This window comes from Puma concolor, chromosome C2 (genome assembly GCF_028749965.1).
Source record: "Puma concolor isolate L17-30 chromosome C2, mPumCon1.1.hap2, whole genome shotgun sequence".
Classification (NCBI taxonomy): domain Eukaryota; kingdom Metazoa; phylum Chordata; class Mammalia; order Carnivora; family Felidae; genus Puma; species Puma concolor.
In genome coordinates, this window is record NC_141675.1 from 156,003,730 (window position 1) to 156,064,956 (window position 61,227).

The following is a 61,227-nucleotide window of genomic DNA, read 5'->3' on the forward strand; positions in this document are numbered from 1 at the left end:
AGAGCAAAATAAAACAGCAAGACCCCTCGTTCGAAACGACTTAGACTCTCAAGATAGTGAAAGCAGACAGCAAACCAGGAGGGGACCCTTCTGAACACGGGGCTCCACGGGATTAGTCCTGGTTCTGAGTGTGTGAGCACAAAATATCCACGTTGGTCCCTTTTCTGGTTTTGAAAAACAACCCGGGGGAAGACTCCCGTTTTTTCCAGCTCACCTACGGGGCTTGCTCCCAAGAGCACGTCATGGCATGTCTGGTGCCCCCTTGGGCCTGAGGCCACTTGGACATCACTGTGAGTAGCAGCCGAGCCAAGTGCGTGCAGAGCCGGGCAGCTGGGAGGGGGTGACGGAAGTGAGGCGGGTGGGGGGACTTTCTTAGCTCTGTCTATGTCTCCTCCCTCCGGCCTTGAGATTTGCTTTGCAAAGCTCTCGTGGAGAACCCCGGGGCCCAAATCTGCATGTCACTTCTCCACTACCACGTCTGTCCTTCGCCCCTGCACCGAGACTTGGCTTACAGATGTGACGGGAGGTCCCTGCCGATGGCACTGAGGGGCCATCTTTATTGACACTTGGGTCTCTGTTACCAAGTGTGCACGCCGTCGGACTTGTGGCCCAGGGACCCTGTCCTTTGGCCATCCTCTAGAACAGGAACTGTCCTGCCCACGGACAAGGCTCAAGTCCAGTTCAAGGATAATTTTTTTTTTCAGTTTTTGAGCACTATTATAGATTGTTTCTGTCATATCTATGACATAGCTGTTTTTTAAAACTTTTAGGACGATGGGCGGCTTATAGAACCCGGACACAAGTAGACCTTCCCGCCCACGCAGGTTAAAGGTCACCATCGGTTCCACAGTAAGGAGGAATCTGAGACACAGGATGGAATCACTGAGTATTTTTTAAGTTTATTTGCCTGTTTTGAGAGAGAGCTGAGGAGAGGGAGGGCTTCGGGCTGTCAGCACAGAGCCTGACGCAGGGCTCGAACCCACAAACCACAGGATCATGACCTGAGCTGAAATCAAGACTGGGCCACCTAACCAACTGAGCCTCCCAGATGCCCATCACTGTATATGATTTACATGTAGGCTGGGATACATATTCGGTATCCCCTAAATTAGATACCGTTCTCAAAACGTCCTTTGAACCCCCAGTGAAGACTCTACAGAAATAATCTACTTGCAAAAATGAACGTAAGGGAAGAAATAATCTTGCTTTCCTTCCGCTTCCTTTTCTCCATCCATCCCTTCCTTCCATACCTCTTACCCCCCAAGAGACAGCGCAGGGGGATTCCTGCAAAACGTTCCAGGACCTAAGAGAAGTGGCAGGTAGTGTTAAACAGGGACACGGGTACTACGGACATGGTGTGTCTGCTTACTTGATCTTGTTCGGCCAAGGGGTCCTGCTCCCTGAGTTCCTCTGCCGTCCCTCCAACAGACCCTGGGGTGGCCGGCAGTTGACCCTGGGAGGTCCCCTCTTCTCAGGGGTCTGCTGAGCTCCAGACCGCCGGCCTTCCGATCGGCCCCCCCTTTCCAACAGACAGGAAGCAGGCAGATGGGCTTTTCCTTAAGTATCGGGAAGTAGAGGGGTGTATACGCCGCCCAGAAACACGCTGTGCTAAACACACAATTGACTGTGTGTGTTCATAGTGTGCGTTTATGTGTGTGTGTTGGTACGTGCTTTTGTGTACGTGTTAGCGTGTGCGTGTCTGTGTTTATCTTCTCATAAAAGTAGTATATACCTGTGTGCGTTATCTGTTTGCTGCATAACAAATTATCCCAAACCTGGTGACTTCAAAGACAGAATTTGTTCTCTCCCACAGTGTGAGAGTCAGCAACTGCAGGGTCTCGGCTGGGGGGCTGTGGCTCAGGGTCCCTGGGGAGCTGTGGTTGAGGTATTGGCTGGGTCTGCATCGGCTGAAGGCTCGACTGTGGCTGGCGAGCCGCTCTTCACGTGGCCGTGAGCGGAAGGCCTCAGTGCCTTACTTTGTGGACCTCTCCGTTGGTCCCTGGTGTCCTCAGGACAGGGCTGCCAGCCTGCCCCAGAGCGAGCCATGCAAGAGAAAGCAAGAGGCAGTCACGACACATTTACTGCTAGTCCCACACGGTCACTTCCGCCATATCTATCTTTAGACAGAAGTCCCTATGTCTGGTTCGCGCTCAAGGTTTCACCTTTCGGAGGGAAGAGTGTGGAAGAATTTGTGGGTGTATTTTAAGCCACTGCCGCGGTCACTGGCAAATATCAAGAAGGGTAAAGAAAGAGAACAGAATCCCTCTGTGACCCCACCATGAACATATCTGTATGTTTTCCTCCAGGCTTTCGGAAGGTGAATGTCTATGCTACGTTTGTGTTTGATGGCCACACTAGTGGCCTCAGAGACCATTCCCCAGGCTTCTGTGAAGTGTTTTCTAAGCACCAGAGAAGTTTGGAGCCTCCTACCACTGCTTTTCCTCAGATGGGTCATTAATCTGAAGGCTGGCTTTCCCGTCTCTGGGCCTCCACAGCCCAGAACACCATAGCTGGCCTTGGAGTTAGCATCAGCCATGAGCTCATCAGGCTGGAGATCACCTCCCTGAGGTTCTGGATCTGACCCTCATTGATCTTCCCAGCATCACCAGCGTGGCCGTGGGAAACCAGCCCCAGGACATCGGACTGCAGGCAAGTCTTTCTAGAACTTGGGAATGGGCCAAGCCGAAGTTCAGGAGACTTCTAGGTCTTTCTAGAACTTGGGAATGGGCCAAGCTGAAGTTCGGGAGACTTCTAGGTCTCTGCGGGCAGCAGCAGAGCTTCTGGTGTGCCTCCCCTGCCCTTGCACTGAGTGGTTGGGGAGGAGACTGGGGTAGCAGTGCCCAGGGCACGGGGCAGAGCTATTAGGGCACACTAATAGCTATCACTCCCCAACACTCTCCAGTGTGGTTCCATGTCCATCATCATTAAAGCTTCCAATGGCCAGGACGCCTGGGTGGCTCAGTCAGTTAATCGTTTGACTCTTGATTTTGGCTCAGGTCATGATCTGGAGGTTGGTGAGTTCAAGCCCTGTGTCGGGCTCTGCGCTGACAGCAAGAGCCTGCTTGAGATTCTCTCTCTCCCTCTTTCTCTCTGCCCCTCCCCCACTTGTGCTCTCCCCCTCAAAATAAAGAAATTAACTTACAAATAAAAGCATCCAGCGTCTGATGTGCTCTGGCCCCACTCGCTCATTGGCCACACCCATCACTATGCCCCACCCCTCATCCACTCCAGCCACACCTGAATCCTCAGTGGTCCTGGAACCTACCAGAAGGTCCTTGTACCTTCTCTTCCCTCTCTCTGAAACGTTCTCCCTGCCCAGCTTTGACGTGGCACGTTCTCTGTTTCCCTCGAAGTTCTGACAGATGCCACCTTCTCCGGGATGCCCGATACCCTGGACTTGGTCCTTGTGTCTGTTGTCTACATTACCTCCTGGGGCACAAACCCCTGAGGGATAGTGCCTGTGTGCATAATAGTGAATCTCCAGACCCTGGAATGGACCTAATGCCTATGAGTGCCCGTAACTGATGCATGACTAGAAGGTGATCTTTATGGGGTCTCTCTCTGCCGGCGGACATTCTGGGGAGCAGTTACCACTCCCCAAGACCCTGTCAAAATGCATGGGAAGATCTGTGTTTCACACAGTGGTCTCTACCCCAAGCCTACTTCATCCCCAGGGACGTCGGCAATGGCAACGTCTGAGACATTTATGGTCGTCACAACCTGGGAAAGGTTTGCTACTGGTATCCTGTGGGTGGAGACCAGAAATGGAGCTAGATTTTCTGTAATGCACCCGATGGCCCCTGCCACAAAGAACCATCCATCCCAAATTGTCCATGGTGCTGAGGTGGAGAACGCTGGATGGTCTGTTCACTCACAGACATCAGACCGCGTGCTACGCATGGGAGTAGCAGGGGGAATAAAGACCAACGAGAAGATGCCTTTTAACTAAAGGACAGTTCACGTTAAAACTCACTTCCCGAAGTCGACTATGACTTTCCTCGGTGAAGTTTTCCCATGGTTAGGACTTAATTTGGCCTGTTTATATTTGTCGTCTTTATCTGACCCCGGCACTTAATTGCTTATATGATGCTAGCTTGTGCTTATGTGATGCAAATTTCCTACTTGTGGCTATGCGGTGTTATCTTCTGTGTGCAGCTTAACATAATTTTATGGGACATGATGAGAGCTAAAGCACATGTCAATTGGAGCAACTATTTTATTTCATTTTTTAAAATTTTTTAATGTTTATTTTTATTTGAGAAAGAGGGAGAGAGCACAAGTGGGGGAGGGCCAGAGAGAGAGGGAAACACAGAATCCGAAACAGGCTCCAGGCTCCGAGCTGTCAGCACAGAGCCTGATGTGGGGCTCAAACTCATGAGCCGTTGAGATCATGACCTGAGCCGAAGTCAGACGCTTCACTGACTGAGACCCCCGCCGGGCGCCCCTGTAGCAAACTATTTTTAAAAATATGTCCCTAGATGTCAGCCTTTCCTTGTTTGTTTGTATTGTCTGTGGGCAAAAACATTATTGAAATTTGGTGTGTAAGGCTTATCTGCTCATATCTCTCTCTGTCTGCAGATTCTAAGAAATTTTATTGGATTTCTCTAATTTGAGTGACCCCTTCCAAGAACAGACTCCAGAAAAAGTATTTAATATTAGGAATGAGCACATGTAGAGACATTTATTGACATCAGATCCTATCACAGCAGGCACAGAACACCTGTGGCTTGGGGACCTCTGCGGGACTGCATGGGGACACAGATGGCACGTGACGTGTCACAAAGGCACCCCTGGGCTTTTGGGGCAAATACAACACCTACACAAACACTGTCCTAGAAGGCATAATCTCAGAAGCATCACAGGAGAGATTTAGAAAAGGAGAGGTCTCATCTGGCTACAGGAGGCAGAGTCCTCGGGAAAGAAGAAATACCAGTGGTGGGTTAAAAAAAAAAAAAAAAAGTTTAACATTTATTTATTTTTGAGAGAGAGAGAGAGTCAGAAAGAGGGAGACAGAGAATCCAAAGCAGTTTCGGTGCAGGGACTTCCCGACACTCAAACTCAAGAACCGTGAGATCATGACCTGAGCCGAAATCAAGAGTCAGAGGCTTGACCGACTGAGTCACCAGGCGCCCCACCAGTGGTGGGTTTTGAAGAAAGGTAGGAAATCAACAGAGAACATAGTAAAGGCAGATGGGCAGGCCTTCCTGTGGAAGGGGTTGGCCAAGCCAACGCCCAGGAGCGTGAAAACCAGGTCATGGTCTCAGTTACCGGTTTTCTACCATCACACCTGTCTGACCATATTGTTGGATGCCCAGAGATGTACTCTTCCTTTGTGTGCTTTTTTTCTTCTTTTTTTTTTTTTTTTTTGTCATCAGATCAAGGCACTCATACATCCAGGGGCAACAGACCATCAACTTGGTGGTGGTCCCCTGTAACGTGGACGTTGCCAGCACAGAGGCAGTGAGCGTGGCTCGGGAGGTGGACCCTGATGGAGACAGGGCCAGAGGTAAGAAGAAAGAACCTAACTTCCAGAAGACGGGAAACAAGGGGGGAGACTTCTTATATATTTAGAAGGTCCCTTAATGCAGCACCGTTAGAGACAAGAGCTCTTCCCAGGAGAAGCTCCATGGGCTCAGGATGCATTCACACCCTGTGGATGGGTATCTCCGCTCACAGGGTTAGAGGTGTGGCCAGAATTTGGGGGTTCCTCACCCTTCTTCCTCTGCCCCTCATTTGCATTCACAAACCATCCTGGATGGGGTGGGGACGAGAACTACCTTATCTGCTATCCCACAATGGTCTGGAAAGGAGAATGACTGGCCCTTCAGATCTGCCTCGCCACAGGTAAAGTTCTTGGGACCCATTGGTGCATGGAAAGCACCTTTATAAGGTCTCAGCGAACATTCTACTGGGCCGATGTTGGAATATGAGGGTCTGCAGAATGTATATTCAAGCAGAATTCGTAGGCAGCTGGGGTCTCCTAAATTTCTTAAAAAAAAAAAAAAAAATAGTTGCCTTGGAAGGCGTTACAGGGAACTTGGTTTAAGAGCACACAGTCTCGTTTGAGGCCTTGTTCTACTACTTTCTGGCTACATATCCTTGGGTAATATATTGAACCTCTCCTGGCCTCGGTCTCCTCATCCATGAAATGGTACTCTCCCAGTATGTGCTGGCTTGTTGGAAGGATTCCATGAAGAAATACTGTACACGACGGTACTTAGGTCTGTGCACATAGTATTTTCTCAACAAACGGTTGCTGCTATGTTTTTTAATTTGCAATATTACCATTCAACACCCCTTCTCCACCAACCATCCCACCTACCCGTCGAGTTGACCTGCCTGGAACTTTGCAGGTCATTTGCCTTGACTGAACGCACGCTCGTCACATAACCGCCTTTCCCGTTTCTTCCCACATAGATGCCTGGTTTTCCAGTAAGGACAGAAGTAAACAGTAGGGGCAAACCCCTCAAGTATAACGTTTCACCACGCGCTGGACCACGCTTGCGCCCTGTTAGCTGTTGACTTCTCCAAGCATCACAAACGCACTGAGCCAGAGAGAACACTCAGGCTTTGGGTCATCAGTCATCGTAGGTCAACCTTCTTTCTCTCCTCTCAATCCTAAGTCGTGAAGGGTGCTTTACTGATGGCCACAGTAGGTAGTATCATCGGTCTGGGAGGGAGATCCATCTGGATATCAAAATCTTTGTAGAAGCGGGGTGGGGTGGGGCACTTGGGACTTAATGGACGAGTACAGAGTTTTAGGTCTGCAAGATGAAAAAAATTCTGGTGGGATGGTCACACAACAATGAGAGTACACTTTAAAGTGGCTACGGCGGTAACATGTATGTGATGCCTATTTTATCACAATTTTTTTAATAGGAAGCTAAATGGATTATCTATACAGTACTTCCAAAAGGGTGAAAACGAACACATTTGGTGACTAATAGAGTGGTGGTTTATATAATGCCAAGTTTCAAAAAGAGCTGTGAGTCAGTATATTTGCAAACTCTCCACCAGACTGGTTCCCCACCCGTCCATCGCTAACTGCACACTGTCTACACAGCCAGCTCCAGCTCGACTCCTGTCGCCACCATGGCACAGCGATGGCACTTGTTAGGGTCACCAGTGCCCTCCATGCTGACAAACATGTGGTCACTTCTCCGTCCCCATCTTTCTCGACCTCGGCCAACATGGCTGACCGTATTCCCTCCTTCCTGAAATCTTTCCTTCCTTTGCTGTAACACACAGCCTGCTGGTTTCTGGCTCACCATTCTCCCTCGGTCTCCTCCTTCACTGGCCACTGGAGGTCACATTCTTAGTCTCCTGGTCTGGTTGCTTCTTCAGTTCTCTGATCCCTAAAGTCGGAAAGCCAAAACTTGGCTCTGAGATCCTCCCTCCGTCAACACGTGCTCTTCAGGCAAGCTTATCAGGTGAGCTCATCTCTATCAGCCGGCAACTCCCAGATCTAAATTTGTGACCCTTCCCTTTCCCTAGACTTGACATTTCCAGTTGGATGTCTGTCAAAGGTCTCCAATCTAGTGCGACCAAAACATAGCTCCTGATACCCCACCCTGCCTCAGTCCTCCTCCCTCCCAAGGCTTCTCCCCCTATTCCCAGCACCACATCTGCCTGCCCAGTTCTAGAACTAAATCTAAAAGTCACACTTGATTCTTCCTTCCCCTGCTTCCATTTCTAATTCACCTAGAGTCCAGATGACCCTGTCCCCAAAACCAAGACCACAGCTGTCCACCACGCTCCATCACCACGTAGGCCAGGCCCCCTTCCTCTCTTGCCTGGACTACTCAAGCATCCTCCTGCTGGCCTCCTGGCTCTCACCTTGCCCTAAGTACACCCTCCACTGACCTTTGAACAGGTAAATGAAGTCACGCCCTTCCTCTGCTTCTACCCTAATGCATCCACGCCACGTACACGAACCCTAGGCTCCTTTCCTGGACGACAAACCCTCCTGTGACCTGGCTCCATCCGCCTCTGTGCGCATGGTTCCCTTCCACTCTGACTTTGTCACCACCCTTCAGTGTAGCTGTGAGCCGGAGGGCCTGGGATGTTCTTTCTCCTTCCTCACAGGGCTGGGTGTGCAGATCTCAGCCCGAACGCTACCCTCCCAGAGGCCTTCCGTCCACCTAGCCCAGCACCGCACCACCCACCCCCACCTACACTCATTTGCCGGCATATGACCGGATGTCACTTCTCTGCGTAATGCTTCTCAATAGTGTTACTATCAAGGTATGTTTCTTTATTTCTCGCAAATCACGAGACTAATGTATCTGGCTTTTACCCGCTGGAAGGTGACAGGGTAGTCACACAACAGGGACTCTGCAGTCTTGTTCACTGCCGCTTCCTCACTTAAAGTAGCGTGCTTAATAAGCATCTTTCAATTCCATATGAATATGCAAGGTATGCAGGAAGGAGTTAATTTAAAAAGAGAAAAAAAAAACCTTAAAGCATCTAGAAACAGGTGACCATTCCCTTCTCCGTGGCGCAATAGTTGGGATATTAGATGATGCTTAGAGCCCACCGCAGGGCTCGAACTCCCAAAGGGTGAGATCCTGACCTGAGCTGGGATCTGGAGTCTGTGGCTCATCCAACTGAGCCACCCAGGCACCCCCTAGCGTGAATTCTGATAGCAAGTCTCACTCTATTATTTTCCCACTTTTTCTCAGGATAAAGGACAGGGATGTAGGCATTCCTGAATGATTGCTGGCTCCCAGGAGGGGCTTCCCCAGGTTTTCTGCCTCCTCTCCCGCTGGAGGGTCCTCTCCTTTCCTTTGGGAAGTGCAGGCGTACATTCAGAGATGTCGGCTCTGTTAGTAACAGGAAGGACAACTTCTGCCAATAGGAAGGTAAGACAGAGAGACAGACATTCAGCTGCTTAGAGGCCAGGAAGGTTTCAGGAAATGATAGGCCAGATGGCCAGACTTAACCACAAATTAAAAACAAGGACGAAAATAGCAGAAGATGACGTTCGGTTCCCAACATAAACAAACAAACAAACAGAAACATACAGTGGCCATTTGATGCCCCAGGAATCGAAAGAAATACTCAGAATTCAAAGCTTTCGATCCAACCCAAGTGGGAGGGTATGTGGGGGCAGCGGGGAGACAGGGAGGCCGGGAGGACAATGTCAAAGGAGGCACCCACAGGAGGAAGGCAGCGTGAGTCTGTCACAGGAGACACCTGAGAGGGGCACCGACCTTCTGCACAGCAGGGACTGAGCCCTTGCGGGCAATCGGTGGGCGTCGGTCAGTAACGATGATGCGCGCTGCCTGGTGTCTGGAACCCAGCAGGTGCCCGGGAACGTTTGTTCGATAAATCCCACAAGGCAATTAATGAATTGCATAGCGAAAGAACAAATAAACACGCAGATAAGAGGGGTGGCGATGGAACGCACCGAGAGGGTGTCAGGCGCGGGGCCATCGCAACAGAAGGCTTCGCTGGTCCTGGCCGAAGAAGGATCCCAGAGCCTCGCAGCCTTCAAGTATATTTGAGGAGAAAATGGAACATTCCACTGCCTTTCGCTAACCATCTCACAGGAATCCCGACCAAAGCAGATGTAGCGGGCAAGGCACCGAAAAAGTCGTCGTGAGCGTGGTGCGAAATATCACGTCCCGTCTCAAGGGTTAAAGGATAGTGACGTGCGGAGCCGGCAGGAGATCCGATCACGAACAAGCTGACGTTGGCGGAGGCAACGAAGGAAGAAATGTTCTTCCAGACACATCGGGATTTCAGGTGACATTCTTCAGGACGGTCCTAGAACAGAACTCCATGGGAGCCAGCCCTGCCTTCCGGAACCGGCCAAGGTAAGGTTACCAAGTGATAGAGATAAAATTATACAAGTTTTATAGTCACGCCAGGTCTGGGGTGGGGCCCAAGAATTTATGTTTCTATCAAGTTCCCAGGTGAGGCCAATGTTACTGGTGCAGGGACCACACTTTGAAAACCACCGCTCAAGGTCTTTGGGAAAGTCAAGTCTTGGATGAGCAAATGCATTGAAATGGTCGGTCATCGTGCGTCCGGGTGTAAATCCTGAGGGCCCAGGTGCTGGGGACTCACTGCTGACGTGAGAAGCATTCAGAGCGGTGTCGGAAAAATGAGCCCCAGCGGTCCTCCCTGAGTTCGCGTAAATAACAAATACTCTGCAGCCAGACTGCCTGGTGTGTGGCCCTGGGCAAGCCACGTAACCTCTCTGGGCCTTTACCATCAATCGTTTTCTGACGAAATACATTCACATTTGTAAAGCCCTTAGAATTGTGCCCGTCACTTAGAAAACAGCATGTACATTTTTTAAAATGTAATTTTATTGGGGTAAGAACACTTAACGTGGGGTCTACCCTCTTAACAAAAATTGTTTAATATTTATTTATTTTGGGGAGACAGAGTGCAAGCAGGGGAGGGGCAGAGAGAGACAGAGATACAGAATCTGAGGCAGTCACAGAGCCCGACGCGGGGCTCGAACCCACAAAGCGCAGGATCATGACCTGGGCTGAAGTCAGACGCTTAACCGACTGGGCCACCCAGGCGCCCCTTAACAAATTTTTAAGTGTGCAATACAGTCTTGTTAACTACAGGCACGATGTTGTATGGCAACGTCTAGACCTATTCATCTTGCATAACCGAAATGTCACACCTGTTGATTAGCAACTGCCTGTTTCCCCTCCCCCAACATCTGGCAACCCTCATTCTACCCCCTGGTTCGGTGAGTTTGGCTTGTTTAAATGGCTCGCGGAAGTGGGATCGTCCAGTCTTCGTCCTTCTGTAGCTGGCTTATTTCACTCAGCCCAGCGTCCTCAAGGTCCATCTATGCTGTCACATGCTGCAGAATCTCCTTCTTTGTAAAAGCCAAATCCTATTCCTTTGTGTGTATTTTCTTTATCCATTCATCCACCTATGGGCGCTTAGGTTGTTTCCACATCTTGTGATGGGGCCAGCATCCTCAAAGGAGTGCTAATATCTCGTTGAGATCCTGATTTAAACTACTTTGGATAAATACCCAGAAGTGGGATCGCTGGATCCTATGGTAGCTCCATATTTCATTTTTTTGAGGAACATCTCTATGGCTTTCCATGGTGGCTGCATTATTTTGCATTGCCACCAACAGTGTACAAGGGTTCTAATTTTCCCACGTCCTTGCTCACACTTGTGTGGTTTGTTTTAAATGTTGATATTTATTTGTTTTTGAGAGAGGGTCAGGGGCAGAGGGAGTGCGAGAGAGAATCCCAGGCCGGTTCCACACCGTCAGCACAGAGCCCAGCGTAGGGCTCGATCCCACGAACCACGAGATCATGACCCATCGGCCATTTGTATGTCTTCTTTGAAGAAATCTCTATTCAAGTATTGGGCCCAGTTTTGATTGGGTTTTTGGGATTTTATTGTTGTCATCGTTGTTAAATTGTGGGAGCTCTTTAAGTATTTTGGAAACTAGCCCCTTATCAGTTATATGGTTTGCACATATCTTCTCCCATTCTGTAGGTTGCTTTCGCCTTTGTTTGTTGTCTCCAGTGCTGTGGAGAAGCTTTTCCACTTCCACTAAGCTGTAGTCCAGCTTATCTGTTTTTGCTTTGGTGGCCAGTGCTTTTGGTATCATATCCATGAAATAATTTCTAAGACCAATATCGTGAAGATTTCAGCCTATGTTTTCTTGTAGGAGTTTTACCATCTCAGGTCTTACATTCAAGCCTTTGATCAATTTTCAGCTGACTTTTGTGTATAGTGTAAGTTGCATTCTTTTGCATGTAGATCTCCAGTTTTCCATCATCATTTGGTGAAGAGACTATCCTTTCCCCGTGGTGTATTCTTGGACACCCCCCCCCGCCCCCGCCCCGCCATCAAAAACCAGCTAACTGCATGTGTGTGGGTTTATTTCTGGGCTCACTGTTCTGATCCATTGTTTGGGCCCACTCTGTAATTAGCAACTGTCGCCCTAATGCACTACCTGGCTTTTCTGAAGGCATGTGTCATCCTGGGGAGGTGAGCTTACCGACCCCCTTATAAAGCCCAGAATTGGCAAAATGATCACTCACATAGGTTGTTGGCCTTAGAAATAAAATAGTTATTTCTCCAGCAAAAATGAATTTATTTGGGAATGACAGAGAATTGCAATTTGGGGGGTAAAAAGCCATGGCAAAACCATAGGCAAGTCCCACAAACAAAGGAGAAGAATTTTATTTTATACAGAAGAAGGAGAAAGTTGGGTTGTTTTGAACTCAGTCCATCGGAGAAAAGCACGCGTTCAGGGTGCTGACGGCTTTTCCCTGGCTGAGCTGCAGGGGTGGTTGGTCGCTTGTAGGGGATGCCGTGCACGTCTCTTCCTGTTGGGGCCTACCGTTGATGATTCCTGTTGAGGAGTCCTCTGCCGGGTCTGTAAGGGACACTTCTTGGACAGTGGTATGGCGGGAGAGCTCCCCCTTCTGGCTTCCCGACTCCCTTGCAGCAAGGCTTCCCTGAGCATTAACACCAGGGTCCCTCGTGAATGCCCTTGTGCTCCGTCTTGTTTCCGAGCTCTCCTGGGAGGAAGGAAAGGCCACAGTGCCCCGTCTGGCAGGAAGACTTACCCATGGGCTCACGTTGCCTTGTCAGTGTGAGTCAACGGGTTGAGTTTCAACGGGTTGAGTTCAACGGGTTGAGTTTCAACGGGTTGAGTTGCAAGTTGCAAAAGTTACAGCCTACCCAAGGCACTCCATCCTGAGGTGGTTGAGACACCCCACTGAGCTGCCCACACAAGCCAAGAAACAAGCACGTTCTGAAAACCAAATCGCTCGTGGCCAGGGGTTCACAGGGGAGCTTCCGAAACTGGGAAGTAACAACTGCCTAATGTCGAAACGAAGAGCCGATCAATCTGGGAAGCAAGAAGGGAAGGAAGAAAACTTTAAACCATTTAGGAGGGCAAAAGGAATGAACACTGACTCAGCAAATGTATCCTTTTGCAACAGGTTCACACTTTGTCGACCTTGACAGTGAAACAGCCAGTTATTTTCCCAGCCTGTCAGACAAAAGCAACGAATTCTTCTGAGCCAGGAAACATGTACTCCCAAGAACATTGAGTTGGAAGAAAGAAGCCAGTGGCTCTCCAACTGCAATGTGCACAAGAATCACCTGGGGGCGACTGGGCGGCTCAGTCGGTTAAGCACCAGCTTGGGCTCAGGTTATGATCTGAGTTCGAGCCCCGCGTCGGGCTCTGTGCTGACAGCTCGGAGCCTGGAGCCTGTTTCGGATTCTGTGTCTCCCTCTTTCTCTGCTCCTCCCCTGCTCATGCTCTGTCTCTGTCACTCAAAAATTAGTAAACACTGAAAAAATTAAAAAAAAAATCACCTGGAAAGTTTATTTAAATTCAGATTCCTGGGTCCCAATCCAAGTTTCTGGGTCAATAAATCGGGGGGATGAAGGGGCAATGAGTTTGCCCTTCTAACTTCCCAGGTGATCCGGGGAACATACCTTGAGGAGCCCCAACTCTAGTGGGATTCCCCTCAGTTCACAGAAGAGGGCTTCGAAAGACGTATCCCTGTCTAAAAGACACAACCTTGTCAAACCGACAAAAACCTTGGTGTTTTGCAAAAAGACGTTGCATTTTGATAGCCGTTTTTGATAGTACATTTCTCAATATTTAAATCGTCTACATTCAAACTTTCATTTTACATTTGTGATATTTTAAGTTAATTTTTAAAAATTCATAACGATTATGATAATGATGATTTGAAGGATCAGGAAACAATCTCATACATTTCCGACTATAGATTCAAACTGCCCCTCCCCCCACCAAAGCACCTGTGAGACCTTATGACTTCCTGGTGTCATCCAACGTCATCCGCATTTTACGAGGCCTCGGTACGTAATCCACAAACTGCCTCTAGACCCCAACACACTCCTCCCGCCTGGGTCGGGGACCTCATTCACCGAGGCAGAGGCTGAGCCCACTGGGCACTCAGGCATCCATGTCCACCTGCACGGGCTGTGGAGGCGGTGAGCTGGGTGTGCCCTGGGACCCTCCACCACTGACTCGCTCCGTGACGGTATCTGGCAATTAGCCTCTCTGGGCCTTAGATTACTCTCTTGTAAAACAGAGAAGCAACCAAGCCACGTGCTTTGTCCTGCAGTTGGGGTGGGGGGGGGCTTAACTGAGATGTGGAGGGTGCTTGGCCCAAAGACAACCCTCTGTGGTGCCTCTCTGTGTCCTTCCTTCTCCTCCCCTTCATTATCATCGCCATCGCTGATTGGTTAGGACTGTACCCCGCCTGCCACCAATATCCACCAATATCCCCTACCAAAGCACCGTTTATCAGTTTATAACACTCAAATTATCACTGACAGAGCATTTTCGTAAAGAAAGCTTACGTTATTTTCAAGTGTACTTGTTCTCTAAATACAAAGCGCGAAGCCAAACCCAAGCCCGGCCGCTTCTTGGCACTTCCCCACTCCAGTGACATAACAAAACTGCACACCGGGTCATTCGAGCTGTATTGCATGCAAAGCCATCCTTGGGCTCTTTAACAGGTGTCCATCTTAAACATTTTTTACAAATGTTTGTTTATTTTGAGACAGAGAGAAGGTGGAGACGAGGGAGAGAGAGAGAGAGAGGGAGAAAGAGAATCCCAAGCAGGTTCCACACTGTCAGTGCAGAGGCCAACACGGGGCTCGATCTCACGAATCCGCGAGATCATAACCTGAGCCCATGTCAAGCATTGGACACTTAACCAGCTGAGCCACCCAGGCGCCACAACAGGGGCCCGTCTTAGCGAACTTCGCACAAAAATAGAAATTCCGGATCCCCTCGAATGCTGCCACAGGGGATTCGGCCCACGTATCGAAGAAATCTGTCGGCCAATTCCATCAAGCTGCGGAGTGTCATCATTCGCTATTGTTTTGTTCAGAAATCACTCCCGTCGTTAGAAAAGCAAATAAGGGAGAGCCACCGGAGGGCGACAGAGAGGCCGCGCCTGTGTGGAGGCGGCATCCCCAGCAATGAAGCGGATAAAGTGTTCTTTCTGATCCATGAGGATTCCCGGGGACTCCAGGTGACAGGCACAGAAACTGGCTTCTCTGTCACCCGCTCCCTTTAGACGGCCGCATCCTTCCTGGTGGCCCAGCGCATCCTGAGATGGCCCTCCTCGCGTCCCTGCCTGTGGCGTGCTGGCCGCCCCGTCACGCAGGAGCTCCTCTCCATTTGTCTTGCCTGAGAGATGGGATGGTTGGGTGGCCGATGGGATCCTCTGGCGGCCCCCAGCCCAACACCACACGCTGCTGCCCCAGGCAGGTCCCAGCTCTTTAATGCGGTTACGGCTCAGATCGATGACTCTCTCTCATTTTCGGAAAATTAAGGTGTTTAATCAGGACCTCGGAAAGTGAGGAGAAGAAGTCATAAGGCAGAACGAGACCTGCTTAGACAACAAAATCAGGGAGGAGTTTAAAAACTGGGTTCTCACACTTACAGCCAATACCCCAAACGGCAAGTCCTAGGACGAGGCTCCGCCTAAACACGGTGTCATGTTTACCAAGACCAGAAGGTACTTCTGGCACGTAAGAAGCGTGCAGACAGATGAACATGCCCACGCAAGAGACCACGGGGCCCCTTAGGCTTTCCTACAACTGCTTCCCAGCCACCAACGTGGAGCCCCGCCTGCACCAGGAGACAGTTCCACCGCCTCCAACTTTCTCTGGCTTCTTCGTTTTGAGGCTGGACAGTTCGACTTACTTTTCTTCCCTTCTTGTCTTCACCCCTAGTGCACGACCGACCGAAGAGGTCAGTGGTTTCGTGTGTGCTGCCGAAGCGAGCACACGGGTCAGTGGTTTGATAAGAGTGTCCTTGCTTTGCCTGGGGAAGGTCCAACTTTCATTCTGCTGTAGCCCTGATGCCAGGAGGGTGTTCCTGTGTGTGTGTGTGTGTGTGTGTGTGTGTGTGCGCACGCGTGCATTGTATCTTTGTTTTAGCACGTAATAAAACCAGCACTCTTCGTGTCTGGATGTGTTCTCGGGAGATCTGTAAGTGCTGTAATAATAGGTTTCTGTTTCCATTGAACGAATCCAGTGCTTTCTACGAGTTACAAACACTCAGCTTCTCTCTCAGGGTGAATACCCTCAACTGAAATGTATTTTCATAGAATAACAATTTGGTTTCCTAAAAGTCAGTTTTCCTCGGGGCGTCTGGGTGGCTCAGTCAGTTAGGCATCCAACTCTTGATCTCAGCTCAGGTCTTGATCTCAGGGTCGTGAGTTCAAGCCCCACATTGGGCTCCACGCTGGGCATGCAATCTACTTGAAAATTAAAAAAAAAAAAAAAGTCAGTTTTCTTTAAATTAGCATTATCAGATCATAAATTTTATCTCATTATGAAAAAAACCTCCGTTCGGGGCACCTGGGTGGCTCAGTCCGCTAAGTGTCCGACTTCAGCTCAGGTCGTGATCTCATGGTTTGTGGGTTCGAGCCCCGTGTGTTGACAGCTCAGAGCCTGGAGCCTGCTTTGGATTCTGTGTTTCCCTCTCTCTCTGTCCCTCCCCTGCTCATGCTCTCTCTCTCTCTCTCTCTCTCTCTCAAAAATAAATAAACATTAAAAAAATTTTTAGAGAAAGAAAAGAAAAAAAATCTCCATTTAGAAACATTGCCTTAGGGTACAGTGGGTAAGCCAAACTTAAATTTAAAAAAGTTCCTATCTTTAAAATGTCTGGGGAATTTATAGAATTCACCACGGTGGTTTGTTTGGTATTGCAGTTAGAAATATTATCCACGGGGGCGCCTGGGTGGCTCAGTCGGTTGAGCGTCCGACTTTGGCTCAGGTCATGATCTCCCGGTTCGTGAGTTCGAGCCCCGCATCAGGCTCTGTGCTGACAGCTCGGGGCCTGGAGCCTGCTTCAGAGGCTGTGTATGTCTCTCTCTCTGCCCCTTACCTGCTCACACTCTGTATCTCTATCTCTCAAAAATAAATAAATATTAAAAAAATTTTTTTCAAAGTTGAGGCCAAGGTTATAGCCGCGGGCTTGCTGGGCCGGCCGCTCTAGGAGCACCTGCCGTTTTGCACCTGCTCAGGACTTAGTTCGTGCTCCCCGGGAGAGATGGAAGGAAGCACCCGGCCGAGTTGTCATTTCTGCATTATCTTCTGCAGCACAGGATGATGTAGGCTTAGTGCTGATCCTCTGAATACATGACTGTGCCTGCTGTCTAACCCGTTCTTTGAATCTGTATCTACTACAAAGACATAATTGTCCACTAGTCCTATTCCAAAATCTTTATAAGTTGGACTTAACCATACTGCCACAGCTGTGTGGGTTCCCCCTTCAACAACTCTGATCCCCCTCTCAGTAATGGGGTGCCAGGGATGTCCAGCTTCCTTCTGCACTCTAGATAAAAACCCTCTTCTGCCCAGGCCTGGGTCGGTGGGTGTGAATCTCATTCCACAACTCAGGTGAGCAGGAAAAAGGATTTCTGCCATTTTCCCACAACAACCGACTGTCTTTTACCTCTTTGGCCAGTTGGTAAAAATGATACCTGACTTATGACCGCTCCACCGTTCCTAGGGGCTGTGTCTGAGCCCCCGGGTGCCTCACCAGGGGTTGGGGGACAGGCCTGGTCCTGGATCATCATTTCTCCAGGCTGGAGAGGAGGCCCTACGGCCGTGGAGAGGGCAGGACCTGCAAGGGACAGAGGACAGGACGGATGAGGACAGCAGCACGGGCTGCCGAGGGCCTTCTTAAAGTCACCATGTAAAATCCCAGGCCTTCTCTGACTTAAATTGTGTTTAATTCTGTCTCAACACAATAGTGCCTCCTACGATGTTTAAACAAGGGCGAGAAAAGAAGGAACATGTTTATCTTTCTTATCCAACCAGGACAAAGTTGAAGACATGAAAACGAAACAAGCAGAGGCAGCAGAAAATCGGGTCCGACTTCAGTTTGGAATATGGAACAGCTGGCTTTGTCAAGACCAGATTTACCGCGTGGTTCTGAACAGAGTCCGGGAAGAGGTTTTTAACCCAGTGGGCAATCCTGTGCGGGACCTTGAGTAGAATCGGTCTTTCTCAAATGATTGGTCTTTGACTTCACCCATCACTGAGATCGAGTTGTGCGCGTGAGTGCGTATTTCTTGGTGAGCGTGTAGGTCAGTGCCACGGGTGTTTGCCCGGCAGATGCCGGGCACTCTGATTGACAGTTGTGTCACTGAGAGAAGGTGGGAGGGGCCACTACTGTGTATTAAATCCCTTCTGCAGTGATAAATACTCACATATTATCTATGTTATAGTTTAACAGTAACCCTGTCAAGGGACTTTTAATTAATTCAGGAATCAGGTTTTTATTTTCTTTATTAAAAATTTTTTTAAGTTCATTTATATTTGAGAGAGAGAGCGAGAATGAGAGAGAGCAGGGGAGGGGCAGAGAGAGAGGGAAAGGGAGAGAGATTCGCAAGCAGGCTCTGAGCAGTCAGCACAGAGCCCCACACAGGGGCTTGAACTCACGAACTGTGAGATCATGGCCTGAGCTGAAGTCTGAAGCTTAACTGACAGGCCCCCCAGGTGCCCCGGAATCAGGTTTTTGATGCGGCAAAGCATGTACTCAAAACCAGTTCCAACCGCAGAGTTCTTTATATTTCATGCTATGCATCTATTACCAAGCCACTATTATTGGAATTCAGCAAAATACAACCAGCACTAACTTTACTCGTTATAATTTGGTTTTCCTTGAGGTTCAGAAGGCACTCAGGTCTGGAGCAGCCTCGAACTCACTGAGTCCACAAGACAGGAAGGAAAAACCCTTTCCCTAGATCCCGTAGCCCAGTCACCTCCAAGGTTTCCAACCCTCCGCCCACGCGGGGTGCATAGAATGGAAGGTGACTTTTAACCCGCAAAGAAGCCCAACTCTGGAAGCCTTTTCTTCATCAGAATAGAAAGTAGTTATCCAGATGTGGGGCCCAGCTGCCAGGCAAACTGGGCATCCCTGTGAAGAGAGGGAACGAGGTGAGCCTTGAAGCACATCCTGATCAGCTCCCAGGAGGGGCCAGGGGATCAAGGGGCCCAGAGGTCTCTCTGGGAGGTGGAGCAGGTGTGGGGGTGGAGGAGGGGGAGGAGCTCCTGTGAAGGCTGGGATGTCGAGAACGTGCTATGGGTTTGCGCTTACAGGGTGGGTTCATAGTGCCAGAGGGAATGCCTGATCCTAGAGTTCGGGGCAGCACAGAGAGCGCCTTGCCGTGGTTGGATGCTGACCACTGGAGTGGGGTGGACGGGACCACCGGGACCTCTCGAGGCAACTATCCACTCATCCGAGAATCCCAAGGCTTCCCTGCAAGCACAGGCCGAGACCCCTCCGGCTGACCCTTCTTCCTCCCTCTTCCAGGAAACCAGCAAACGTCTGGCCAAGCAGATCCCATTCGTAATTCAATATTTCATGCTGCAGCGAACGGGCACTCCCTTACAGAAAGCCACGATGCAGATACTACAGGAGACAGACCACTATTCCCGGCTGCTTCAGGAACCCAGCGACGCCTCCACCGAGAGGAGATTCCTTAAGGAGAAAACTGACCGGCTCACGCTCTCTGGAAATCATCCAGTTAAAGGGGGCAGATGCACAAAAGGGCAGCAATGCTTTGGGGTGTTTCCCGCCGTGCATTCACCGTGAGATGGCCCACAAAGTGGCTCCGCATCTGGGGCCGCACTCTGTCGCCTTCCGTGTCCACCTTCGCTGGATTGCACGCAGCACCAGAGTTTGGGTCTGACAGGCACACACGCCCGGGGCGGTCCCCTCTGCCGGGAGAGATGGCTCTCCGGGCCTTGGGCCCCACAGCCCCCCAGTTACGGGGTTCTCGAATACTGCTCTCTTTCTGTGTTAATTCATCTTCCCCACCATCAGATTATAAGACCCCAGAGCGGGGAGGTCCGTATCATATTCTTCTTTGGTATTTCCGGGATCTTACATGGCACTCGTTACCTAGTAGCTGCTTAATGAATGACATCTTATTGAACAAATGCATGATGAGGGTGACCGGCTGCTATGGCTTAGCTCCAGACTTTGGTCGTTGGAGATGGTGTCCCTGAGCTGGTCACTCTCAGAGGAATCTGGCTGTGCCACCTGCTCCCCACTGTTGACCACGGTCATGTTTACAACCCCCAGGACATGATACTGATTGTCATCTGTCCTGTTTCTCTGGCTGCGATGAGCTCCCATTGCTATGTGAAGCCCTGAAGAGAAGTTTTATAAGGAAAAAATATTTTTTTTAATGTTTACTTCTTTTTGAGAGGGACAGAGGGTGAGCAGGGGAGGGGCAGAGAGAGAGGGAGACACGGACTCCGAAGCAGGCTCCAGGCTCTGAGCTGTCAGCACAGAGCCCGACGCGGGGCTCGAACCCATGAACCGCGAGATCGTGACCTGAGCCCAAGTCGGACGTTCAACCGTCTGAGCCCCCCCAGGCGCGCAGAAAAATACATGTTTTAAAAAAATGTCGAGCTTCCTACCAGTGGTCATCTCTAGATTGGAGGATTACGGCTAATTTTATTTTCTTCATCACGCTAAGCAATAGTTAATTTCAGGGGGATTTTAGGAACATTAAGTGAAACCATTTCTACAAGCTACCTGTCCCCCAAATCCAGCGACTCTTCCCGCTCATCAAACACCTCTCTTCTGTACTCTCTAGGTCCGTAGAGGCTCTGGGGGTTAGCCCTTGAACGTGGCTTCTGAAGAGGTAGCCCACCACACCTGGCTTCCCAGCAGGTCGGAGCGTGGGGCTGAGTGCGGGGCCCACGTTCCCATTGGAATAAGCTCACGGCTACCACAAGCACCTCAAGACCTCCGCAGCTTACCACGACCCGGCCGTGCCCCTCGCTCACATCACGGATGTCCTAGGCCGACTGGCAGGGTTCTGAGCCACACTGTCCCTGGGCCACCAGCATCCTTCTACGTCATGGCCCCACCATCCCCGGCTCCTTCGAGTCCCCACCAGACCCTCTGCATCTGACCTGCAGGTGAGGAACGAGAGAGTGTAGAGGATTTCTGGAAGTTTCCAGGAGCCAGGCTCGGGAGCTGTGTGCCTCGCTTCCTCCCACATTCCAGAGGCAGGCCTCAGGCCTAGGACCTCGCCGGACTGCAAGGCAGGCTGGGAAATGTGGTCCAGCTGAGCCAACAGAAGCCAGGGGAGACCGGCTTTGCCTGTTGCCACACCCACCCCTACATCCGTGGGGAACCTTCGTTGCACAAAACACGGGAGTAAAGGAACAGGCGTGTTCTCTGCTCTTCCTTCTTATCCTGGGGTCACTCACTCACTCACACACACAGGCACACATATGCACACACGTACGTTTCCTCCTGCAATGCGCCTGTGGGCTGGCGTTTTGTTCCTAACAAGTGCGGAAATAGAGGAAGACCACCCAAGGGGGAAGGAGCAAAAGTATTTAGCGAGAGCTGATGACGTCGAGGAGGAGGAGGTCAGCCACCGTCGCTCGGGGGTTTGGGCAAAGCCTCACGGGCAGGGAGAAGGCTCCGTGTGAGCCCTGGGTGGGGGCTGAGGGCAGCGAGCTAGAAGCAGACGTCCCCTGTGGCCGGTTAGGCGTATATATTCGGCTTTCTCTGGTGGGTCCTAAATCAGAAATAGGGACACAATTTGAGAGAAGCTGTCAGTTATTCAGCAAACCCTGGTCACCTGGGGGCGAGTCGCTGTAGAGGTTATTGCTTCACTTTCGAGATCGTGGGTAGGAAACAGTCTGCCTTCCGCAAGTCTGACTTCCAGGAGGCTGGCCCCCAGGGCCAGTTACGGCAGATTGTTGCAAGAGCTCTGTTTTTACGGATGGTCTGGCCGCCGTGTGAGTATAGTCCGTCTCTCAGACTTTTCCCTTCTCTGGCCCTGGTGCTGCAGGACAGCCCCGGCAGGTAACACGTGCTGTAACCCCAGTCTGGGCTGACGGTGCACGGATCCACAACCCCGTCTTTACACCCCCCCTGATGCTCCTCACAGGGGCGGCAGTGAGGGGGGTGGTGTTCCCTTCCATCAGCGCCGCAGTGATGAGGCCGAAGGGTATTCACGAAAAGGTATCAACCCGGTGGGATAAACAAATCCGGATTCCCCCATCTTGTTTCTACCCCTGGTTGGGGGGAGGGCCTCCAATGCCCCTTTGGTCATGCTCAGTGACATGGTGTGTGGGTTATCTATTGTTACCTAACAAATTATCCCAAGTTTTACCCCCAAAATTTCCTCTCTCGGTTTCTTCGGGTCAGGAATTCACATGGGCCCTGGCAGGTGCCTCTGGCTGTGTGTGTGTGGGGGGGGTGGGGGGGGTGGGGGGAGGTCTCACGGAGTTGGTCCAGCTTCTGTGGTGGGCTGCATAACGGCCCCCCAAATAGCCAGGCTCTAATCCCTGGTGCCAGCGAAAGCGATGTGGACCCATACAAAATCTCTGCCCATGAGAGGCTCCATGATGAGGCTCCATTTCACTTTCTAACCAATGAGCTTTCAAACCAGGCCAGCATCTGTAATTGTTTCACAAGCAGCCGTTCATCACATCCTGTAGAACGACTGGCCTTCGACCACAAAACTGCTGATAGAACTTTAGGAAGAGCAAAGAGTTAACTAATGCAGACCAGGAACAGTTTGTGTTGACAGCACCCCACTTTCTAGACTATGAAACACCAAGCCTGGTTGCAGGCAGAGAAGAATCGATTAGACGGTGATTGAAAACTGCTCAGATGGTTAGCACGGAATTAACAGGTTTTCTCTCTTCTCTGGTTTATCTGAATAGGTGATTCTTCTTCTTTCTCACAAAACCCCCTTGCTTTCCCTACCCAAGTGGGACACTTTTTCTGGTCACTCTGGGATCGGTGCTCTCGCAGGTGTCATTCTGAGACCCCAGATAAGGCTCTTGTTTTCTCTTAGTGTCACCCTCCTTCCTCTGGTGTCAGGTTCTTTAAATGGATAAAGGGGTCTTTGTAGGTCTGGGGACACTACAGACTGAGACTGGAAGGTGACCCTGGGTTGTCCCCGTGGGCCCCAGATGCCATCACAGGTGTCCTCATGAGAGGGAGGCAAAGCAAAGAAAGAGCAGATCGGAAGGGACCACCCTGCCAGCTCTGGAGGTGGAGGAAGGGGCCACGAGCTAAAGAGAGCAAGGAACGCATCTCTCAAAGCTGGACAAGGCGAGCAGAAGGATTCTGTCCAGAGTCTCTTGAGGGAGCATGACCCCGTCAACACCATGACCTTAGCCCCGTGAAACTGGCCTCGGACTTGTGGCCTCAGAATTGTAAGAGAGTTTCTGTTGTTGTAAGCCACTGTGTTTGTGGCAATTTGTTATAGCAGCTGCAGGAAACTGATACGGGCTCCAAGTTCGCTCTCCTGTCTGTGGACAGGCCTCAAGCCCTGGGTGGCCTTTGGCCAAAGACATCAGTTCTTTGCCACATCGCCTGCTGGGACTTTACCACAACATGGCAACCCACATGGAAGGTCTATCGGATTATCAGGATCAGGATGGCATTTTGTAAATAGAATTGAATGGCTTTTTTTTTTTTCAACGTTTATTTATTTTTGGGACAGAGAGAGACAGAGCATGAACGGGGGAGGGGCAGAGAGAGAGGGAGACACAGAATCGGAAACAGGGTCCAGGCTCTGAGCCATCAGCCCAGAGCCTGACGCGGGGCTCGAACTCACGGACCGCGAGATCGTGATCTGGCTGAAGTCGGACGCTTAACCGACTGCGCCACCCAGGCGCCCCAATGGCTTTTTTTTTTAAGGTTGCCCAAGTGAGTGTGAAGACAGGTAGTGTGGCAACGACTCTTCAATGAACGCGCCTGTTTCCATCATGGCACCTGGGGCACCTGGCACGCGGCGGATGCTGTTTCGAGGCAATGAGTGATGGCTGGCGGGTGACTGCAGTGACAACAGAAAGAACAGGATGGCTCATGAAAGCGTGGAAAGGGATTTCCATTTCTCACTAGCTGTGTGATTTGGGCCAAGAGCCCACCTCTCTGAGCCCCCATTTCCTAGCTGACTGATTTTTTTCTATAGATCACGTGTAAAGAAATTGGCTCGCTACCTTACGGGGGCGGGAGGTCAATATCCGGGGAATGCTCCACAGCCACAAGGTGGCATTTTTAACAGAGGTATTGTGTTGGGGGTCTCTCCACTTCCTACACCATATACGGGCCGCCGAAGCAAGCACCCCACTTTCTAGACTATGAAACACTGAGCCTGGTTGCAGGCAGAGGAGGAAGGAGGCGGCCTGGGGTGGAATTTGAGAATTAGGGGGAATTCTCCAGTGGTTGTGCCAATTCCCATAAGCTCCCTGGGAAAGGTCCTGGGAGGGCAGGTCACAGCGCTATTTTCTCCTTTATCTGAAAGATAAGCTTTCACAGAGCGCTGATCACCAGGCGAATGCCAGAGAAGACAGCTGGCCGTATCCCAGGAAAAGGCTAGGCCGCCAGCCTTCCCGTGGCTGCAGGCTGGGTGGGCCGCACGACACCAAGCCGGGGCCCAGGGCCACCAACCAGCTCAGCTTCGCCAGACTTTTCAGTTTCTATCTCCTCTGGCTCGCAGAGGGCCGCGGAGAAGGCAAAATCGGACCCTGGCCTTAAGGACCAAATAAATAGCAACCTTGCAGGCTCCAGGTTCTCACGCTTTAACTGCAAACGAATCATCTGGAGAACCCTCTTGAAACTCAGATGGATTCAGTGATCTTGAGGTGGCCCTCGACCCTGCAGGTCTGACAAGCTTCCAGGTGAAGCCAGTGTTGCTGGGCCCTCCTTTGAGAAGCACCGATCCATGGCAAGGGTCGATGGAGGAGAAAACAAAAACGGGGCCAGGGACAACGTACCCTGGACTCCACGCTCCGGGCCGCACAGAAGGGACGCCGCTCGGGAGCGCGCTGCTCTGCCCCCGGGCAAGGACGGCGTCAGAGGTGGGCGCAGCGACCTCTGCGGTTCGGGGCGCCGCCCCAACCCCAACCTCCTCTCCGTTACCGTCCCCTCCCCATCTCCCTCCCCCGGCACCGCCAGAACCGTGTCCAGGCTGCGCTGGGCCTTCGAGAGGCACCCCGAGGCACCCCAGCCGGAGAGCCTCCACCGGTCCCACCCTGTCCGCCCGCCCGCCCGTCCGTCCGTCCGTCCGTCCGCCCGCCCGTCCGCCCCGCCTCCGGCTCGGTTCCCTCCGCCTCCCTCACCGCCCTCACCGCCTGGGTTTCCACTCCCTCCCGGTCTCTGCTTTCCTCCCCTGGCACCGCCCCTCCGCCTCCGGCACCGCCCCTCCGCCTCAGGCTCCGCCCCTCCGCCTCCGGCACCGCCCCTCCGCATCAGACTCCGCCCCTTCGCCTCCGGCGCCGCGCCTCCGGCTCCACCCCGCAGGCACCGCGCCCCCGGCTCCGCCCCCAGGCACCGCCCCTCCGCCTCCGGCACCGCCCACCCCCGCCTCTCTGTCTCTCTCTTTCCAGTTCCTGGAATCTTAGAGTCTCCCTCTTCACTTCCTTTTCTGGGAACCAAGAAGGAGAAAAGAAACTGAAACTGAACCTGAGTTGACTGGGAAACGGAAGATCAGGGAGGAGATGCTCAGGGTAATTCGCCAGAGGTCGTCTGAGGACCGGGTCTGCAAGATCAGAGCCGGTTCTCAGACTCACCATTCATTCGTTTATTAGTTCATTCTAGAAACATCCGTTGAAATGCTATGTGCCACGAACTCTGCTAGGTCCCAAGGACAACAGCAACGCTTCGGGCCCGGTGCTGCCCCGTGGACAACCTGGGGGCAGAAATGGGCGTTCACAGAGGTCAAGGCAGTGTGCTGACACTATGCTAGGTGGGTGGGTGCGGGTGGGAAGGAACAGGGGGGCGCCCGGGAAGCAAGTCCACCGGGTCTGGGGAAGGATGGCCGGAGGCTGTGACCTGGAAAGCAGCCCAGTGTGCAGGGAGGGGGAGGAGGAGGAGCACCCCTGAGCCGAAGGAGTTCTGTGTAGTGAGCAAGGTGTTACAAGAAGCAGTGGGGGTGGGGCTGAGCCAGATGAGGCTAGGTCTGGCACACCAAGCTGAGCAGCTGGGACTACCCCACCCACCCCCACCCCTGCAGTGGGCGACCCCGCAGCATTTAAGCAGGGTGCTGTCCACTCCCCGCAGGGAGTCGAGGACATGCACTGGATTGGAGGTAGGGGGTGATGGCGTGGAAGCTTCCCCGTCACGGCTTTCCATGAGCACCAGCTCTCCTCTGCAGGCCCGGGGCCAGGCTGGCAGCTGGAGAGAGGGCTGGACAAGGACCAGAGGGATCTGGAGCTCCCTGGGCACCCTGGGCTGCGCTGGCAGCAGGGGGTGGGGTCAGTGTGACTGTTTGCCTACTATTATGCTTCCTTGTGGATGCTGTGTTTTGCCAGATTATTTTTGGGCACAGGAGACAATAGTAAGAGGGCAGGGCCAGCTGTGCCATGGTGGGAGCCCCAGGAGCTGAGGGCGACCCAGGCTTGAAAGGAGCTCCCAGGGGCAGCTGCATAGACAGAGACCATCACAGTTGGGACTTGGCAGGGCAGGAGAATGTCTCCGGGAGCCTAGGGGGAAGGACAGGCCACCAGAATTGCCGGCCGCGTTTAGGGATGTCTGAGTAGGGTGCTGATCCTGAAGGCGAATTCTCAAAGGCTCAGGGTTTGACACTTACTTCAGAGAATGTAATCAGTGTTTCTTTGGTAGAGAAGGAATCGTCAGCGATTCAGGGGGAAGGCTGTGAGCTTCTGGAGGACAGGAGCTGGATCTTGTTGATTTTAGGATGGTGGGGGAAGATTCTAGAGCACAGGGAGTGAAACCTTAGACTGTGATCTTAGCTCTCCCACTTCCTGGCTGCTTCCTAGTTAGGGGACCCAACGGTGGCCTAATTCCTTGGTCTCTGTCTTCTCATGTGTCACATGGGAGTGATAACCGTACTCCTCTCATAGGATGGTTGTGAAGGTGACTTATTCTCACAGGCTGACACGTAGCACATACTTCCACGGTGCACATGAGTTATTATTTTATTATTTCCGAATTTCACCCCTAACAAGCCCCTGGGCTCTTCAGGGAAGTTCATATAAGGAGCCAATTAGAAACAGCGAGGTACCAACATCTCAGACCAGGAGTCACTGGAGTCATGAGAGGGAGGCTCCTGGAGCGTCCGGGCGCCAATGTAAGTAGCTGCTTGCACCACTGAGAGCGAGCGCGCGAGCGGCTCCTTAAATTTGGCACACCAGACACGCCACTCACCTTCACCTAGCCCTGGCCCTGGCGTTGGCTGGTTCCACTTGGTTTTCGCTTTCGCCCATGGCGCTTTCTGATTTTATTCCTCAACAAGGGGGGCTGGGGAGAGCCTCCTGTGGTTTGAAAAAGTCGCATCCCTCCTCGCAGTGAAGTCTTGTGTCTCTGCCTGGCTGCTCTCGCTTTTCCGTGTACGGATGGCACATTCCCTCCTCCATCCTGCTCACAGCCCATCAGGAAAGGGTGTCACTCTTCCTCCTAGTGAGAAAGGCACTGAGGCCCAGAGGTGATGAGTGGCTGGACAAACGTTCCTCGCTAATTATGGGGACAGTATGTGTCTCCCAGCAGGCCACCCTGGATGGGGCTGCCGGGACCCAGCAATGGACCCTGCAGAACAAGGGGACTTCAGCCAGAGAGTTGTATTGTGGGGCCTCCTCCCCTTCTCGGGGTGAGCCACACTGAATTTGTTTCCATCTAGGCTTGCCGACCCCAGGACTTGGAGCTGGGGTGGGTTCTGGGTCTTTGGATGGAGTGGGGGCGACCCTTCCTAATCACAGTTTTGGGGAGCTTGTTGTCTGGGGACTCTGAGCTGAGCTAAGGAGAATGGAGGTAGGTGGCCAGCCCCTTCCAAAAGGATATGTCACTCTCCATCTACAGAGGGCCACTCTGGAGCCTGCTTGACCTCAGCCTCCACTTTCCACCCATTTCTATCCTGGGGAAATCAGGTGAGCCCAACTCCAGAGAGGGCTCCAGGAGGACAAGGAGGAAGATGGTGTGGGTCCGGCGAAAATGAATAAAGGGAAACTCACGGACGTGGGCTTGGCTGCTAGCTGGGGAGGTTAGGAGGGGGGGCCATCACTCCGGGTCAATGACAGGAAGAGTCATCAATCACAGACCCAGCGGAAGACTCCCCAGAGGACAGAGCCATCAGTTGGGGGAGGGCGCCTAGCGGGGAGACCCGTGTGCACCGCATCTCCTACTGGAAAGCCCCTCCCCTGCAGCTCAGCCAAGGAGAAACTGCCATCACCCCAAAGCCTGCTCTTCTCCAACAGTCTTTCATTCGAAACAACTCCTCCCCGGGCGCCTGGATGTCTCAGTGGGTTGAGCATCAGCACTCGATCTCAGCTCAGGTCATGATCTCACGGTTCGTGATTCAAGCCCCACGTTGGGCTCGGCACTGACAGCAGCAGCGTCTGCTTCAGATTCTCTCTCCCCCTCTCTGCTCCTCCTCTGCGCTCTCCCTCTCTCTGTCTCAAAATCAACTTAAAGTAAAGAAGTGAACATTAAAAAAACCCAAAACGTCCCAACTTCATCCAACTTCTCCGTAAAATGACTTGCGTATGGTTTTGCCACAGCTTGCTTGTCCCAATGTGCGATTCTCTACTGTTCCCAAATAAACCCATCTTTTGGTGGTAAAATAACCTTGATTTTTAAGGTTAATAGCTGTCTGCACGGGGAAGGGGAAGTTGGCCATTGGCAGAGCGCTTGGGAATTCCGGCTGGGTCCGGAATGATCCCTGTGAACCGCTAGCAGGAATTTCAGACGCCCGATTATCAGTGCCAATTATCAGAGCGTTGGGAAGGAAGACCAGGCTTAAGGGAATGGGCGTGTCTAGGTTCAAGGCTGCATCTTGCTCCGGATGGCTCAAGGCCAGTAGGGCAGCGGCTCTCAGACTGCTCTCGGAGCGGTGGGGCGCTTCCTGGGCCCTGCACTTGAGTTTCTGGGTCAGCAGGTCTGGGCCCCAGAATCTGCATTTCCTCCCAGCTTGCAGAGACACGAGCGCGCGGGCCTGGGATGGGGCTGGGCGCGCGGAGCCCCGGGAGAAGTTGCGGCAGCCGACAGGCACCGGGCGGCGGTGGGGGGAGTGGGGAGAGGCGGTGGGGGGTGATGGGTTCGGTTTCCTTCCTGCACCAGGCGGGTCTAGCTCCCTCGAATCCCCTGAGTTTCGTTTCTCCTCGGAGGCGGGGCGACGAGAGCCAGGGGGCGGAGCGGGCGCTGCATAAAAGCCGGGCAGCGGCGGCGGCGGCGGCGGCGGCGCGGCGGCGAGGGGCCCTGGCAGCTGCGCGGGGACAGGTGAGGGTCGCGTTCCTGGGTAGCAGCACCTTCTTGCAAGCTGGGGGGCTGGGGTGGGAGGGCTGGGTGCGGAGACAAGCTCTCTGGAGGCATGGGGGAGCAGAAGCTGGTCATAGTGAGGACGGTGATGATGGTGATGGTGACGGTGACAGTGACGATGATGATGGAAATACTGGCTGGGCTCAGAGGCCGCTTGATTCTGCTTCTGACCAACAGGCTGCTAAGACTCCTGGATGACTTATCAGAAACAGCCCCCACCCCTGCACCCCGAGGACTTTTCTGCTTGAGGAGGTGGGCCGGTGGAGGGGAGGGGGGCCAAGGGGGTCTCCCAGGGGGCCAGTCTCCCAAGGGGGTCTCCCAGGGGTGTGCACTGAGAAAGTTTCACGTTCAGTGCTGGGCGCCCTCCAAGCCCACCCCGAAGGTGGCCCATGGCTTGTATCAGTTTATATTTCCTGCTATCGACCTTAAAAATAAAACAAAAGTGTGTTCTTTGATCAGCAAACGTGGGCTTCTTCAGGAATAGCAGCGATCTGGAATCCGGGACGCGCAAGCCATGGCAAAACCATAGGCAAGTCCAACAAACAAAGGACAGGGACAGTGCTTTCTGGAAGGGGCTTGGGGAGGGTTGTTTTGAACCTAGTCCACCAGAGAAATGCAAGAGGTCATGGCGATGGCAGGTTCTTGGCGGCTGAGTGGCAGGGGTGGCGGTTTCCCGTAGGAGATGAGGTACCCACCTGTCCCTGGGGGGGGGGGGGGGCGGCTACAATTGATGATTGTCTCCGGTCGGGGTCTGTTACTGACAATTCTTCCTATGATTGAGGAGAAATGGTACAGCCTCCCCCTTCTGGCCTCCCCACTACTTTAGTAATTTTATTGGTTTTCACATTGCTGGGGAGTGAAAACCAGACAAATCCACAGTGGGAGTGCGCAGACCAGGGGGGTCTGCACTATCCTGCAGAATTCAGGGAGGTTAGGGTGGAGGGTCCCCGCTAGGGGGCGTCCTGAGTAGCCGAGCAGCCGGGTAGGAAGGAGGGGCAAGGAGGGAGGGGCCCGGCATCTGGGGAAGTGCCCCGCCCAACGTACCCCCCCCCACCCCGCCCCCGACCCAGGGAATGGGGGGCTGCCCAGGGACCCGCTTCTCCGCTGCTAGCGCAGCGGGGTGGGACTGAGCAGGGGACAGGCTAGTTTTGAGGGAGTTAAGACCGTCCTGGGGGCTGACGGAGGGAGCCAGGCTCGGAGACACCTGCACTCCACCCCGCGTGACCGCCCGAGCTGTGCATGTGGGGGCTCTTGGAATCATTTGGTCAAATTTAAATCAGGTGGTTGTCGGAAGCAGGATCAAGTGATGCTAACCCCTAGCGGTCAGTCCCAAACGGCTCCTCGAATGTCTAGCCGTGTCATTTTTCCGCTTTGGAACAGAGCTGCTGGCCGGGAACCCCTGTCATGTGGACAGGATGCCCCCTGCCCCTCCATTTCCTTCTTGGCTTCCCTCTCCCCACCTCCCGGTACTGGGCTCCCTCCGGGTGGTTTGGTAGAGAGCATTAGGTCTAAAGAGCAGAATGTTCTCCCCTTCCACCATAAAAATTTAAATGTCAGTGGGTTTTTGCAAGGCGGAAGACTCCCAAGAGAAAAAGTGAGTGTAAGTCCTACGGGGATTATTTTAAAAACTGGACTCAATTGTGTTGGGCAGGTGGCAGACTTCCTCAATCAGGGGTTCAGCAGGACGCAACAGGTGGTGGTTCTTATTAGGGGTTGGGAGACCTCTGTGAGGTCTGGGCTGGAGGAAGCTTTCCCACAAGGATAGCGACCCACGGGACCGCCCTTGGATGGGGCCCCCACCCTCTGCTGCAGAGACTCTCCAGGGGTGCCGCTGGTAGATAGGGTCCGGGTCTGGAAGCCACCCTCTGAAATCCAAAGTGCAGGGGCAGCCAGACAGCCTCGTCCGAGAAGGGGGGGGGGGGGGGGACCTGAGTGTCCACAGACCCGCCCTGGGCAGTTTCTCTATCCCCTGCCCCAACCTTGGCAGTGAGGGAAGAGCCCATCCTGACCACTGGCAGGGGTGGGGGGAGGAAGATGAAAGTGGAGAGGGGTTCCGGGTGATGTGCCTACCTCAGAGAGCAGCCCACAGTCTTGTCTTAAACACACAGCGTGGGTTAGACGTTTTAGGAGCAGACGCGGGCTGAGAGCGTGACCCCACCATGGCCACAACTGGCGACTGCATTCAGTTCGGTTTGACGGCCGGGTGCCGAGTGTAACTGATAAGTAAGAAACGGGCTTTAATTCCTGAGATTGTCCTGCCCCTGAACTCCAAACTGATCTTCAAAGATCATCTATGAAAGGTACAAACATTTAAGATGCACAGATAAGATTTTGTGTCCAAGGAATGTCATTATATGAAGCAAACAGAGGAGGGGAATGTGTTCACACAATCCTGTGTTGACGGAATTTGAACCCGTGGTCATGGGGCTGTAGGACCTGGGGACCAATGATGCCACCTGACTGGGTGCACTAAGGCCAACTGAGGCAGCTGTGGTCTTCAATGTGGGGCCCCAGTCTGGGACTCCCTGAGCGCACAAAGCATCTCCAAAGGCATGGTTGGTCGGGGGGAGGTTAGGAAATACATTTCCAGATTGTCATACTGTTTCTAATTGATTGCCTTTCCAAATCACCTTTCTCCCACTTCACAATAAAAGGAATACATTTCTCCCCTTTTTTCTTTTTAGTTTTTTTTTTTTAACATTTATTTATTTTTAAGAAACAGAGAGAGACAGAGCACAAGTGGGGAAGGGGGCAGAGAGAGGGGAGACACAGAATGTGAAGCAGACTCCAGGCTCTGAGCTGTCAGCACAGAGCCTGACATGGGGCTCAAACCCACAGACCGAGAGATCGTGGCCTGAGCCAAAGTCGGACACTTAACTGACTGAGCCACCCAAGCGCGCCTCCCTTTTTTTTTTTTTAACCTGTCCCTTTCAACTGCCCCAATATTAAAGGAAGATGGTGTAGCTCTTGGGGGCGGGTCTTGTAAAAGAAGCACAGAGAACATCAGAAACTATGGTTGATTCAGGCAGTAAATTAACAGTAAGGCTCTGTGCCTTATCGGTCTCTCTTAGAATTAAAATACTCAAGATTTACCAAAAGGGTTCTGAGAACCATGAACTTGCTTCATCGTGAGGCCTCTGTGCATCCTTCTTAACAATGGGACCTTACCTTGATGAGTCGTCACATACATTCACCTGGGTTTTGGCCTAATTTGTAAGTTTTGTGTGATTTCAAGGAGGCGTGGGAGAAGAGCTCCGTGTTTCTATCCAACTAGTCAACGTTGCATCGTCAAGGGAAAAGGAAGGTGTGTTGGAGGTAAGTAGGCGGTTTACATTTCTCATAATTTGTTTCAAGTCATAGAAAAATTCCCGCTCACTTTTACCTAAGATGATGAGATGTGTAAAATTTACTATTTAGAGGCATGGGGTCCCAGAAATTTTTTTATTTTATTTTACTTTATTTAAAAAATGTTTTTATGCTTATTTATTTTTAACAGAGAGAGAGAGAGAGAGCGAGAGAGAGCATGAGCGGGGGAGGGGCAGAGAGAGAGGGAGACACAGAATCCGAAACAGGCTCCAGGCTCTGAGCTCTCAGCACAGAGCCCGACGCGGGGCTCGAACTCACGGACCGCGAGATCATGACCTGAGCCGAAGTCAGACGCTCAACTGACTGAGCCACCCAGGCGCCCCCAGAAATTCTGAAAAATGAATTTCAGACATATATGTACGGATCTGGAGGGATACAGACAAGTATGGTGAAGTGGACGATTAGCTTCTTTCAAAATAAAATGATATCATATCTATATGAGAAGGTGGATGTTAGCCGAAGCCATCGTGGTGATCATTTCACAAAATGTGTACCTCAGACCTTCATGCTGTACGCCTCGAACGTACACAGTGATGGATGTCGACCCATCAAACCCACCAAACTGGAAAAAATAGAAAAAAGTGAAGGTCATTAAGATACACTCGTATGGGGGGAAATGGAATAAAAATATGAAGCCAGGAGCAAAACGAACAGAGTAAAAGAACTTAAAGTTCAGGCATTTTTTTTTTCAACTATAAGCTTGGGTATCAAAGTTCCATTATATTGAGATTCCCACAGCAACATTGGGAATGGTTCTATAATAAGTTTCCTTTTACATGTGAATTTTAAAAATTCACGGAAATTTTGTTCTTTGCCACTGTTCCAATTGATGGTGAAAAAATTTTTGCCGTTGAACCTAAAATTGTAATAGGAAACACCTAGTTTTAAAGACTCTTTTGGGGTCTGGGAGCCCATTCCTGAAATCCGCTAAGCTGCCTCCATCCATCATTTGGCTCCTTGTTTTGTTTCAGTCCCTAAAGAGTTAAGGAGCCCACAGTGTGTCCCAGTGTATCTAGTGGTGATTCTGTGACTGAATGAACCTGGCTTCTGAATCGTGTTAATCCCGATGTGCTTGATTTTAAGCTGATCGAGGGCGGAGATGGTTAATTCTAAAGGAAAGATCACTGACTCAGATCCTGTGTCCGATCATCTGTTACTAAATGGACTTGCGGATAAGGCAGAGAAAAATCAGGAAATGGTAAGTTGCCACCTGCAAATAGCCGTGTTTGAGGGCTGTCCTTGTAGACGGCGATGCTCCTGACCCGGGATGACTGCTTCTTGATCTCTCCTGCCGCGGTTGCTGATGTGATCCCCTACTTGTCCCTCTGGGGCCCATCTGGCCACCAAGTGTAGTGTAGATGTTTCGCCATAGCTGACACTGGTTGGTTGGGGTGCAGTTTCAGCCTGGGAAGCCGGGCGGGATGTTGTCCGGCTCCTGTAGGAACTGGCCTCGCTCTGGGCCCAAGGACCACCGTGCTATCCCACACCCACCACGTGGTTCCATTCCCTCACCGGCAAGCCATGCGGCACCGTTTTTTTCCCCAGAATCCAGAACGTATTTTTGATGGGAACCAAACTTGGCCTCTGAAATCAGTCTGATCTGAATTTTATCCCAATGCAAACACTTCCAGCTGTGTGATCTTGTTTCTAAGATGGCTCTTCCTCCCTGGTGTACAAGTTGGGTTCTCCATCTCTAACATGGGAATGATAACAGTATTTGCCTTCTGTGACTGTTGAGAGAGAGGTCCCTTTACTGCTGTCGTGTGTCTTAAAGTCACGGATCATCAGCCTCTTTCAAGTTCACTCCATTTTCATAATAAATGCTAAACAATATTAAACAATACTAAAAGCCACATTGAAGCACACAGAAAAATAAGAAGGTCCCCAATATAACTGTGTTTCTTGCCTGACTGTAACCGGCAGTGTATGGGGCAGTAAGAACTCATACCGTTCACACCCACCTGCTTGGCTGTAGCTTGGCCTTTTCCAGTCATGCTGAACGGTGCTGTCTTATAATCCAGAAATTCCATTTCTAGGTACAGACCTTGGTTTTCAACGTGTGGTCCCCAGACCAGCATCCTCAGCAAGGCCTGGGAAGTTTGACCTGTAAATGATTAGCCCACACATCCACCTCCCCCCAGACCTGATGAACTAGGAACTCCAGGGGTAGGGCCCACATCTGTGTTCGAATAGTGCTTCCAGGCGATTCTATTTGTGCTAAACCACTATGCAAACTTGCAGGTGCCCTCTGAGAGCCATGTTCATAATGGCGTTGTTTATGATAACAAAACCCAGAATCAACACAAGGGCCTGTGAGCCGTGGACGAATGTGTCAATAGCGGTACGCTCATGCAGCAGAATTCTGCTTAGAAGTGGGCATCAAAGCATCAAGATCTAAAAAACAGTGGCAAAACAAAGAACTGAGTCATAGGAGAAATGTATGGTATGGCCCCACTTATACAAAGTTCCAATTCAGGCAACAAGAAGCAATGTATCGCTTAGGGAAAGATGGGTAGGTGGTAAAACCGCGAAGAAGAACAAGAACGTGGTTCTCACGAGCCTCAGGATGGAGAGACCCTCGGTGGGGAGAAGGGGTAACAGCAAGAAGGTGATGGGGAAGGGTGCGTGGAGGGTCTTATGGACTGGGGTTATGTGTTTTCTTAATTCAGGTGGTTGGTACTATTATTCATGTTTTATAAACTCTTGGGAATAGGTGATCTAAAGAAATGAAAACAAAGAAGAACCCATGAGGAAGGCTGAGACGGAGGCTGGTGGGTACAAAGGTGTAGCCAGGTTTCTGGTACGACCACCATGGGGCTTTCCCTGTGGAGCTGTGCTCCACACCTTTCTGAAGTTTGTTATAGAAAAAACTGGCAGCAGACACTTGTTAAAAAAAAATGGCCAAGAGGATTTTATTCCAGCCTAATGCCACAAGGGAGAGAGACTGAGGTCAAGGTGGTACGGGAGGACAGGTGGGGATTTACAGCCAGCAGGAAGGGTGAGGGAGAGGAGAAAGAATGACTAAGGACAGGTTATCATCAAGGGGACCGGGAGAAAGAGCTTGATTAGCTTTCAAAGGTGAGGGGATTCTTTGCTAAGAAGGATTCTTTGCTAAGTCTGGGCTCAGCAGCCCAGGAAAAGCCAAGTGGAGAACAGGGCTCAAGGTGGTCAAAGAGGGCTCTCTAGCATTTGGTCAAGGAGGTCCTTGCAGAAATCTGCCAGCATTCCCTGTATACAAACTCTTGTACTCATGTACTTTGTAAGGCAGTGGTTCTTAACCAGAGGCACTTTTGCCCCTTGGAACGTGTGGCAATGTCTGGAGACATTTTGATGGTCACAACTCAGAGTGAATAATGAATAGAGGCCAGGGATTCTGCTGAATCTCCTGCAATGCACAGGACAGCCCCCAACAACAAAAGCTGACCTGGCAGAAAATATAAATAGCTTCTCACCACGAGATAAAGGAACTACCTAGTAAAACTTATGTATATTATAAAGCATATTCTCATAGTCTCTTCTTAATCAGGTTGTTTGTTTTCTTATTGTCAAGGAATTTCTTGGCAGTTCTTTATGTATGCTGGGTACAAATCCTTTGTCAAATATATGTTTTGTGAATATTTTCTCCCAGATTGTGGCTTGTTTTCCTTCTCTTAGTCTTTTTTAGAGACCAGATGTTTTCAATGTTGATGAAGTCCAATTTATCAGTTGGTTCTTTTATGAACTGTGCTTTGGGGGCCGTATCTAAGAAAACATTGCCTAACTCACAGCCATAAAGATTTTTCTCCTGTTTTCTTGTAGAAGTTCTGTAGTGTTAGGTTTTGCATTTAGGTCTATGATCTGTTGTGAGTTATTTTTTTAGTGTGGTGTGAAATATAGATACAAGGTTATTTTGGGGGGTATATATATGCCCAGTTGTTCCAGCACCATTTGTTGAAAAGCTTTATCCTTCCACTGCATTGCCCTTGCACTTTTGTCAAAATCAGTTGTCCATACATAATGTCAGTTTATTTTTGGAACATATATTCTGTTCCTTTGATCTCTTTCTCAATTTTATACCAGTATCACATTGTTTTGCTTACTGCAGCTTTTTAATAAATATTGAAATCAGTAATGTTAGCCCTCCAACTTTGTTCTTCTATTTCAAAGTCAGTTTGTTCTAAAAATGTTTTAGACCGTTTATATTTATTGTGATTGTTAATGAAGTTTGAGAAGATCATTTTGCTATTTATTTTCTATTTTCCCTGTCCTTTATTTCCCCTTTCCTCTTTTTCTACCTTCTTTTGAATTAATCACTACATTTTTGATGATTCTATTTTATTTCCTTTGTTGATTTACTAAATGTGCCTATTTTAGGGTTTATATTTTACATATTTAACTTGTCAAGTCTAACTTGAAGTGATAGTAAATAACTTGATATTTAAAATTTTTTTAATGTTTTTTTAATTTATTTTTGAGACAGAGAGAGACAGAGCATGAGCAGGGGAGGGGCAGAGAGAGAGGGAGACACAGAATCTGAAGTAGGCTCCAGGCTCTGAGCTGTCAGGACAGAGCCCAACGTGGGGCTTGAACTCACAGACTGTGAGATCATGACCTGAGCCGAAGTTGGCTGCTTAACTGACTGAGCCACCCAGGCACCCCTATAACTTAATATTTAAATAAGAACCTTACAATTGTATGCTTCCATTTGTCTCCTCCTAGCCTTCATGTTGATTTTGTCATGAATTTTAATTTGACTTATAAGCCCCACAATGTATTGTTATTTTTGTTCAGTCATATATCTTTTAAGGATATGTAAGTTACTTTTAAAAAATGTAGTAGTTACCATTTCTGGTGTAGATTCCTTTGTGTGGATTCAGATTTTCATTCAGAATCATTTTCCTTCTGGCAGAAGGACTTCTTTAACATTTCTTGTAGTGCCAATGCTGGTGATGAATTCATTCACTTTTTTATGTCTGAAAAAAACTTCATTTGCTTTCATTTTTAAAAAAGGTATTTTGGCGAGGTATAGAATTCTAGGATGATGGATTTTTTTTTTCCCTCCAGTATTTTAAAAAGGCTATTCCACTATCTTCTTATTTGTATTGTTTCTGATGAGAAATCTGCTATAAATTTCATCTTTGCTCCTCAATGTGTAACGTGTTCTCCGGCTGCTTGAAATATTTTCTCTCTGTCAGGGGTTTTGAGCTATTTGACTATAATCTGCCTTGATGTAGTTTATGTACCTTATGTTTGGGGTTCATTGAGCTTCTTGGGTCTTTGAGTTAATTGTTTTCAAGTGTGGGGAATTTTTACCTATCATTTCTTTAAATAGTTCTTTGTGTTCCTTTCCCACTCTCTTTTGGGATCTCTTCTCACCTATTGTGATAGGTTGATTGAAGTTGTCTGTCTCTGATGGAACATGACCCGCAGGCCATGACAGAATTCTTTGATTCTGCTTTCTTCAGGGACTCAAGAAGAGCCTATGTAGCCAGTATGAGGAGAAAGTGCGCCCCTGCATTGACCTCATCGACTCCCTTCGTGCCCTGGGCGTGGAGCAGGACCTGGCCCTGCCCGCCATCGCTGTCATCGGAGACCAGAGCTCGGGCAAGAGCTCAGTGCTGGAGGCCCTGTCAGGGGTCGCCCTTCCCAGAGGCAGCGGTAAGAACTTGCTCTCTGTTTTTTTTTTTTTTAATTTTTTTTTTTTCAACGTTTATTTATTTTTGGGACAGAGAGAGACAGAGCATGAACGGGGGAGGGGCAGAGAGAGAGGGAGACACAGAATCGGAAACAGGCTCCAGGCTCTGAGCCATCAGCCCAGAGGTAGGTCTGAGTATATGTACTTGCACCCCCAGCCCAGAACCACATACATGTGGGTGTCTTTCCCGAGCCCCTTCTCAAGAGGTGACCTTCCAAATGGGAGGTAAAGATTGGTGCTCTGATTAGTGGTGCTATTTGAGTGCCAAGGTCAAGGGATCGGTGGGGCCCCAGGGGAGAGCGGGCAGACCTGAGATGGGCCTTGAAGTACAGGTCAGATGTAGGAGAGGGTGGGGTCTGGAAGTTTACGGCAGGGGGACGTGGTCAGGGGGCCTGGTGAGGGCAGTATGTGTTCCTGATGGTATGGGTATATCCTGGGGGATAGCGGAGGACATTTACCAGAGTCTGGGGGTTTCCTATGAGAGTGTGCCACCCGAGCTGATGGCAAAACATGAAGCGAGAAGCCGAAAGTGATGGCTCTCAAGCATTAGTGAGCAAAAAATTACCTGGAATGCATACTCAAAATGCATATTTCTAAGGCCGCCCCAGACCTAATGCATCCGAGTGTCAGACAAGGGGACCAGGCGCTTTTAGCAGCCTGCCCAGATGATTATAGAAAAGTTTGCACAGCATTGATCTCAGGCCACCGTCTAGGACTCTTGAGAGCAGAGTGCAGGACTGATGTGGACGTGGCCTCCAGGTATTGTCACAAGGTGTCCTCTGGTGCTGAAGCTGAAGAAGCTCATGAATGAGGATGAATGGAGAGGCAAAGTCAGCTACCAGGACTTTGAGACGGAGATTTCAGACCCTTCGGAGGTGGAGGAGGCAATCAATACAGGTAAGTGCCCCACATTTGTTCGCTATCACCTGTTTGGACATCTGGCCACCTGGGTGAGGGAGGAAGGGGTCCATCTGTCACTGTCCCCCTCTTCCCTTTCTGGGCCTGTCCTGTTCTCCTGGGGGCCTCCCTCCGGCCCTCATCTGCATCAGGCCCCGGCTCCCTTGTGTTTTCTCTTCTTTTACCCTCAGTAAGACCAGCGCTTTGGACAGAATCTGACCTCAGCAATTACTTGCTTAGTATGTAAATAAGCATCGGAGAGTAATGTGGACTTTAAAATTTAAACAAGGAGTATCTGTCCCTTATTCAAAGGCTTCCCCACTCCACAGATCTGATGGAAGAAGAATTGGGTGTGGGGCCAGGGAACCCCTTTCCCCGTTAGCCTCATAAAAGGCATCCTGGACCATCCCCGAACCCTCTCTGGAAGCATCTCATAGGCCTTTTCCTCTGCATGTGTTTGCATAATCCCAGCTCGGGTTGACCTACGGTGCGTCTCAGTGAATGCCAGCCACAGAGACAGAGATCACCCTGTCCCCATGAAGCATCCGAAAGGAGAGATAACACGCGGAGGACATAAGCACAAGTAGTGGCAGGGTTGGCTGCGGCTGAGAGTGAGCAAGGCGGATAGATAATCTCTGCCACGTGGACCTTCGCTTCTTCCTAGTGTGTCACAGCCTAGTCTCAGTCATTTGGGGAGCAGAAGTGGCAAAGAATGAGCTTGGCTCTTAAGAAGGTAGCAGCCACTTGGGATGGGCACTGGGTGTTGCATGGAAACCAATCTGACAATAAATTGTATTAAAAAAAAAAAGATAGAAGCACCAAGTTGCATTTATAGACTGTTTTACAAAAGTTGAAGGATGCTTTTACAGTCCGAACGTCATTGTGTGATTGTTGGGCTTAGATTGGCTCCAGGGGCAGAGCACTCAAAACCGCTGTGTGTACCCCTCTCCCTTGCTGTGTAACAACGCTATCTCAAAGCCCAGTGGCTTGGAAGCATTGGTTTCTTGAGATTTGGTGATCAGCCGGGCAGTTCTTTCCCTCCAGCTGGCTTGGCTGGGGCCAACCGTCGAGGATGGCCTCGGTCACATACCCAGGCCCTGGGCTGGAAAGACCAGGCCTTCTCCCCATGCGGTGGCCATCCTCCTCCAGGAGGCCAGGCTTGGCTTTTTGGGTGGTGGCGGACGGGTTCCTGGCAGGAAGGGAGGAGGATCCCCCAGGCGCAAGGTCTCAATCTCTACTGGAGTCCATTCTGTGATGTCCTGTCAGCCACGTGCCAAGCCCGAGGTCGAGGGACAGACTCTCCGGTTGGGAGAAGGTCGCCCTGGAGAGGAGTGTGCGTGCAGTGACGGACGGGAATACCGATAAATAAATTTAGATCTTGAAATTGTCATCGTTACGGAGGCAGGAGCCAAATGAGGTCCCTCGATAGGATGTCAATGCCAGGGCTCGTTTTGCTCAAAACTAGCACGTTCCCCTCCATCATTTCCCAAACCCTGCCCCAGCGTGCCCATGTGTTTTTATTTGCTTTCATTTTGCTTTGTTGTTAATCTCCTAGTGACGTCAGGGGAAGGATTTAGGCGCTATGCCAGGAAGAGCTCAGGTCGGCCCCGCTCTGGCCTGGTGCAGGTGCATCTTTAGAGATGTTTCTCTTGCTCTCTCCACAAACAGTTCTGGCCACTGGCAGGAAGAACCCTGAATTGTCCTTTGGGTTTCCTTTTAGCCCCGGAAAAGTGAATCTGCTCCAGATATGCCTTATCCAAGCACGGCAGGTAGAAGGTGCTTTCGGAGGATTTGCTATAGGGAGATGCTTGTACTGTACGCTCTATTCAGGTTTTCTCGTTTCCCCCTTCCCTAGCCCAGAATGCCATCGCCGGGGAAGGACTGGGGATCAGTCATGAGCTAATCAACCTGGAGGTCAGCTCCCCTCATGTCCCGGATCTGACCCTGATAGACCTCCCTGGCATCACCAGGGTGGCTGTGGGCAATCAGCCGGCCGACATCGGACGCCAGGTACAACCTCGGTCTGGGGGGGACCGGGGCCGTGCCCTGGACAACAGCGAGTTCCGGGCTGAGTTGGGAGGGTGGATATCAGGAGGTGTGAAGGGGTGGGCTCGTGGCCTCCACCAAGTCAGATGGAGATGTTCTGGGGAGCGCGAGGCAAGGAGGCAGAACTGGAAATCCATTTTACAGTGTTTCGGTTTTATACGGGGACCCATTTTTGGTTAGAGTTACATCTCGTGGCGTATCTAAGCTGGCGTGTACAGGAAGGGGTTTTATGTGGGGAGAGAAAGCATTAGCAACAGATATGATGGCATTTTCATGTTGGCAAATGTTACCCAAGAGATTTAAGATCTAGGGCACCGTCATGCACTTTGTGGCATCTTCTCTTTCCCTGCGGTTGTCCTCTGTGGAATCCTGGGAGATAGTTAATGAGCTAAGGTCTGGCGGTTTTCCCCAGACCCCAGAGCTCCATTTCTGCCACGGGAGACTTGGTTTCTTGTAACTCTGGCTTGGGATATGCTGCAGGCTTGTTTCTTTCGGGGAGATACCCCTGGGACTTGGAGGTCCCAAAGCAAGGGCAAGGTCGGGACCTGTCCCTGCCCTCATACGCCTTCATTTTCTCACAGACCAAGCAACTCATCAGGAAGTACATCGTTAAGCAGGAGACGATCAACCTGGTGGTGGTCCCTTGCAATGTGGACATCGCCACCACAGAGGCACTGAGCATGGCTCAGGAGGTGGACCCTGATGGAGACAGGACCATAGGTAAGAAGAGGGAAGAACCTAGAAACCATAGGAGGGCTTTACTTGGCCGTGGGCTCAGCAAATGATGCCTCTGGTCTCGGCCGGACCCGTGTTTCCCCAAGCGTGGGCCAAGCCCCATCTGCACCAGAAGTAAATGGAGAATGTTTAGAAGTGCTAGTCGGGTGCCTAGGCGGCTCAGTCGGTTGAGCATTGGACTTCGGCTCAGGTCACGATCTCGCGGTCCGTGGGTTCGAGCCCCGCGTCGGGCTCTGGGCTGACAGCCCAGTGTGCCTCACTGGGAAGGTGGAGAGTCATCGCAATAGAGCATGAACTCTTCGACTGGGTAGAAGGGAAATTAAATGGCCGTCACATGCTGCTGTGTCTCTGGCATGAGGGCCAAGCCCTGGGTGAAGCAAGCCCCCCACAGCTGCCTGGAGGGGCATGCCATCTTCCTGGGGCCTGAGCTATAGTTCTGTCACTGGCCAGGGGCTCCACCTCAAACCGTGGACTTGGGGGTTGGGGGTGCCGTCGTGTCCCCACGAGCAAGGCTGAGAGGTAACTGCGAGCGTTCTCTGATGGAAAGTCTCCGGCTTGCAGGCATCTTGACAAAGCCTGACCTGGTGGACAGAGGCACCGAAGACAAGGTGGTCGACGTGGCACAAAACCTCGTCTGTCACCTGAAGAAGGGCTACATGGTCGTCAAGTGCCGGGGCCAGCAGGACATCCAGGACCAGCTGAGCCTGGCCGAGGCTCTGGAGAAAGAGAGAGTCTTCTTTGAGGACCACCCACATTTCAGGTACCTGGGCCGTGTTTCCGCAAAGGGCAAACCAAAACGTAGGCCCTCCATTTCTCCTGGGGAACATGGCTGCCGCCCAAAAGCAGACGTTCGCAGTGAGTGTGTGAGTGTGTCTATACCTTGACAATGCCCGTGGGATTTGCCCAGGAGAACAAAAGAGGAACTGACAAAGTACAGCAGAAAATAGACCTCCACAACCAGATGAGGAGGGAACTGGCTACGACAATTGAAAATAAATTAAATAGAAACACAAATACCGGAAGAAAACATAAATGCCTCAGAATAGAAAAATAATTAGAAAGTTCAGAAATTGACCCAGAGACATGCATTTGCTATATGATAAATGTGGCCTTTCCAATCGCGGGCCACATCAGTTTGATTATCTATCAGTCAGGGGCACTGGGGGAAATTGTAAATTTTATGTTATGTACCTTTTACCACAACTTTTAAAAATTGACAGATGTGGAGACCAGAGCCCAGCTGTGAGTGTACTTTGACAAACAGGCATGCCTTTTATCCTAAAAAGTTCTTTAAACTATAAAGAATCTATAATAACTCGGCGAACGCAGATTTGGATAGAGCGAGGATAGGCCTTCCTTCCTCCAAGCAGCCCATGGTTTAGGTTCTTGTCTTGGGGAAGGGTGTGTCCCATAGTTCAATGTCATCCATATACCTACGTAGGTACGTGTCGGGGTATTTTTGTGAAATCCTATGCCGACATGCATTACGTAGACTTATGTGCATATTACCTACGTGAAGAAGGGTGTGTGTGTTATGAAAACATATCCATAGGTGACCAAGCGTATCTTTATAAAGACCAGTTCTGTAGTCAGATGTCATGAGACATATTTAAAAAGATGTTTTTAAATGTTTATTTATTTTTGAGAGAGAGAGAGAGAGAGAGACACAGTGTGAGCAGGGGAGGGGCAGAGAGAGAGGGGGACACAGAATCCGAAGGAGCTGTCCGCACAGAGCCCGACGCGGGGCTCGAACCCACGAACCGTGAGATCATGACCTGAGCCGAAGTGGGACACTTGACCGGCTGAGCCACCCAGGCGTTCCAAATGTCATGAGCCATATTTAATGTCTCAGCTGGAAGGGATCCCTCTATACCATTTCTTAAAGAAAGCTTTTTATTTTAGTCCCGGTCAGCTGACATACAGTGTTATATGAGCTTGAGGTGTACAATTCTCTCCAACTCGATGCCATTTTTGAAGTGTCCGAAATAATGAAGACCCTGCCTTCGTTCCGCGCAGGGCAATTCTGCACATCTGTTGGGTACCCGCGGCAGGGCGCTCCATCCACCTGGGAATAACTGGACTAGCCTTGCCTTTCCCTGTAGCAGAAAGCCGGCTTGCGTTTTCTGGCCACACCAGCATGGTTGTGCATGTCGTGTTCTCTTCTCCGTCCGCAGGGTTCTCCTGGAGGAAGGAAGGGCCACCGTGCCCTGTCTGGCGGACAGACTGACCACTGAACTCATCATGCACATCTGCGTAAGCACATGTAGAGCCGTCCGTTCTCTGACTCGAGTCCCACAAACCCAGAGCCAACCCGCGCGGGCTCGCTCACCGTCCGCGCGCACACACATCTCCCCGGGGATCTCGTTAAGGTGCAGGCTCAGGTTCGGCGGGTCTGGAGCACAGCTTGGGATCCTCGAGCAAGCTCCCGGACGGTGTGTGACTGCGGCACCACATGTTGGGCGGGACCTGATAGACTACATCCGCTTGGCCTAAAATCTCATGCGCCCTGCACGAACCTGTTCCTTTCTCGTTGCCAGCCGCTACGGCAATGGCTTGACGATGGTCATGGTCATAGATTTCATACTTTAAATCTCTCCGTGGTTCTTTTTCAAGTTTGTCTGGACAGAATTCCTTTCTCTTTCACCTGTGCGGTCCCTTAAAAAGGTTTCCTTTGCACGTATTTCTGTTGTACGCAGCGCTCGAGGAGTCCAGTGTCAGGTGCACTGGGTCCTGGTAGCCATCACCCACAATGACCTGGGCTAGGGTTTCCACCCTGGGCCTATCCTTTCTGGAACTTGATCTGTGGGTATTCATGGAAGCCCAGGTTCAGAATCGGTTTCTCCAGGGAGGTGCAGCCTCCGGCCTGAATCATTTTAGATTCTCAGCTCGAGGCCTGGGGGACCCCTCAGGGAGTATGAATTTGGGCAGCAGACCTGTTTGAGGGCTGGCTTGCGGTTACAGATTTTCGGCAGAGATTTTATGTCCTTCCGCTCAGCACCGAGTTCAGTCCCCAGGAATGGGGACAGAGGGCACGGTTGTTCCTAGCTCTTTGGGGTCCCAGCTTTGTAGAGTAAGAAGACGTTGGCTCGTTAGAGTCCCTGCCTCGAGCAAGCCCACCGGGATTTATTCGTTGCCCCAGCACCAAGTGAGGCTCTGAAACATCACCTCAATTTTTCTTTCCTACAAATGCCCTGCGAGGCCAAATCTGGCTGTACTCCCGCTCTCCCCGTTCGCCCCTGGGCACCGGTGTCACCTGTCTGTGGCTCTGAGTACCTGCCAGCTCATGGATACACTTCAAGGGATGCTTTCGATGTGCCAGCCAGCATTTTTTGATGTTTGCGGTGGAAGAGGGCGCTAGCATGCGCCATCCACCGTGTCGTCAGAGACAGAAGTCCCTGAAAACTTTAAATCTGTTCACAAAAGTTGTTGAATCTCAAATTGTCCCAACTGCTGCTTTTTCAGAGCCCACAAGACAGGTGGCCCTTTCTAATGTCCCTGCAGATCATAGAAGGAGCTCTTCCTGGCGTTGCTTGGACAGGATGCAGGAACCGTGCAGAGTGGCCACCTTGGCATGTCCCTGAGACTGTCCCCCCTCCCCCCAGGAGTGGGAATGTGGGGAGGCCTGGGCGGAGTCAGTGCCCGCTAATGTGCCTCCCTCTCCACCTTCGCTCTAGAGGAAGCCAGGAGGTCAGGTGTAGGGTGCAGGTGGCCTGGGGGCTCCAGCTCCTTCCCTGTCCGTATTTATGTCTTTGCATTCTTTTCTGTTTTCCTCAGAAATCTCTGCCCCTGTTAGAGAATCAAATAAAGGAGAATCATGAGAAAATAACAGAGGAATTACAAAAGTATGGCTCAGATGTACCAGAAGACGAACACGAAAAAATGTTTTTTCTGATAGATGTGAGTATTGCCTGTAGCATCGAGTCGGAGAGTCACACATCATTGTCCAGAAAGGGATCGTGTGCCTCATGCACTTTTCTCTCACTCCCCGAAAGCCGACCCAGGCTCACTGTGCCCATTTAACACCAAAGAGGGGCCAGTGCGGAGGGACAATGGGCAGTGACAGATGGTCACATTTGCCGTATGGATTGCTTATCACGCATGCTCACCCGAGACCCCGAGGGCGGTTGGGGGTGTGGGAGGGTCTGGTACCCCTGTCACGTGGTGAGGAGTCACTTGCCCACCCTCAGCCTACACACGGCCTCCAGACCACCCCACTTGTATCTGGAACATCTCCGCTTATACGTACGTTTTCCTTCTTAACAGAAAATCAATGCGTTTAATCATGACATCACCTCTTTAATACAAGGGGAGGAGTCTGTGGGGGAGGGTGAGAGTCGGCTGTTCACCAAAATCAGACATGAATTCCACAAGTGGAGCACCGTGATTGAAAAGAAGTTCCAGAAAGGTGAGTGCCAGGCACCACCGTAGGTCTGGCGAGGTGGGTCAAGGCGGGTGGTGCGGATGGTGAGGAGAGCTGGAGGAGGGGTGTGTGGGGGCCGCCTTTGCTCTGCCCCACGTCACTGAACTCAGGCCAGCCAGCGCCTGCTGCAGACTTCGGAGGACACCTAGAGAGAACACGCAGAGGAATCCGCCCAAGTCCGCCAGGGCTTCGACCAGAATCAGCCCTCCCGCAACAGTAGCGGGTCAACATGGCGCCCACCACTGCCTCATGCTCTTCGTGGTCAGCTGGCCGTGGCCTTGAAGCCCGTGTGTATCTCAGTGGATTTTGCAGCTGCAGCAGCGATACAGGGGAAACGAAACATAGCCTGGACACCATCGCTACACCACCAAATTCTCAAGGGTCCGAAAAAGGTGGAGAGTGTGACCTGAAGTTAATTTTTTTAATATTTCGAGATGCTTGAAGTCAATCATATACTGGCCAGTGATAAAGCGGCAGCAGCTGAGGGGAATTTTAAGTGACTTTGCTTCTACTCGGGCAGCTTGGTGGCGGGTTCCATAATGTACCTTGAGCTGACTGGAGGTTCCGACTGGCCGCTGTCCTTGGCTTTGAGTAATGAACGTGAGAGGATACATCGTGCCATTGTTGACATAATTCGACGGCCACGCCTTTCAGTCGTTTGTTCGTTGGCAGAGGGCATGGAGGGCAGGACGAGATAAATGACAGTGTTCCCTGGTGGAAGACTGGGGCGGTCACTTGCCACTTGCCATCTCTGCGCCACTCCCAAGCTGCTGACCATGCTGCGGGAAGACAACAGTCCTTCGCTTCCAGCAACCCCCCTTGTGCATGGCTCAGCAGCTTATTACAGCATGCGGCCCATGAGAAAATAGCTCTCATTTTAAGATGCTAAATTCCTTCCAACAAGTTATCAGTTGCACGTCACTGGGTTCCCACATGCAAGAAAATGCATTTGGACCCCTAACTCACCCCCTGTACAGAGATAAACTCAAAATGATCAGAAACCAAACTGTGAGCACTGAAACTATAAAACTCTTAGAAGAAAACCTGGATTCTAACCTTCGTGGCCTTGGATGAAGAGGCGGTGTTTGCATAGGACACGACATCACAGGCGACAAGAGAAGTAACAGACAAGGGGGACTTCATCAGAATAAACAACGTGTGTGGGTCAAAGCGCGCCACCCCCACGCACAGAACCGGAGAAAATGCAAGTCACGCATCTGACAAGGGTCCAGTGCCCAGAATATACAAAGAACTCTTACAGCTCAACAACAAAAAGCCAAATAATCCAAGTTAAAGTGGACGAAGGATGAGAATAGACATTTCTCTAAAGAGAAGACACACAAATGGCTTCTGGGCTCACGAGTAGGCGCTCAGCGTCATTAGCCGTCAGAGAAATGCAAACCAAAGCCACGGGAGACCCCATCTCACACGCAGTAGGGTGGCTGGTATGTTAACGTACCCGTGTATTGGTCTGCTAGGGCCGTCCCAACAGAGCACAACAGACTGTGTGTCTTAAACGACAGAAACTTACTTTCTTACAATTCTGGAGGCTGGAAATCCAAGGTGCCAGCATGTTTCAATTCTCCGGAGCCCTCTCTCCTTGGCACGTAGACATCACCTTCTCCGTGTGTCCTCCATGGTCTTTCCTGCACGGCTCTGTGTCCTGCTTTCTTCCTATAAGGACACCAGTCAGATTGGAGTTCAGTCCACACCAATGACCTCATTTCAGTGCAATCTCCTCTTCAGAGGTCCCGTCTCCAGACACAGTCACATTTCCTAGGTGCTAGGGGTTAGGACTTTAACATACCAATTTTGGAGAGATACAATTCAGCCTGTGACAGCAGATGATAGAAAATGTTCAGCCATGGAAAAGCATGAAGGACGAAACATGCTGCAACATGGACGAACCTTGAAGACACTGTGCTGAGTGAAGGAAGCGAGACGCAGAAAGCCACATGTGTTTTGGTTCCATTGATATGAAATGTCCGGGACAGGCGTGTCCCTAGAAATAGAGAGTAGAGGAGTGGTTTCCAGGGGCTGGGCAGGGGGAGGGAAATGGGGAGGGAGTCCTGATAGGGCGCAGGGTTCCTTGGGGCGATAGAAGTGTTTGAGAATAAGCTACTGGGGACGGTTGCACAATTTTGTTAATGTACTAACAAACACTGAGCTCTACGCTTGACTAGGTTGAATTTAATGTTTTATTTTTGAGAGAGAGCAGGGGAGGGGCAGAGTCTGAAGCAGGCTCCCGGCTCTGAGCTGTCATTACAGAGCCCGATGTGGGGCTCGAACCCACGAACCGTGAGATCATGACCTGAGCCGAAGTCAGGTGCTTAACCGACTGAGCCACCCAGGTGCCCTGACTAGGTTGAATTAAAAAAAAAAAAATTTTTTTTTTTAAGTATATATATCTATTTTGAGAGAGAGAGCATGCGTGAGCAAGGGAGGGGCAGAGAGACAGGGAGAGAGAGAATCCTAAGCAGTCTCCATGCTGTCAGCACAGAGCCCAACGTGGGACTCGATCTCATGAACCGTGAGATCCTGACCTGAGCCTAAACCAAGAGTCGGATGCCCAACCAACTGAGCCACCCGGGTGCCCCACAAGGGTGAATTTTATAGCATGTGAATTTTATCTCAGTTTGTACAAAATTCCTACGAGAAAATATCTCCCAACCAAAAGAGGATGCCTAGACCCTGATTCCTGGTTAGTTCTTTTTTTTAATTTTTAAAAAATGTTTATTTATTTTTGAGAGAGAGAAAGAGGGGCGCCTGGGTGGCTCCGTCGGTGAAGTGTCCGACTTCGGCTCAGGTCGCGATCTCGTGGTATGTGGGTTCGAGCCCCGCGTCAGGCTCTGTGCTAAGAGTGCGGAGCCTGCTTGGGATTCTCTCTGCCCCCGACTCATGTTTTTTCTCTATCTCAAAATAAATTAGGAAATGGAAAAGAAAAGCCCACAGGGTTGTTTTCGTAAAATAATTCAGCACCGTTCTTTTCCATTCCAGGGTACAAAGCGATATATAAAGAAATTGAGAAATTTGAAAATCGGTATCGGGGCAGAGAGCTGCCGGGATTTGTCAATTACAAGACGTTTGAGATTATTATCAAACAGCAAATCAGAGAGCTGGAGGAGCCAGCTGTCGACATGCTGCGCACGGTAACCGGTGAGTTCTTGATTTGGCTTTTCGGCGTTTTATTTCCAGGCCCGGGAAAGGCTTGGATCAAAACCAATGAGAGCTCTCCTCCCCGGGGTGTTTTCCAGTATCCAAGAACCCAGTCGATTCTCTGATTCTCCGGGGCACCAGCTGGGTGTTCGACATTTGGACTCAGTTCCGGCACTAACTGGGTTAGCGCCGACCGGACGGTGTAAGGGCTCACCCCACGGGACGGCCCCCACGTCAGGCTGTGCTCCTGCCGGACAGGCTCTCGGGGGTTCCCACGGCCCCCTCCTCACGAGGTTCTATAAGTTGCCAGAACAGCTCACAGAACTCAGGAACACACTTGACTTACCTCTACTCGTTTATTTTAAAGGATGTACTTCCCCTTTCCAGGTTATTATAAAGGGCGTGAAGGGAAGTATAGAGGATGAGGCCTGGGGGAGGGGGGTCCTGGGGCACGTGCTTCTGTCTCGTGGAGTCGGGGGAGGGGGGCACCACCCTCTGGGCACGTGGGTGTGTTCACCAGCCTGGGAGCTCTCTGATCCCTGTTGTTTAGGGGATTTTAATAAGGTGGAATCATTGATCACAAAGACATAATCACTTATTAACTCAATCTTCTCCTCCTCAGAGGCAGCAAGGTGGGATGGGGGTGGGGGGGTGGGGGTGGGGCTGAAAGTTCCAGGCTTCTAATCCAGGCTCCATCTTTCTGGTGACCAGCCCTCACCCTGAAGCAGTCTGGGGCCCACCAGGAGTCACCTTCTTATTTTTTTTTTTATTTTTTTTAAATTTTTTTTTTCTTTTTCAACGTTTTATTTATTTTTGAGACAGAGAGAGACAGAGCATGAACGGGGGAGGGGCAGAGAGAGAGGGAGACACAGAATCGGAAACAGGCTCCAGGCTCTGAGCCATCAGCCCAGAGCCTGACGCGGGGCTCGAACTCCCGGACCGCGAGATCGTGACCTGGCTGAAGTCGGACGCTTAACCGACTGCGCCACCCAGGCGCCCCTAGGAGTCACCTTCTTAGAACAAGAGATGCTCCTGTCACCCGGGAGTTTTTAAGGGATTTAGGAGCTGGGTGTCAGGAACCAGGAGCACACACAAAATACACCTTTCTCATCGTCCACACCTCTGGTCGGCTCTGCAGCTGAGATGGTTATTCCACAGTCTCAAAATACTCTATTTATTTGAATCCTTTTTTTTCCCCTAATGTGTATTCATTTTGAGGGAGAGACAGACAGAGTGTGAGCGGGGGAGGGGCGGAGAGAGAGGGAGACCCAGAAACTGAAGCAGGCGCCAGGCTCCGAGCCGGCAGCCCAGAGCCCGACGCGGGGCTCGAACTCACAGACCGAGAGATCATGACGTGAGCCGAAGTCGGACGCTCCACCGACGGAGCCACCCAGGCGCCCCAGCCATCTATGATTTTGAACGAATCTTGTTTTCCTTTCTTCAGATATGGTCCAGCTTGCCTTTGCAAATATTTCGAAAGGAAACTTTGATGAATTTTTCAACCTCTACAGAACAACCAAGGTAACACTGACCACATGCGATTTAACCAAAAAAAAAAAAAAAAAAGTCAGCCTGATGCTAGAAAACAGATTTCTTGGATGAAGACCATCCCAAGTTTGTTGCGTACGCAGAGAAGCAGAGAATCAGGCTCAGTGGCGAACTTTATTAGTGGCATCACCAGTGATCCAGGGGAAGAGGCAGTAAGCAGTAAGCGAGGCGGACTCTGGAGATAAATATTTAAAATCACAAAAGAGAGCCAGAGTTCGTGGAGAATGGCCTCATCTGAGGGAAACGGCCCCAACCCTGCAACTCACTGAGGAAGCCACATATACACCTGACATCTTCCGAGAGTGAGGAGTCAGGAGGAAGTGAGGCCCCCCACGTCATGCAGCTGAGACCCGAAGCGTCTACCCTCAGAAGCAGGGGCTCCCCCGGCGTGGTCAGCTCAGGCCGCTGTAACGGAGCACCGCTGGGCCGCTCACCCGAAATCCCAGATCAATGTGGCGTATCTGGCATCTGCCGAGGGCCCAATTCCTGGCTTGTGTGATCGCTGCCAGGACCATCGTATCCTCCCAAGACAGGGAGAGAGAGAGCCAGAGGGAGGGAGGGAGAGAGCACTCTGGTGTCCCTTCTTATAAGGACATTGGCATCATCCGTAAGGACTTCACTCTCATGGGCTGGATCTCCCAACCCCCCACCCCAATGCCATCACTTTGGGGATTAAGCTTTCAACTTAACGGATTTGGGGAGACACACACTCTCGGTCCCTGGCACCCAGGACCGCTGGGAACACTGGCTTGGCCTGTCGCAGGCTGGGGTCTTGGGGCCTGCGACTTAAGCTGCCCGGGCCTCTGGCTCCTTATCCACGAAATACGACTAAGAATACCTTGTTTGGAAGGTGTCATGAACACGGAAGAAAATGTCTGGGGTGCACCTGGCCTTATGCATCACAGTCGGTGGCTCCCAGTGGGCTCTGGGGAGGGCAGATACTTTCTGTGCGAGAGATCTATTCCCTGACCTTCTGGAAGCCAGTTTCTGTAAATTGCAGGAACATGAACCCTATGGAATTGAATGGATTTCAATTTGGCCCCCGTTTCATCCCCGTGATCTCTGTGATGGGCATAGATACTCCTGATGAGACGGGAAAGCCCCCAAAAGAGAAAGAATGTGAGAAATGAGGCCCGCAAGCAGAGCCCGTGCAGGTCCCCACGCTCAGGGCAGGGGGGTTGGGGTCTGGGCGCGCTGCCCGCCCCCTCACACCCCGCCGGGGAGGGAGCCCCGTCCTAGATAAGCCAGCGTGGGGTGTGCAAGGCTGTGGCGCGTTCCAGTAGGAGCCGGTTGGCTGCGGGCTTCAGGGAGGACCCCCTTCCTCGACCCGGCGATTTGTTTCCGAGCGAACTTCGTTCTGCTTCTCTTTTGCCCTAGTCCAAAATCGAAGACATTAAGTTTGAACTGGAAAACGAAGCGGAGAAGTCGATCCGACTTCACTTCCAAATGGAGCAGATTGTCTACTGTCAGGACCAGATCTACCAGCGGGCACTGCAGAGGGTCAGGGAGAGGGTTTCGGAGGAGGAGAAGAGGAATAAAAAAACAAACAGTCCGATCTCTGAAGAAGTTTCTTCAGGGAGCGTCTCCTTGTGTGAAATCTTTGAGCATCTGCTGGCCTACCGCCAGGTAAGTCTGCAGGCGCCTCGGAAAGGCGGCTTTCGTTCCCTTTCCTTTTCTTGCGGATGCCTCTCTCTAAGTCTCCGGGGCTCTGTGTGGTGACCGTCAGCCAGCCCCGTGTGCCCGGCCTCCGTGAGCCTCCGTGGAAGCATCGAGCCTTGGGCGGATGAGCCGAGGCTAAGGCTCGGAGTCACTCACGTCTGGTTTTGACGGGCCGTGTGGCCCTGGCCAAGTTGCTTGACCTCTCTGAGCCTCAGCTTTCTTCTCTGTAGAGCGGTATCTCCTCACCCGGTTCTCGTGAATACTCTGGGAGCTGAGCGTGGGTGGAGCCCTTGGCTCGGGGTTGGGACGCGATGGCAGGAGCCACTCGCAGAGACACACGCTTTCGTGGCTACTGTATATTTCCAAGCGTGTGAAAAAGCAGTCTAATTCACGCTGGGGAAGGACGCACAGCTGTGCTAGAGCCGTTGAGACAGGTCAAAACCTGGACAGATAAAGCCAATAGTCATCTTTTGGCTTATCAGATATCTCCACCAGGTCACTGTTTGGATGCTTTATGGCAGTGTTTCTTTTTCTTTTTTTTCTTTTTAGATTTAAATCCAAGTTAGTTAACAGAGCGTGTAACAACGATCTCAGGAGTAGAATGTAATGATTCACCACTTACGTGTAACACCCAGTGCTCGTCCCAACAAGTGTCCCCCTTGATGCCCCTTTGCCCATTTAGCCCATTCCCCTACCCAACACCCCTCCAGCAACCTTCTTTTTATTCTCTGTATTTAAGAGCCTCTTAGGGTTTGTCTCCGTCTCTGTTTTTATCTTATTTTTGCTTCCCTTCCCTTATGTTCATCTGTTTTGCATCTTAAGTTCCACAGACGAGCGAAGTCCTATGATATTTTCCTCTGACTTCTTTTGCTTAGCATAACACACTCTAGTTCCATCCACGTAGTTGCAAATGCCAAGATTTCATTCCTTTTGATCTCCGAGTAATACTCCACTGTAAATATACCACATCTTCTTTATCCATTCGTCCATCGATCGATGGACATTTGGGCTCTTTCCAACCTTTGGCTATTGTCGATAGCACTGCTATAAACATGGGGGTGCATGTGTCCCTTCGAAACGGCACACCTGTATCGCCTGGATAAATGCCTAGTCGTGCAATTGCTGGGTCGTAGGGTAGATCTATTTTTAGTGTTTTGAGGAACCTCCGTACTGTTTCCCAGAGGGGCTGCACCAGTTTGCATTCCCACCAGCGGCGCAAGAGGGTTCCTCTTTCTCCGCGTCCTCACCAGCATCTGTCGTAAGGCAGTGTTTCTAGAACCCGACCATGCACACAGATCTCCTGGGATCTGGTTGCAGGTTAGATGTGGATTGCAGGTGTGAGGTGGGGCCAAGGTTTTGCATTTCTAACGGGCTCCGAGGACAGAGACCTTCTTGGAACGGCAAGCCTTTAAACCAAGGCCCAGTAGAAACCCGATTCTCTTTCTGTTGGTTTACTTTTCATATGTCAGCATCAACAAGATTACATTCACATACCTTGTTTTGCATTAGCGGATTTTTATACAAGGTTTAAATGTCTAGCGCAGCCAGAACTGCTCCCGTAATGCTGCCCACTTCTCTTCCTCTTTTTCTTTTCCGCATTGTGTTGAGATACATATCACATAAAATGTACCGTCTTAACCATCCTTAAGTGCCCAGCTTGGTGGCACAAAGCCCGTCCACAGTGTTGGGCAGCCATCCCCACCTCCGTCTCCGGGATTCTTCACCTTCCCAAACTGAGACCCTGCCCCCCATGAGACGCACCTCTCCAGCCCTTCCCCCGGCCCCGGCGCCCCCATTCTACCTTCTGATCCTGTGGACTTTCTGATTCCCGGGAGCTCGCCTAAGTAGACTCATGCAATCTCTGTCCTTTCGCGTGTGGGTGACTTCGCTTAGCGTCAGGTCCTCAAGGTTCACCTTTGCCGTAACGTGCGTCAGACTGCCCTCCCTCTTAAAAGTAGCATCATACTCCTTTGTATGGAGAGACCGCATTGTGCGTGTTCATTCACCTGTCCGTGTGCCTCTGGGCTGCTGGCACCCTTTGGGCCACCCTGGATGACGCCGCTGTGAACACGGCCATGTGTCTGTCTGTGCCCCTGCTTCTTTGTTAGGCAGATTTATCCTGCCTCTTCTTCCGTGGGTTTCGCTAGGAGTTTTAGAATCAGCCTATTCTGTCTGTGATGAAAAAAGAGCTGTGGGCATTCTTGTCGCAATCCTATTCATTTATCAGTCTGCACCGGGAGAGTTGACATCTTTATGACATGACATTTTTCTTTCTGTGTATTTATTTTGAAAGAGAGAGAGAGAATTCTAAGCAAGCTCTGTGCTGTCAGCGCAGAGTCAGATGCGGGGCTCAATCCCACAAACTGAGATCGTGACCTGAGCCAAATCAAGAGCTGGGTGCCCAACCAACTGAGCCACCTAGGCACTCCTCTTTTATTTTCTTTAACATTTATTCATTTTTGAGAGAGAGAGAGAGCATGGGAGGGGCAGAGAGAGAGAGGGAGACACAGAATCCGAAGCAGCTCCAGGTTGCGAGCTGTCTGCACAGAGCCTGACGCGGGGCTCGAACTCACGAACCACGACCTGAGCCGAAGTCGGATGCTTAACCGACTGAGCCGCCCAGGTGCCCCAACACACCCCGCAGCTTTTTAAACTTTTTATCCTTCAGTCCGTTTAATCTTTTCAGCCGTCTCACGAGGCCGGGCGCTGATGTTATCACTGTTTTATGGGCAGTGGTATTGCTGAGGCACCGGACGAATCGGCTTCCCGAGAGATCAGCCTTATCTCAGGAAAGAGCTCTTTAGGAACAGGCAGGGCGTGGGGAGGGTGAAGGGGGCTTGAAACTAGCTCCGGACTCGCAGAGACCGCAGAGGGCTCCCTCCGCCCTGTGGCTTTGGGCGGCCCGGCCTCTTTCCTGCTGAATATTTAGCGTTGATTTAAAAAAAAAAAATTGCAACATCTTTTCAGCAAAGTTTAACTAATTCGAAAACGGGGTTTTTGTACTCAGTCCACGTACCTTTATTAAGCCCATTCGAGCCGAGCCCAAGGTGCCCGAGTGGCCCCGGCAGGGAGGCGGGGTCAGGCTGCCCTCCGGCCCAGAGGCCGCTGCTGGGCTCGAGACCCAGAGACCCAGGCGGGCACCCGCACCTGCCAGGCCCGGCCCCTCCTGACGCCGGCGTGCTGACGTCAGCCCCTCACCCTCCGCGAACTCTTCTTCCCTGCCAGGAGGCCGCCAACCGTATCTCCAGCCACATCCCCCTGATCATCCAGTACTTCATCCTGCAAGTGTACGGCCAGCGGCTGCAGAAGAATATGCTGCAGCTGCTGCAGGACAAGGAGACCTACAGCTGGCTCCTGAAGGAGCGCAGCGACACCAGCGACAAGAGGAAGTTCCTGAAGGAGCGGCTCGCGCGGCTGGCCCAGGCTCGGCGCCGCCTGGCCAAGTTCCCCGGTTAAGTCCAGCTCCCTGTCCCGCCAGCATCTCCAGGACCCGCCCCCAGCCCCGCCCCCAGCCCCCGGACGCGTGGGGGAGCCCCGCCCTCAGCACAGCCCCCCAGCCCCGCCCTCAGCCCCAGAAGCCTGGGGGGACCCGCTCTCAGCACCCGGACTCGTGGGGGGAGCCCCGCCCTCAGCCCCGCCCCAGCCCCTGACGCGTGGGAGGACCCGCTGTCAGCCCCGCCCTCGGCCCCGCCCCAGCCCCGCCCTCAGCCCCCGGACGCGTGGGAGGGGGGGGAAAACCCACCCTCGGCCCTGCCCCCAGCCCCGGACGCGTTGTGGGGGGGGAGCCCCACCCCCAGCCCCGAACGCGTGGTGGGGGGAACCCGCCCTCAGCCCCGGACACGTGGGAGGACCCGCTCTCAGCCCCGCCCCAGCCCCGCCCTCAGCCCCCGGACGCGTGGGAGGGGGGGAAAAACCCACCCTCAGCCCCGCCCTCGGCCCCGCCCCCAGCTCCGGACGCGTTGTGGGGGGGGAGCCCCGCCCCCAGCCCCGAACGCGTGGCGTGGGGGGGGGGGGAAACCCGTCCTCAGCCCCAGACGCGTGGGAGGACCCGCTCTCAGCCCCGCCCCCAGCCCCCGACGCGTGGGAGGACCCGCTCTCAGCCCCGCCCCAGCCCCGCCCTCAGCCCCCGGACGCGTGGGGGGGGGAAAAAACCCACCCTCAGCCCCGCCCTCGGCCCCGCCCCCAGCTCCGGACGCGTTGTGGGGGGGCCCCCCCGCACCCAGCCCCGAACGCGTGGGAGGGGGGGAAACCCGCCCTCGGCCCCGCCCCCAGCCCCGGACGCGTTGTGGGGGGGAGCCCCGCCCCCAGCCCCGAACGCGTGGCGTGGGGGGGGGGGACCCGTCCTCAGCCCCGTCCTCAGCCCCGCCCTCAGCCCCGGACACGTGGGAGGACCCGCTCTCAGCCCCGCCCTCTCCCCCCGCTGGCCCATTTCACAGGCGCGAGGGGTTACTAGCCAGTCTTTCCTGGCACCGTCTGTGGTCTGTGCTTGTCCCTCGAGGGCAGGGACCTGGTGAGAAGACTTAGGTCAGGATTAAGAGGAACGAGAGATAGACTGGGTGGACGCCGCCGCCTCCCTGGTTAGGAGAAGCCAGTTTCCACCTCGGGACTGTCCCTCCGGACCCCTCTCCCTCTCCCGCCGGAGATCAGCGCATGGGGAACACCCTAGAAGGCCTAGTTCCTGCTTTGTGCCACTTGCTGTCACGCGCCTGATGTTTCTGGAGCATTGGTGCTGTGTGCGTGTGCCTAGAGGCTGCATTTCGCTGATGTGGAATAAACCCGTTTCTAGCGACCCCGCTGCGACCCCGTATTTTCAGGGGCCGTCCGAGAATGTGTACACGACAGAGGCTGATGGGAGCGTGAAGGGCGTTCGGCGGGGTCCCCCCAGCACCCGCTGTGGCGCGGCGCCTTACCCCCCTTGTCAGCCCCACACCTGAGGGGTGGCTCACAGCCGCTCAGGCTTGCAGGGCGCAGTTTCACTGGGGCCGAAAGGAAAAAACACTCCGGCAATACGCACAGGCTTTTGTAAGAGCGAAGGCCGGCGCGCGGTGCGGGCGCTCCGAGGCCAGCACGAGGCGTGTGCCCCTTGCGCAGAGGGGAGGCGGGCGGCTTCTCACGGGGGTGCCGGGAGCCACCGCAGCAATCCCCAGCTGGAGCTGGCGGTCACTTTCACTTTGGCCCCAGAGAGCAGGTGTCTAGGGCTCCCCCAGGCTTGTCCAAGGCCGCCACCAACAAGGGGGAAGTGTACGGTCCCTTCTCCCGTGTGTTCAGGACCCGGGGAGAGAGAGCCCTGGAGTCCACTTTGGGTCACTTCTTTGCTCCGAGGGCAGCCAGCCTCAGACAAAGGGTTCACGTGCCTCCGCAATCTCCCCTGCGCCATCCCTGCCCCACCCATGAGGGACACTGCCAGGATTAGAGCCTGCGTGCGTCTCCAGATTCTGCTGCCCACCCTAGAGCACTAGTAGGAAGGTCCATCTGTCTGTGAAGACTATGCTAGAGTATCCGTGATGCCCACTCCCGAACCCTTCACGTTCGGTACATCTGGGGCTCTGCTGAGCCCACAGGATGGCACCGAGTCTGGAGCAGAGCAAGGAGAGGGGCCACATAGAGCGGACTGACATAGAAAGCCTGGGTTTTCCAGAACACAGGGTCTGATGTGCTGTCGGGGCTTAATAAATGCTATGAGAGGGAGCGGGGCACGGGACACGCTGGGCATTTGTTCAAATGGCTTTCTGGATTCGTGACTATCTTCTAAGATGCTTCAGAGCACCTGTTTTGTTTTGTTTTTTTTTTTAAGTTTATTTATTTTGAGTGAGAGAGAGCGAGCGAGCGCACACAAGTGGGCTCATAAGCGGGGGAGGCATAGAGAGAGGAGAAGAGAGAGAATCCCAAGCAGGCCGCCCGCTGTCAGCACAGCAGCCCCAAACTCCCGAACTGTGAGCTTGTTCTGGTCTCACGGGGTCGAAGCACGAGTCCCGCAGACGACAGAGAGTGAGCAGAGTGGCAGAGTGTAATGAGAGAAAGCGAGAAGCTCTCAAGAGGGAGAGGCGTCCCGACTGGGTAGCCGCCGAGCATTTCTGTCCCTGACTTTTTATGGGGACCTGGTCAGGAAGTCCGTGAGGCTCCAGGCGGGGCTGGAATACCTTTCTCCTTTTGTCCCTCTCAAACCCCGCGGCCGCTCTAGCCTTCCGCCTGCAGCTGCCCACTGCCTCTCCCTCACCTCCCCCTGCCTCATGTTCACCCTTTCCCCACTCAAGGTCACCACCCGAGCTGAAGTCAAGAGTCAGACGCTTCACCGACTGAGCCCCCCCCCGGGCGCCCCCAGAGCACCTGCCCTTATACTGTCCTTCTCGAGGAAAGGCAGACAAAACAATCAGGCACCCAGAGATTTCCCCCAAATGTCAGGTTTTGTTTCAGAGGAAAGGAATCCAGGCGGCGAATGTTGCACCAGGTCGCAGGGAATGAGGCACACAGCGCAGCTTCTGTCAGACCTGTTCTGTTTCTCCAGGGAAGAAAGGTCCAAGCGGTTCTGTGGGATTTCGGTTGGTTATGAGATGCATCTCTGTAGTCCCAGTGACTGTCTGACGAACACCATTTATGGGGGTGGTTCGTTAAACATGGGGCAGCTGGTACATCAGTGAATCTTTAAATGTCGCTTTATTCTAGCACTTCTCTTAAAACACTGGGGAAGGGGGAGCCTTGATCAGAAGGGGAAGAGACTCTGAAATCGGAGTGGGGGCAAGGAAGCCACAGGGGGACAGAGGAAGAGCTGGGAGCAGACCCGGAACCTGGGTTCGAGGCAGGACTGTCCCCCATTGACAACTCAGCCAGACACAAATCGAGGCGGGTGCATGCTTCTACAATTTATTTTAATGCTTGTTTATTTTTTTATTTTTTCAACGTTTATTTATTTTGGGGACACAGAGAGACAGAGCATGAACGGGGGAGGGGCAGAGAGAGAGGGAGACACAGAATCGGAAACAGGCTCCAGGCTCTGAGCCATCAGCCCAGAGCCCGACGCGGGGCTCGAACTCACGGACTGCGAGATCGTGACCTGGCTGAAGTCGGACGCTTAACCGACTGCGCCACCCAGGCGCCCCAATGCTTGTTTATTTTTGAGAGAGAGAGACAGAGTCAGAGCATGAGTCGTGGAGCGGCAGAGAGAGAGGGAGACACAGAATCCGAAGCGGGCTCCAGGCTCCCAGCCGTCAGCACAGAGCCCGACGCGGGGCTGGAACTCACAACTGTGAGATCATGAACTGAGCCGAAGTCAGACGCTTAACTGACTGAGCCACTCAGGCGCCCCTGGAGGGCACATGTTTCAGTGCTGGAAACCCACCCACTGACCCAGTGGCAAGAAGAGACACAAATCAGCACAAACGATTCACTTTTATTAATACGTGTGTTTTCCCTTTAATGATGAGTGTTTGGGGTTCATTTATATCAAGCAAATTAACTTACATCTTTTATAAAGCCTTTAATCCAAAAATATCAATATTTCCCTAGCTCCAGCGTTCTGGCTAGATCTTTGAGGTGCAATCAGCCTCATCCAAAGGCCACTCACCCGGCAACTCTAGCGCAAAAAATGCAACTGAAGATTGTTAACTGCCTTGGCCCATGTGGACTTTCTAGGTATACGGTTCACTGCTCTTTGCAGATCCTTTATTTCTGAGTCCCCCTACCTGCTAACATTTATTCGTAATTCCAAAACCAGCACTCACGGCGCTACGGCGGCCAGGCGTGCGCGGGGTGGCCAAAAAGGGGAGGTGCCTCGCCGAGGACACACAGCGGAGTCCTCCTTCTCGTTTCAGCTCTCGCTGTCAATAAATGTCCTTTTGTGATCTGGTTGGTGCCAGGCTTCCAGCATTTTTGCACTTTTGGCTGGTGATCTCTGGGTTCGACACGGCCCCAGGTGTCGTGGAGAAGCGTGGTCTCCGTGAAGTGCCTCACGGGGAAAACACGCGTGCAGATAAGCAAGTTCGGGAGGGATGGTGCCATCCGCTCGGGCTCAGAGTTGGTGCAGCAGCTATATATCCAATTAGGCGTCTCTGAACAGAAGCACCCACAAAACAAGGTCATGAACCCATCGGTTGACAATGACCGGAGGCTCGTCGACACCTGACCTTGTCTCTGTCCCCCAGAAGCAACGATTCCCCATTCACGAATTCAGCGTTCGTGATGGGTTTAAGGAACATAATTACCATGAGTGAGGATCCACTGTATTTAAGGGTATTGTCTAGCAAAAATGTGTGCTTTTCCCTGTTTTTAGGACCACTTTTTCCATAATTTTAACACGTCTTAACATAAAATTTTTAAACTTATTTTGAGGGAGGGAAAAAGCACGAGTGGGGGAGGGAGGGGCAGGGAGAGAGAAGAAGAGAGAACCCCAAGCAGGCTCAGCACTGCCGGCACAGAGCTCGATCCGGGGCTCGAACGCGCCAATCTTGAGATCGT

The 61,227-nt window shown here is 51.9% G+C and overlaps 1 protein-coding gene and 2 long non-coding RNA genes across 6 annotated transcripts; 2 read left to right on the forward strand and 1 right to left on the reverse strand.

The window, feature by feature from the left end:
• Positions 1-8,631: 8,631 nt before the first annotated feature.
• Positions 8,632-19,440, forward strand: LOC147577630 (uncharacterized). The gene is made up of 3 exons (XR_015240483.1): positions 8,632-9,818; positions 17,830-18,951; positions 19,328-19,440. It is a non-coding gene; the product is annotated as an uncharacterized LOC147577630 (long non-coding RNA).
• Positions 15,312-25,058, reverse strand: LOC147577631 (uncharacterized). Of its 3 annotated transcripts, none has more exons than XR_015240480.1 (4): positions 24,781-25,058; positions 21,448-23,837; positions 17,490-17,632; positions 15,312-16,259 (listed from the first exon to the last, which is right to left on the reverse strand). It is a non-coding gene; the product is annotated as an uncharacterized LOC147577631 (long non-coding RNA). The 3 variants fall into 3 exon arrangements; XR_015240478.1 differs by having other exon boundaries at positions 20,788-23,837; XR_015240479.1 differs by having other exon boundaries at positions 15,312-16,262; positions 20,788-23,837.
• Positions 25,059-29,138: 4,080 nt separating this feature from the next.
• Positions 29,139-56,360, forward strand: MX1 (MX dynamin like GTPase 1). 2 transcript variants are annotated; one of them, XM_086676023.1, is made up of 15 exons: positions 29,139-29,236; positions 32,511-32,590; positions 33,725-33,839; positions 38,086-38,278; positions 39,075-39,212; positions 41,068-41,222; positions 41,840-41,978; positions 42,555-42,753; positions 44,168-44,246; positions 45,768-45,890; positions 46,257-46,398; positions 49,411-49,569; positions 51,014-51,090; positions 52,495-52,743; positions 56,002-56,360. In XM_086676023.1, exons 3-15 carry the CDS (start codon positions 33,741-33,743, stop codon positions 56,230-56,232), a joined length of 1,983 nt encoding a protein of 660 aa, XP_086532149.1. In that variant the 5' UTR covers positions 29,139-29,236; positions 32,511-32,590; positions 33,725-33,740; the 3' UTR covers positions 56,233-56,360. The 2 variants fall into 2 exon arrangements, with proteins under 2 accessions (XP_086532149.1, XP_086532150.1); XM_086676024.1 differs by having other exon boundaries at positions 29,218-29,236; positions 32,514-32,590.
• The last annotated feature ends 4,867 nt before the right edge of the window (positions 56,361-61,227 follow it).

What these genes read in the sequence shown, in the direction of transcription:
- MX1 (XM_086676023.1), top strand. Translation starts at nt 33,741, where the DNA reads ATGGTTAATTCTAAAGGAAAGATCACTGACTCAGATCCTGTGTCCGAT. An exon ending in GGAGGAGGCAATCAATACAG is followed by an intron (nt 39,213 to 41,067) that starts GTAAGTGCCCCA and finishes CCCCTTCCCTAG; the next exon opens with CCCAGAATGCCATCGCCGGG. An exon ending in CGGCCGACATCGGACGCCAG is followed by an intron (nt 41,223 to 41,839) that starts GTACAACCTCGG and finishes ATTTTCTCACAG; the next exon opens with ACCAAGCAACTCATCAGGAA.